Consider the following 72,089-nt stretch of genomic DNA (forward strand, 5'->3'; position numbering starts at 1 on the left):
TTCCATCTGCAATGCCACCACTTTTAATTTTCCCTTTTTATAGGGAACTAAATCAGAGGGCTTTTAATGTTCCCCTCTAATTATTCTTTACTTCAGAAGGGAGAATTAAAAGCACACCAGTGAGGACGGGAACTACTTGAAGCTGCAGCTATGCTCCTTCCCAAGAAAAACTACAGCCATGGCCCTGCTAGAGAAGCTGGAGCAGAGCTAGGGTTTGTTAGCACTCCTCATACCATATTTTATCTTATTAAAATTACAATCTTTCCTGTCAGTGGAAAGGGAAAAGTTAATATTGGTGAAGTCACAGGTCAAAAATAAAACAAACAATATTGAGTGAGCTGCTGAGTTTTCATTTTAGAAATGACTCCGAGGAACTCAGCCAGTCATAACTCAGGCATCTTGAAGCCATTTCTCAGTGATGCAGGATGTTAACTCGCATCTCTTTAATTACAGAGGGAAAGGGGCAATGAGGGACTTGCTGAAATCAGTAGTGAAACTGCCACAGATTTTAACAGGCATAAACTTAGTGTTGGGTCAAGCTGTGTCTCGTGTACATGGAGGTGGTTAAATGCCATCAGATTTAAAGATGCTGAACAGATACCGTGGTGTTCACAAGTATCAAAGCCTGCAGAGCTCAGGAGGGCCTGAGTGCACGTGACACAGTATGGAGGACTCTGATACCTGGTCCCTGTTCAGCTTCTTCAAGTCACAGACACGACAGCGAGGCCGTGGGTGAGCATGGCCCTGTCTCTGCTGTGCCATGTGCCTGCGCAGGCCTCTGCAGCCCATAGGCCACAAATTGAGCGCAGCAGCCTTGTCCCCAGCCACCTCAGCTCATGCAGCCCCATGAGCTAAACTCTTTTTTTTTTAAGAGCAGTTCATGGTCAGTGAGCATGCACAAGCAGACCATGGCTTTCACCCCTGGAACAATGGGTCTGCGTCAGGGCCTGCCTTGCTCCTCGAAGCCTGAGGCCCGGCAGTCAGGCAGGCATTGCTGCCATCCTGTGGAGACCTGGGGCTGAGGGACAGCAGTGGTGCCCTGGGCAGCCCCAGGGTGCTGGTGGTGGGGCAGGACCCCCGGTGGACAGTGCCTGGGCTCATGCCCCTACCCACAGCCCAGTCCCAGGCCCTTCTGCTCCTGGGAAACTCCCAGACACAGGAAAAAGGGGGTCTGGGGTGACCAGCTGAATGATTGGCCACTTAAATTTCAGGTCCTGGGTCTTCCCAAATGTCCACTGTACTGTCACCACTAGAAACAGCTGGGAAAACTATCTGCACAGGGTCAATGTTATATCCGCCTCTAAACATCACTGCTGACAATCTTATATTATGTGTGAGAAATAGACAACTACATTTCATTGTTTCTTCAGACAAGAAACTTAAGTCTGAACCAAAGCAAAGTTTAGTGTTTTCCCATGACAATGAGTTCAAGAGTACCCTGGTCACATCTACAACATGAACAATGCTTTTGCTAGACACCTCTGAGAAAATGCTCGCAAAAAAACCTCAACCTGCTGAGAAATGTGGCTTACTGCTGTTATTCCTGACCTTTACATTGCACAGAAGTAAGGCTTTCATGCCAGAAGGCATGTGGGTGATAGGCCCCAGGCACACATTTAGACAACCTGTTACAGCTTCTGAATTGTGATATCCTGGCACTGACATCTGTCCCATACTATAGAAGGAGAGAGTGGGGTCACTTTGCATGGTTTTGGGCCAGGGCCCTTCTCTTAGCCAGCTCCAGGACTTTGTTAGTTTATATTGCAGTAGTCCTTGTACCTGCAGTAGCTGAAAGGGGATTCTTGTGCTAAGCATACAAGCTGAATGTCAAAGCAACTGGGGTTACTTATTCAGTGCTCAGATTCCACAGTGACTGCTAATTTGAATGCATGGTAGACGGACATTTCTTTTCAAGGATGCTCTCCATAGTGACATCACAACCTCAGCCTTGTTTTTAGTTCCATTTTATTCTGTAAAAGTTTAATATTTTGCTAAAAGATAGTATTAAAAAATTCAACTCAGTGTGATTGGAGTAAAGCTATATGCAAACAGCTAGAAAGATCGCAAGAGAGCAGGAAAAGCAGGACAGTTACAAGCAGCAATAAAATTAATATCTATATTAAACTAGCAGTGCAAAGATACAAACTGGAAGCAGCTTTACATTAAAAATACAGCTTTTTAAATACAGAAATAGCACCAATTTACAAAAGATAATCAGAAATGTAAACGTGGCAGGTAGATTCAAGTATAAGTTACACGCTCACCCTCCTTAACAACTGTCTTGAAACCAAAAGGTTTTATAAACCCTGCAGAACATCGTGGGCATGCACTTTTTGTCAGTGCAAATACAAATTCTGCTTTTCCAAAGCTACTTTGCTGGTGAATTGTTACTAATTTAATTTACGTTTTCAGCTTTCAGTGAAGGTAAATGTAAACTCATTCCCTCATGACAACCCACCCTTCTGCCTTGCCAAGTCTAGTACAGCAGCTCAGGTGCTGCAAGTAGCACTGCTCCCAACATCACCCAAAAGCTTCAGTCCTGCTGCTCCATCACTCCTTTCCACCTACTCCAGTGAGAATTTTGCATTGACAAAAACAGAACAGCATGTAAACTCCCCTTCTTCTCCCAGACCCAAATCTGCTTTCACAACAGCAGCCCATCAAACAGCTTTGATTGTGAGGGAGTCAATCCTCAATTCCAGGCCTGCTGTATTTACGGAAACTCAAAAGTGGAAGCAGAAATTGGAAACCGAAGATACATTTTCAGCTCCTGCATTTTCAAGTATAGTTAGGTTAGTTATGACTCAGAGTAACATAACTGACACAAGGAGGCAATTTTTGTGATGATGCTTCAACTGGAGCAGAGAGTGAATACTTAAGCCAAATCCTCCTCTCAGCTCCCAGCTGCCATTTCATTAAAAAGTTGCACCATACTAGAGGTGAAGAGAAAAAACAAGGTTTGGAGAATCGATATCCATCATGTCACCCAGAACCCCAGCAGCATGTTTCCAGCCAGAATGGCAACAAATGTATGTTAGCAGAAATACAGTGGCACCACTGTGCCAGTTACACGTTCCTTTTTCAAAATGAAATTAAATTTAAGTGGGGGTATAGGAAGAAATAATTCAGAAGCAAAAATTGTAAACTTTCACAACTGTAGTGTAATTAAAAAAAATAAAAAATAAAATTTAGCGGTCTGAAGATTTCTCCTTACCACCCCTGAAATTTCCTATGATAATTCTGCTATAGAGACTTTCTTTCAATGAGGGCTAACCAGCTCTCCTTATAAGGCTGTTATTGGTCTGTTCTAAGATAAGGCCACATTATTCAGCTCCCAGTTTTACTAAAATTCGTTCTTAAATTCCATTTTAATAACATTTCATTATAAAAATAAAAAACCTTACCAACTCCCCAGCCCCCAAAGCCAGTCCTAGCCTCCCTTGACCAACCGAGTAGCACATCACAGTGTATTTACCCTTGGAAAACCAGTACCATTCAACACAAAGTTGGTGCTCATGACAGAAGAGCTGACAATGTTGGCCCTGTGTTTGCTGAAAATCTGGAGTAACATGATGTCAACAACACTTTCTGTCTTCCAAAGAGGAAACTGCACAAATTTAACAGCATACTGCTACACCAGTGAAAACATACCAAAGCATAAGAGCATTAACTCTTATGTCCTGTATTATTAATAGCACCATCCATTATGTGAGGACCCTGAATGTTAAGTGTTATACATGCCCTTTTCTTCCTCCTTATCTTCTCATAAGGAGGATGGATAATTTTCTCCCAGTTCCAAAATTTATGGCTCCTATTCTTTTTCAGCTTCTTTTTATGGTTTAGATAGGTATGTGCCAAAAACGTAAGATCTCCCTTGTCTTCCAAGTACACTCAAACGCACTATTAGCTAGTGACAAAATTCCCATAAGTGAACAGCTAGGCACCTCAGTCTATACCCCTTAAGGGTTTACTTAAAATCAACTTAAGTAGGCACTTAAGGAGACTTAAGTAGACTCAGGTTAAACTGAACCTAATCATGTGGTTAATGACTTACAAGTGTTCCTGAGTCATAAAGACTAGAACATATTTTTAATGGTAGATGAAATCTTAGCACTGCCCTCCCAGTGGCTTGACATTCTCAAATTAATTTGTCCAACTGATTTAAGGAATCAGGTTCTGTATTCTTTATATCTACCTTGTACTTTTTGCTCAGATTAGGAGAAAGAAACCCAAGGAACAACGCAGTTCGTTAACATAACTATAAAAATGTTAACATTCACAGTTATTTTGGTCTTAACATTTTTCACATGTATACATTCAATCATATTGTGTTATTATTAGGTTTTCCTAACCACAAGTGCTGGGCAAATTGTACAACAATCAACTGACATTCAAGTAATCCTACCCTGAGAAAATCTGTTATTCTGAAGCTCCCACTCTAACGTACAAAATAAATAGCAAGAGGCTGTACTGCAGAGGCAGGGTTTGACAGATTGGAACTAAGGACGCAGTTGCTCTTGCAACTGTAGAAGTTTATCAATTTCACCGCAGATTTACTCAGGGTAAGTAGAGTATATGTAAAAAAAAACAAAAAAACACGCTTACCCCAGATAAGTGCTAGACGTCTCACTTAAAACCATGAACAAAGAACCCATGGGGACTCCAAGGAAATCTGTTTGCATCTCCTCACAGCAACAAAGAGAGTTTTCCAAATTAAAACCACAAATACAATTTGATGCCCACAAGGCTGTGTGAAGCACAGCATCTGAATTCAAATCAGTACTGAAGAACAATTAAGTAAAAGGTTTTTGCCACCAAGGATGATTTGTGAAGAAGGTTAACAGAACTGGTGGGTGAAAAGATGATGGGGAAGCATGCCAAAAGGGGTGACATTTTAACGTGCTCCTCTTGTCAGATAAAAGCTTGTTCTCTTGTAATGGATACAGTGTCCTAGGACAATCTGCCCACCCTTTGCAACCTGTGGGGTTAGTCATTGCTGCTACTAGAGATTTCTAGTCGCCTCTGCACAGAGCTGGCATTTCTGGTCTGGCTGCCTTCACCTTTTTTCCATGCACCAGGATCTCCAAGACTTCCAGGAGTTTTGAAAAATGTCTCATGACGCGCAGGACGAATACTCTTGGGAGTGACAGGAGTTGACGAAGGCTATTTGTGAAACAAAACAAAAAGTAATTCAGTAATTATCGAAGCCTACATGCAAGCATGCAAACAGAAGAGAGCTTGTAGACATGGAGCCCTGTACCCAGCTACTATAGGAAACCACGTCACACAATCCTTTCAGAAGCTCCACATGAAAGGCTATGGTCTTTGCCCCTGCTTTTTGTTCTGGGGTTGTCTGCCAGTACATCACTTCTGTGAAGCTGAAAGCCTCCATCTCATTTCCAACTTAAATGTATTCACGGCTAGTTCATACTCATTCATTCTCATGCCAATTTTGGCCTCTAGCTTAAATGGCTCTTTTTCCTCCTTATTGTTTTACTCACTTTTGTTATTTGCTAGCATCAAAACAGATCTAAAATTAATTTTCCTAAACCCAGGCCACTTCTGTTTTAAGTGCCACTCTACTGTTACCTTTAATGCTGGTATCTGTAATCAGATAGGCTCCGTTACAGACTTTTTATAAAGTCTAAACAAAATAAACATAAAATAACTGTCATAAAGCTTCCAAAACTTTGATTTGTCTCTGCATTAGAAAATAGGAGAACACATCACAGATCTACAAATTTAAGCTAAAGCAGTGCCAGAATGTCACTGCCAGTAGTTGTGAAGACCCAGGTAACAGCGTGACATGACTGCTTTATATCATCATTGTACCTCAGTTAGATGAGCCCTTCATTTTTGAATTCCTTGTTTATTTACTTTAAAAGCCTATTACCATGGGAGATTTTTAAAACTATCATTACAAAAAGGTTCAACAAAACCGATGAAAATTGGTGTTTTCCCCCAGTTCTGATCTGATGCTGCCATTACGTTTCTATTCCTTGGTGAACAGTGATTAGAACTGGGGGTGAGGATTCCCAGCACACTACCACCTGATTCTAGCCAGTTAACTCCTGAAATACAACAAACAATCCTCCTACAATGTGTTTCCTATAGCTCCTGCATGATACGCTTACAATGACAGTGTCAAACTGGAAAAAATACTCACTCAAATCTCAGGGAAAACAACCAGCAACTCTTTTACCCCTATTTGTGCCAGACTTTTTATCTTTTAAAGTTCTTGTAAGTTTTTTTTTTAAAACTCGCTGCCCTCCCACCAGTACGGGTGGACGTGTACGTTAGGTGGAGGACACCAAGTCCCAGCCTGCCAGCCTGCTGCTCTGATGCACAGGCACCAGCCTGCAGCACGAGTTGACTTCGGTGCCAGTGAGCTGGAGCTGCTGCTTCACCGTCATTCAGTCACCTTTCGGTCTTACCTGCTGCAGCTTCAGGAGGGTCACCGGATGCCCCATGCACACAGGGGAGTCCAGTTTAACAGTACTGCAGGACCTGGCAAGCACAGGACTCAGGTGCACAGCGGGGTGAGCTGTTTGCTGGGGATCCACCGAGGGGGGCGCATTTGGAGTAACCATTGCCGTGGTGCCGATGAAAACAGGTGCTGTCGATGCCAGGCCAGACATGCTGATATTCATGGAGGCAGCAGCCGAGAAGGAGCCATCAGGAACCGGAGAAAGAGGGCTGGGGATCGCAGGAGAACAGACGAGAGGGAAGGAAGCCAAGGCTGCTGATGGCACCATGACACAGGGGATGCTCAGAGAAGGTAACTGGCTGGCAGCCAGCCCAATGGCACCGGGAGCTTGGTTTGCAGAGAACAGGAAATTAAAATTGCTTAGTCCTAAACCAAAGAGAAACAGAAGGGCATTAATACCGTTGAAAAATTTGGAATTAAGCTATTATAACTTCATCTAGAACAGGAGAGAAGGGTGAAAAGCAGAAGAAAGAAAGAGAGAGGCTGCTCAGGAAGAAAAAACTGGCTGTTCAGGCAACCCCCCTTTTCCTACCTACCTCCATGTCCCCCCCTGCTGCCTGTTCACCATCTCTGCATCCATTTGCTTTATTCATACTAAGCACCAACTACACCCTTGCTATTTTCTGCTTCTAACTTGAGTTACAATTAACATCTTGGCTAAAGAAACTCTTAACTAACAGGAATCATATTCTATGCTGTACAGAAGTATATACACTGGGTTTTGACAAGAAAAAGAAATGCAACTGGAAAACCTCCACAAAGGTTGAGCATCCCAAAGATGCTCATTTTCCTTAGAACAGCTGAAATATTGTTTTGAATTGTTTGTCAGACTTTACAAAAACCCCAAGATCAACATTTTCTAACTAAGGTCTCTATCCTATAAGTCGCTCCACATACGTGAAGTCCCATAGAACCCATTCTGTGACAAAGGAATCAAATAATAAAGCAGCAATCATGAACATCTGCCACATGGTGTTCCCACAAAATAGTCTTCCATGCCACAAGAGCACAGTCACAAAAAGGGTGGACATGAAATTCTGTGTTTTCAGTATTTTCAGCTGCTTCCTTCCCATCCCTAATGTGTCCATGAACACTCTCAGTGCCTCAGTTTGTGTGGGATTACCCCACTAATTCACATGACAAGAAAGTACAAAATTCACAGATGACCCCTTAGAGGAATGTTTTTGCACTATTCTGGCTGCCTTTCTGCCAAATCTAGTCTTCCAGCTGCCCCCAGTTTTGAATGCCAGATAGTTTTTTTTCCCCATATAATTCAAGCATAGAAAATCCACATTATTTATCTCTAGTAAGGTCTGTGTACCTCAAAAAAAAAAAAAAGCTTGCATTTTCAGAGAAGCAACAGTTCATATGGAGTTAAGAGAATTCAGAGCTATTATTAAACTGCCATGGAAAACCGCTGACACTTTTTGTGCCAACTATAGACTTATTGACCTATCTGTAGGTCTCCCTGTTTGAACAGCTCAGTGAACAGATAGAGAGGGTTGAGTACCTCTAGATCTCATGCCTGTCCTTACCAGCAGTAGGCTGAACATAAAGATACTGTGGCAGAAAAGGTTGATTGGCATTTTCTTTAGAGGGGTGCTCTTTTCCTGGAGAAGGTTCGTCGGGGTCTTTATTCTTAGGCCATTTTTCTTGCTCCTGAGAATCTAAAGGGCTCGTAGACTTTTTGTCTTCAGTCTCTGGAGCAGCAGGACTTGAGAGGTCAAGATGAAAAGCTTCTAGATGTACAGCAGATGCACAGCTGCTCCCTGGGGTAGAATCTGCCTTGTGCAACTCAGAAGACTTCTAAGGAAAAACAGAGGTAATGAGGCATCCAAACTGAAATACAAAATGATGTCTCATACACCTTCCTCAGCTAAAGAATAAAATGTGTACTTGTGTACAAGAGCAGGGCAAAGCTGATTAGCAAGTCACTGCATTCAAGATTTTGTCTGAGGGTTTGAAGAGCAATTTTAGTGATGCCTGACTCCTGTGCCCAGGGCTGCAGTTCACTTTCAGTACTTGGAAACAGTAGTTAAGAAGTACCTGAGCTTGGGGATTCATTTATTTCTATTGATAAGGAAAAACATCTGTTTCAGATGGCATATATTCAAGCAGTGATACATCCTTAAGCCTGACACCTATTTTCAGTAGCTAAAAGAACTGAGACTGACACCCTTCACCTTCACCACAATCTCCTGTCTCACCATTCTGCTGTGGGCAGTACCAGGTGAGAGAGGGATTCAGGATGGAGAGTAGGGGGAAAGTGCTAGTCACATTTTCTGTAGCTCAGTGGAGTAAGCAATGCTGCTGCTGTCTGGGAAAGCTGAAGCAAACAGGGGAAGATGAATAGTAATAGTCACATTGATTTTGTCCCTTCTGCCAGCCTGAAGACAAGGACCAAGGCATTGATTCCCAAGAACAGCCGATAATCCTTTCAGTATGCAAAGCAATCGCAATCCATTTTCCCCTCCCAGTGTGAAAATTTCTCCCAATTAATGCCTGTACTTGCTGACACAGCACTCATATAATTGTATTAACATGTGGGAAGTAGCATTTGTATCTGTAACAAGAGCGGTGCAGTGAATTTTCACTTATAAACACACTGTCTTGGGCAAAGTCTTCCCTCACTAACGGGAAGCCTAAGTGATAACGCAATTCCCTTCTTTACCTTGGGTACCACAAGTGAGAGAGGGCCATCACTCTGTTCCACGGTCTGCTTTTTAGCAGCTGGCTCTTCATCATCTATAGGTGCAGAGGGCGACGAGCACTCGTGGGAGCTGCGTTTCTGGCAGCCAGCTGGAGGGCCGGCACCCTGAGCTTCCACAGGTGAGGCCTTCTCCTCTGCGCTCCTGTTTCCTACGTCTCCTGCTGCAGGCAAGTTCTCCCTCAAGAGATTTTCCTGAAGACCACCGCACAACATAAAAAGGGATGATGAGGGAAAACACAAGAAGGGCTGGCTGGGGAGCAGAGTAGGTTTTCCATTTTCTGTTTTGGAGGCTGCTGGAGCGGTGGGTTGTAGAGCTTGGTTGCTGACCCCATTTGGCAGCAAGACACTTGGCACATCTGCCTGAACCACAGGGAAAACCGCCTGAGGCAAAGGGTTAACACAAAAATCAGAGTCCCCAGGAACCGTAAGAAGGGAGAGAGGTGAGGTTATACTTGGGTTCCTTGCTGAATTTAGTATTGTTTCTGTGGCACAAACTTTGGTCCTAAAACAAAGAAAAAAGAAAAACATTTAGTACAAAAGTAAACCCATGTATTATCCTCAAAAGCAACTAGGTACATTCTTAAGAGTAAATGTTTCCACATTTCCACATTCACCAGGAAATTCCACTTATTTTACACAGTTTACAAGAGTGTCTTTTTTTTATTATTTATTATATCAGGTTATACAGAAGCAGACTCCTCAGTTTTTTGGCAGAACAATAATGCTTTCAGTTGCACTTGACAGGAGAAGAAAAGGTCAAAAGGGAGATATGCCTGGCACCCACAGATGAATTCAAATTAGGACAGGTATAGAGAAAACCCACTAAGATGACAAAGAGGTCTTCTGCGGAATTGTGATTTGTTCAGCCTACCTAAATAATAGGTCAAATGAGGCAGGAATGCCCTATATAAACACACCTGAGATAAAGAACAACTGCTGAAGCTAAAGGACGATGGTACAAATACATGTAGGTATAAACTGGCCATGAATAAGTTCATGAAGAAAGCTTTTAATTAACAGAGCAGTGAAGTTGTTTTACGGTTTGACAGAACAGTAAAGGAACAAATAAACAAAGGAGTTTGAGGTATGTCATTTATAAGTTTGTTTCATTCTACATTAAGACTTTTTGCACGTTAGAATGACTCTCTTAAAAAAAAAAAAGAAAAAACAAACAAGCCACAGTGAGATGTATCAGAATTAAAACTGAAAATTGCTAGGGTCTCATTATTGCTATCTTGGTCCCATTAATGGAAACTAACTTTGAACTAAACATGACAAGCACCAAGCTGTAACTAGACAGAAGTCTGTAATACTGGCTTACCTAGTATCTTCCTCTATTTTCTGCCTACAGACGGTTGCTAGATTTCTCATTTTTGAGCAATATTCATCTGAGTTCACAGTATAGGCTGAAAGAACAAAGGAGCACTCAATTAGTAACAGGTATGTTTACCAAGCATATTTTCATAATGGCCACATAAAATAACGGATCTAATTTTAATTCCCTGGTACATTTTTATAATATTCACTAATCACCCAGAGTCAGAACCTGCAAGATACTCACAACTCTCAGTCCCACTGGAGGGGTGCTTGACATCATCATTTCCTGTAACAAGGAACTGTGAAAGGCCCTGTAATTGCTTTACCATTTTAAAGAGCTTTCCATTAGATTGTTATAGAAAATTCCACTATATTATGAAGCATAACATAAAGCAAGCTTTTGTGTCTGAAGAATCCTTCTTCATCTATATCAAATTACAACAGAAGAAACCACACAAAAGTTGCAGTTAGCGAAGAATGGAAATGTTTACCAGAAAATAAACTGCTGATTCAAGGCAGTGTCACCCAGATTCATCTCATCTAACTTTATGCACTTGCCTGGAAGATCCAGAACACAAGTCTCATCGCCTGGGCAGCGGAACTACTGGCACCTCCCTAGGGTAATTCATATATATTTTATTAGGCTGTTTCACCCAGACGAGAGCCTTAAACTGGTGGGCCCACATTTGGGTAGATCCAGCGGGATGTAAGAAAACATGCTTCCTTAGTAGTTACCTTGCCTCTCCTGACGTGGACTGCTGGGCTCAGAACTGACCTTCCTTTTGGTCCCTTCACAAGGCTGCGTGCCATTAAACGATGCGTGACGTGTAAACCTTTGCTTCCCAGTAGCACAGGCCTGGTACGGGGCACAGGCGCCTCTCTGCTCCCCTGGTAGAGGATCAGATGATGGGTTATGCCCTCTTGGCTCATCTGAAGGAATACAATTTCGTACAACAGTCCCTCAAGGAACACAGCTCACTGTTTAGGCTTCTGCCATGTTAGCAAACTTGGCCGTAAGAGGTAATCTCTATGCCACCCCAAACCACACAAGACTGAAGTAGAGCACAGTTCAGTGAGCATGGATAGAAAAGAAAAAGCCTTCCCTCCTTTCCATGTCATGGCAGCTGCAGACAGCAGCAACAGTCCAGTGCGTACACCCAGAAGGGTAAAAGGGACTAAAGATGGCAGAAAGGCTATGCTTTACTTTCACTTGGTCCTGGCACTGGCCTGACCCAAGTAGAAAATACCATAGCACAAGACTTTCCTTTGCACTGGCTTCTAGCCAAGAATCAGCAGCTTACAAGAGAAGCTCTGGCCAACCTCCTCCTTTACAGGCAAACCTTTCCATCAGGAAACATGTGCAAGAAACAGCCCTGCTCTTCCTTGGCAAGTTCTTTTGCTAAGAAAATAACTTGCTGTCTACTTATGACAATTACTAAGGTTTTGCAGCCCAGAAGATCTGTGAACACAGATTTGGAGACATCGGCATGATCTTCCATTGCTCTACCGTTCTTACAATTATTCATAGTTAGGTAAGGCAATGTAAAAATACCAGCAAGTCATAGTATCATCATTCAATATCCCTCAACAGCTCCAGCCTTCGAGCTGGAAGTATAACGAGCAAATTTTGAGCTGGCAAGCAGTTAAAAACCACAGGGTGGACAATGAATGCCAGATCATTCTTTACACACAGAAAACAACCTTTTATAATTTGGAAGGGAATGTCAAATGAAAAAGCAAAGGGCTATGAGCTTCACACTTTACCAATCTTTCCAGGGAATTCCACGGGCCCAATCCACTTGAAAGCTGGCTTGCGTCCCCGTTCCTCTGTGACGTGAACTTTCTTTATCAAGCACAGGCTGGTAAGAACATTGGCGATATCATACAGCCTTCGTACCTTTGCTAACAGGAAAGGACAGAAATAGTACAGACGGTCACACTTACAGTGAACACAGTACATATATATGTAGTAATTTCATTTCCAGAATATCACCATAGCTCTCAGATGAGGCGGTAAAATCAAATGGGGATGGACTTGAGCTACCTCCTATAAAGGCTGCCATGCCAGCTCCCACTTCCACCTGCTTGTCACTGCTTCTTATCTTGGCTGCTCATTCAGCTTAGCTAGTCAAGTTTAAGCCAGCCTACCTCATTTTGATGGAAATGGTACGGGAGGGATTACAGGGAAGGATTACATCACCAGATGCCCAGAAAAGGCAGCAACCTCCATAAAGGGAAAAGACAGGGGCAAGAGGCTCATGGATGTCCTCTTGTGATCAGCTGTGCACATGTTATTTACAGTCTTAAAAATGAAACACCCTTAGAAAAAGCTGTGACTCCGATAAATAACATGTTTGAGCTGGATATGGTACCCAAACCCATTACCCAGTTAAAATCCTTACGTCCCTCTGGCATCTGGGGTAGAATTCTAAGACTGAAGTGCTAGTACTTTATTTTTACAAGTTCATAATTATTTATTAATGCTGAGTTTTTCCAAGTTATCCAAGGGAGCTAAGTACCAAATCCCACTGAAAGACAAACTGTGCTATCCAGCTGTGAAAGATTTCCAGAGTGAGAAGTAACATGTCTGCAGAGGAAACATCAATTCCATTAAAGAATGCATTTCATTTCAGTAAGTTCTGAAACGTCATTCAGAAAGGAACAGGAAGCAAGGTATAAAGTATAAAAAAAACTCAAATCAGAAACCTGATTTGTCTTCATTCTAATTATCCCCAAGCTAAAACCTGTAGATAACTGTCGAATTGACTCTTCCCCACCCCGATGTCTATTTACAGCATCTAGCATTTCCGATTAAAAAAACAAACCCACATTTCAGCAAAGATCCCAGACCCGCTCTTGCTGCTGTCTACTGGTGTCAGTTCAATGCCCCCATTTTCTTTACTCACTGACTGATTTGTCTCTTAAAAGCCAGCTTACTTTTGAATTTGCTGTGGTCCACTGTATCCTGGGTTTCTTCAATCAATATCTTTGCTGCGATGTCCAGAGTGACTATCTTGGTCTTGGAGACAAGGAACAGCATGACAAACTTTTGGCTCATTATCCGCAACGACTTGTCCTTTCTGCTGTTCGCAGATGCTGCGTTACAAACAACAGCCAAGCCTCTTAGCATATATCATCCAACACAGACAGAAAACTAGTAAGTAGGTTTCTCACACATAAAAGGACTACAGCATTTTCTTGTTGGGAAGCAGAAAGCTTTTGAAAGGCAGCAAATAACTGAGTAATGTAGACCGGAGTTTCCCCTCAAGAGACCTTAAAAATTAAAGCTTACAGAGAAACAGCCTTGACAAAGTCAGACTCCAAAGCTAATTCTGTTATGTTACACAGTGCCACTACAATTTTGTGGTTTCAATGGACTTAAATGCTATACATTATACGGGCAGCACGTAAATAGTAGACAAATGGAACATGTCACCTTCTGTCAGGACAAAGCATTTTTTGCCAGGTATGGGCAGGGAAGAAGAACTGGAGCATCTGGCAGAAGTTCCTGCCATTCCAGAGGAGAGAAGGAAAATCTGTCCTGACACCAGTGCCAGGCATAACACAGACAGTTTTGTGACCTCTGCAGAGAATTCAGCACCTTTTTGCAAACAGTATATATATATATATATATATATATATGTATATATATATGTTTACTATCTAATTTAAAAGCAAAGCAAGGGAGTCACACAGTAAACTGGAGAAAGAGACCCGTGTCTATACAGCACATCACACACATTAGTTATCTTACCGGAGGTGCAATCTGGTTCTGAAAAGTCAAGTAACGGTCTGTCTTGAGAATCTGGAACAGTTTCCTTTTTCCGCTCTCCAAGCTTATACTCGAAGTCCTGTTCTTTGTGCTGGAAGGTCATTAGCTCTCCATACTGCAGCTCTCCTGCCTCCTGAAGCATTTTCAGAGTTTGACTGAGGTTGTGCCGGCCGTGCCAGCAGTACTGGTTCTTGGCCACGCGGCTGACCAGGTGCAAGGACTCCAGGACGTTCACTATGTCATAAATTCGTCTCCGCTCAACTCCTTTTTAAGTGAGAAAAATAAGAGACATCGATGCTTGCCTAGTTTAACGTGCTCTTTAGCAGAAGCTGAACACAGGCTGTTCAATATACACTCGTAACACGTCTTTCACTGTTTTCCTGGACACATTACATTAAATCCATCCCAATCTGCACGATTAAAGCTGACTTATGTATGACTAACCCCATGGTATGATGCTCTTTAGCAGTTAGCTGCTATCCCCGCCGTGACTTCAGCTTACAACATCTATGCTGTGTTCAGAACTGGCTGCGGTTTGCTCAGCCTCACTCACATCTATTCGCACTGCCCTCAGATTTTCAGAGCACTTTGGCCCTTCTTTTCAGAGCTCAGGCATGTACCTGTCCACAGGCACGTGTGTAACAGTGAGGGCAGGAAAGGCTCTGAGCCTGGCACTGACACAGGGCAGATACAAAATCTTACTCCTGCAGCAGAAACAAGCTCTCAGTGCCACCTAGGTCGGGGAAAATCGACGAAGTATGGCCAACTAGGGTTCCGCCTGACCAGTATGAGCAAGGTTGGGGATTGAACAGGAACAGGCTAACTGCTCACTGTCCTGGGTACTTCTTTCCAGCTCTGTTTGAAGCATGGCTATGTTTCATAACACACTAACCCGTATTGTGTACGACGAAACAAGCTAGTGGCAGTATCTGCACCTGAAATCCCATCACTATTAACATCAGTTGAGCAGAACAAGTGCTGGCTAAGTGGGAAAGTTTTGAAAGACTTCCCTGCAGAAGGCAAGGCCTTGATGCATCTGTTTACCCATCTGGGGAATATGGATAACACTTACCAGCTTCAAATGCATATTAGGATAAACAATGCATGAGTGTTTCCAAGTGTGTAGAGATTTTGGAGTGAAAAGATACTCTATAAAAACACTGCTACACACATTCTGGTTTCCATCAGGCACCAGCAGCACAGTCCTCTCTGTGGCCTTACCATAGCCAGCTTTCCAGTGAACACAGACCTACGTAGTTGCAGCAGCACTATCAGCAGTGAATGGTTTTGTGGTTGCTGAATCAAGTGGATGCACACAAGCAAGGAAGTGAAAATCAAATCGAGAACAAAAAAAATCCCTTTCTTGGAGGTAAGATCACCAGTACTAAGCTTTAAAGCAAGATTTCTAGTCTTTAGGGAAGCAAGGTAATGCCACCCCCAACACAGGACAATGCACTACTCATGGTTAGCTACACAAGGATGGGGTACTAGTATTACACGCAAACATACAAAGGAATAATAGCCCCGCTTAAAAAAAAAGCTACTTTTTAAAGGAATTGTTCAACTATTTACTTTATCTGAATCCTCTTCTATTTTCACTTCCCATTACCAAGGCACGGAAATGGACTTTCTCACCAGAGTTTCAGAGAACATTACATTTCTGTTCTCCTTCTTCCCCAAAGGGACACATTTCATTTTGCTACTTTTTTTCTGTTACATAACATTCTAAATATAAAATATTTTTATTTAGTTTAAGTCCAATTCCATAAAGCCCTTCTTCTCCACAGACCTGGATCCTTTTGTTATTGCTGTGATCTGAGTCCTCTCTCCCAGGTTTTATTACTCCTCTCAGATAATTTAAAAAAAAAAAAAAAAAGGCCAAAGTTGACAACAGACCCAGCAAATAGGCTCATACATTCTCACCACCTCCACACAACACATTTTCTCATTCCACTTTTTCAGGCCTCCTTGTAGCCTCCCTTCACAAGACAGCATTTAAAACTAAGATAACCTTGATGAACCATGAGATCATGGAAGATATAATGTCAGGCATATTACTAATTCATGAAGTAAACCCAGCTCATTTCCTGTATCTACTAGATTGCAATTGTTTCTCTAAATGTTCCATTTTGACGTCATTTGTTGCTTTAGTCCTCCCTTTGGAGGGCTTGTAACTCATAACTCTTTTAGTGTTCAGCAAATTGAAAATTTAAGAAAGCAGCGTTGGTAAACAGCTGAAGGACTTATCTGTTTAGTAGAAAGTGCTGTCAGAAAGCAGATTTCAAAACGGTAGCATTATCAAGACGCTTAGGAATATTAGGCATTTCTAGCTCTTGATTAGCATGATTAGAAGATCATCCAGACCCAAGGCAGACTCTGAAATACACTCAGTAATGGGATTGATGTTTTGAAGGCCATTCTGTAGGGCTATCCCACGTGATCAGCTACCCCATTTTTGCAGTAATACATACCAAGAATTGAAGCCACTTCATCCAGAGAAATAGTAGTTTTTTCTGTTGACAATGGATAACTTGGATAGCGAGCTAGAAACTTTTGGCACAAGAGTCCTAAGCTTTTCTGTTTTCTGCTGGGCCTCTGCTTTTCAAATTCATCAACCGTGCTGTCATCTACCATATCATACTGTTTAAAAAAAAGAAAAGTTAACCCTTTAGTACAGAGCTTTAGAGGCAAGGCATAGCCAAGTAAGGTATATTTCAGATGACATCAATATTCAAGCTCAGACTTTCTAATAAGGAAAACAACATTGTCTTCTTCCAAGCACTTGGGTGACACACTTTTGCTTGCAAGCTCTTTTTAACCCAGTGTACAACATATGAGATCTCTATTGAAAAACTCTTACCTGCAAGCTTATGGAACAATGGTTATGCATAAGGAAACAGACCAGTAAGACTAAACACCCCAAACCAGAAGATGGCTAGATCCTACTTGGAAGGAGAATTTCTTTTTGAGAGAGGAGAAGGAATTTTCCCTCAAAAACCTCTTGATCTAATAAATTAGACGTACAAACCATCAAAGTGTTCCTGCAAAACCACTTTCAAGAGATTTTACAGCCCTTCACAGCGGTCCTCTAACATTAAGGAACTGGGCTGGCTGGGGTAGGGAGGAGGGGGCAGCGTGATACTAAGTGGCTACAAAAGGCACCACCCAGCCTCTGAACATCAAACTTTGTCAAGCTGTTAACTTAAGGCAACTTCATAAGCTGGTATGAATATGGTCTTTCAGCCCCTGCAGGAATAAAAAATCTGTGATGGCAAAAATGCATGAACAGGTATGTTTATTAAACAAGTTGAAGAAAATGAGAAGATGGATGACGTTTTTGCACTGCTAATTTTGGGGCTTTGATTCTACGTTAAAAAAAGGGAAAAAAATCTGTCTGGCAAAGAGAAGTTGAGAGTGGTAGGAGCTGTTGAAGCCCAAATTTCCATGCTTATGAGATCTTAGTTGTCCTCTGCTGACTAAGTGACCTTATGGCAGGCTGTTGCTCTGAATTCCTTGAGTTCATACACTATAGAAATAGCGGTATACCTTATATGCTTAGCGGTATACCTTATATGCTTTAATGTTTATACACTTTTAAAGTAACACTTCCACATCTCTTCTAATATTTACGTTCAGAAACTTATTAATTGTAGGTTTTATTATCTAGAAAACATGGGAACTCTTTATAGTAGCCACCCTAAAAATGCTGCCTGACGTCCATGGACACTTCTGTTGTAACTGGCTTGGATCAGTAATACGATTAACTTTTAACATCAGCTATTTCTACTTATTTGAAGCTGTGTTAGGAATTATCTTCAGAGAACTGTTTGCTGCTCTGTGACTTACCTAAACTGGAGATTTCTCCAGACTACTGTCACCACAGATGTTGTAATATCTGTATTTGTAGCATGACCTGTACCTATCAAATGATGTTTCTCAGAAGGAGGACCCCAGAACTATCTTCCTCTAACTGAGATACTCAGTGAAAGATATTTCATAAGAAGTTATCCAGGAGATGAAAGTTGTTGAGGGGAAAAAAAAACGAGGGAGGAAAACTAACGACACTTATCATCATCCAACATCATCTCCATGGATGCGCTCCCTCGAGCAAGGACAGAGATCAACCCCACCACTACCTGAGTCCTGGCATGTACAAATCTTCCTAACAGTTGTCCATACTGTATAACTGTTAGTTTGGGGCTGGAGTGAAAAGACGGGAAGTGACTTTAACCAACCAGTCTGTTGGGGCTTGTCCACTATTGTGGACAAGGTATAAGACTGCAAAAGTACTTTGAAAAATATGCCTGCACCAGCGTCTGATTGCTTCTGGAAATGGTAGTACAGTGGACAAGCACGGTGTCTGTTTAAAAGTGATCTGACAATTTTCTTTCTGATTTTTTTTTTGAAAATAGCTCCAGGAGCTGTGCTGTTTTCCCACTTGAAGCTCCGCTTCCTTCACTATCCTCTCAGATCAATTCATCGTCAGGCTCTTGAGAGGTCTCAAGCCAATTACCACCAAGACAGCTACTTTTCATCTTTGAAGTTCATACTGGTCAGCTAGTGTTGTATAAGCATCTGCCTTTGGGAATGATTTAAAATACTGCAATTTCCTACATGGAGCAAAGGACCACTTGGAAGAAAACCAAGGCAGCATCAAAGGAAGGTCAGAGCTGCGACTGAACATAAGGGAACTGTTCTGAGTCTCACCTGTAATGAATCAGATATGTCGTTCTGCTCGCTGTTTTCTATAGGTCTGAAGAGCTCTTTCTTCTTTTCCCTGTCCCTCATGTCGGGGCTAGCAGCACTAACAAGCATCTTCAGGTTAGCAGTGGGGGTCCAGGGGTCAGGCTGAGGTCTGTCAATGAGCTTAACAGGTGTAATTGGATTTCTTTCCGGGGTGCAGCCTTTCTGCTTTGATAAATCAACTGGTTCATTCTTAATGGGAGTCTTTGGGGCCATCCTGGATCGATCAAATATGTTTTCCTATTAAAAACAAAATGTTGTTTAGACACAACAGGAAAGAAAACAGTCCAACAATCAATTTCATTTGCTCTTACAAAGGTAATCTTAGTGACTCATGCCTTGGCACTCAAAGCTATATTTAGCACAGTTCTTCTGCCTTTATCAGAAGCAGTGAAATACTCTATATGCTAGCGTACTGGAGACGGTGTGTATGAGACACTACTGTGAATTACAGAAGCTGAGGTCAATCAGTCAAACTTGGCCTATTAGGCTTTAAAATTCTGACTGTTATTACAAGACAGCACTGCCCGTGAACATAAATCACCCAACTGGATTGAAGCTGAAGGAGTGCTTTGGTCACATCATGCTTGGCAAGAAGACACGGTGTTCTGCTTGAGAAGTCCCCAGTGAAAAGCCATGCTGGGAATACAGCTTGGACCGTCACAAGACGTCAAGCTAAAATTAACTTAACTTCGTGTGCAAACGAAGCAAGCTTTGCAGCTGCACTATCTGCTGCTCAAAACAACGAAGAAAGTCTCTCTAACAGTATTCTTTGACTACAGCTAGAACTGGAAGGAAAAGCTTAATTCATAAGCTGATTTTCATTATTTCTTGAATGAAGCGCAACCTCCTCCAGTCTCTAGCTGCAGTCCAACTTTTTTCACCTTTGGGTCCAACAGGAAGGCCAGTCTTTTCACCCCTTCTTCTTACTGCAAGAACTCCCACTATGATCAACAACTAATCTAAAGGAACTCATTCGGGAAAGCATCAATGGTATCCTGTAGCTGAGAGATCAGTTTCTGAGCAACAGGAGATCCTAATTCACTCTAGCCTGTTAGTGCAAACAGCTCACGGAGACTAAGGAGATGAAGAAGACAGAAGGACATGCTGGTTTTCTTTACAGGAAGTATGTTGGAGCTGGCACAGAGCAGGACTTCCAGAAGTGTCCACGCAGAAAGCAGCACATCTCCTTTTTGCCCTGGGAGCACATTCGGTTCTTACAGTCCCGTTACCACTTCATTCTACTTACCACCCTATGAACAGGACACTTGTTCTGAGCTGAGCTTTAAAAGTCTAACACACTAACTTTGAGGGTGGGTACTGTTACTGCTTTATTTTGTACTGCAGAAGATCCAATTCTGAAATGGAATATTGCCTGAAATAAATACATTAAGTTACTGTTGGTTTGCTGTGAGAAGTTTGCTGTAAGAACTTTCCTGTGTTTTGCTGTTTACTTGGAACAATTTGGCTATCACTAGCGGGTACAGATATTCGAACAGGTGATTCCACGTATCATTTTATCAGGTACAGACATTCAAACAGGTGATTCCACATATAATTTTATCAAGCGCAGTCTAACTGGAAAGCACAAAGAAGTTTTCATAGCAACTGAAGCTGGCTTTTACTAGCAGCAGCCCTGTAGTGCTCACACTGGGCACAAACTCGGCTCGCTGAAAGCATCTTGTCCTGAGCCCCGGTATAACTTCTGCATACGTTCACCTGTGAATAACCCACAGGGATGTAACAAGTATCTTCTTTTACAATTACCGGCAGCCAGCTGTAACATACTACGCTGCGACAAATAGGGGTCAATTTGGAGGCCATGGTACTCCTTGGGATGTAGGTTCCCACAGCGTTGGCATGTGATGTATCCTTGCAATTGCACGTTGAGCAGCAGAGAAACCACACGTAACCTGCGCTGGAGACGGTCCTCCTTCCCCCCAGCCTCTGGTCTCCGGGCTGCTGCTAAGGGGGTGCAGGGGGCTCAGCCCCGCGGTCCCACCGCCCCAAACTCCCACCGTCGTGCGGGGAGCCACACCAAGAAGCGGCGGGGAGAGCGGGAGCGGCTCCTGCCCGCTACCAGCCTCCCGGATCGTGGCTCCGTGTCACAACCGGCTTGAATCGCGGCGAGCGGCACCTTCCCCTCTCCCCTCTCCGAGCCCTTCTGCTCACCCCGGGGGGCGCCCTCCCCGCCGCTCCCCCCCGCAGAGCGCCCCGCTCACCTTCTGCGCCTCCTCGGGCTCCGCGCGGCCCCTCCGCCCCGGCCGGCCGGCCGCCAGGTCCCGCAGGCTCAGGACGCCGGGCTCCATGGGCGCGGAGCGGAGCCGTGCCCTGCCCGGAGCCCTGCCCCGCCCGGAGCCGTGCCCGCGGTGCCGCCCGCCCGCCGCTCCCGCCAGGCGCCCCGGCCCCGCGCTGGCGCCCTCCGGCCCGGCTCGTACGATCCGGCCAATCAGGCGCGGCCCGCCGGGGAGCCCCGGCCGCGCCGCCGGCCAATCAGCGCGCGGGCGGGCGGCGCGCGGCAGCGCGGGACGAGGCTCCCGCCCGCGCCGCGCCTCTCCTGCGCGCGGGAGCCGGCGGCTCCAACCCCCCCCCTCCCCCCAGCACCCCCCCCCCCTCCCGCGCGGAGGCTCCCGACCGGCACCGCCTGTCCCGACACGTCCCGACACGGCCCGGCCCGGGCGGCGGGAGCAAGGGCGGGCTGCTGCTTGGGAGCCCGGCTCGCAGCCACCCCCCCGCCCCGTCCTTGCACTGCTGGCCGGGGGAAGGGCTCCGGGTGGTTTGGGAGGTGGTCACCGGTTGGGTTTGGGGGGCAGAAAAAATGAGGTTTTTACATGGGAATGTGCAGGGCACGTAAACCTTAGGTCGGAGTTGTAAGGTTTAATGTACACACGCTTAGCCTGCTGTAATTTCTGCCCAGCAGCAAGTTCCAGGACACCGCGGCTCGTTGAAGGGAATGAAACACAAACGCCCAGAGAACCTCTTTTAAATTAAAAAAAAATAAAACCCCTATCTAAAGGAAAACGAATTCCCTAGATGCACTCCCTTGGCACGTACTTGTGGCCACAGCGCTTGGTACGCACAAGCGAGCTGCTGCCACCCTCATGCCCAGGAACCCATCAGAGATGGGGGGCCCCAAAAAACAGAGCTGCCCCGATGTGGCAGGCCGGTGTTGCTGGGACTGGCAGGGGAAGGCCACGGCACCAGCCAGAGCCCACCGGCGTGCCCACCCCTGGCAGCACGGAGCTGCCGTCCGTCCCTCTGCTCGAACACGAATGGCTTCGGGAAGCCCAAAGCCCAGCGACCGTGCAGGGTTGGCAGGTCTGGCTGTGTTTGCAGCCCCAGTACAGTGGCTTTGCAGTTATTTAAGACCTTAGGAAGGCACTTGCCGAAATGCTGTGCCACGGTTGTGCAGCTGGTCAGCATCAGCGACGGGCTGTGCGGGCAGCGCAGCGCGCCTCGAGGTGTGCCCGGCCTGCAGCGCTGTGGGACGGAGCTGGGGCCTCCCATCGGCACTCGTCACCAAGTTTCTGCCCGAGGTTCAGGATGTCTCTGAATATTGACTGCTAAGGCTCTCTGCAAGTCGCTACAGTGATTCGGGCACAGAAATCGGTGGGCTGGGTGCCCACCCTGCCGCGCTCTCCTTGGCAGAGTAGGGAGGAGGGTGGAGGTAAGGACACAGGGAGACCCCTCGCCAGCGACCGTCGTGGGCAAAACACACAACACTTGGGGAAGATTAATGTTATTTATTGCCAGATAGTAACAGAGCAGGGCCAGGAGAACTAAAAGCGAACTAAAGCCATGTTCCCCCCGCCCCCCTTCTTCCCAGGTTCAACTTCAATCTAATTACTTCTTCAGTGAAATAAACACCCAAATGTCCCCTGTCAGTAAAATGCAAACCTTAGCTGGTTAACATATGAGTTAGAACAAAGCTATGACACTACATTTCCTTTTCTGCCTCTAGCAGCTGTAAGAAGCTTGCTGATTATCAGATAAGATTAATTATTGCAGCTGTACACACATACATCATGCTCCAAGACGATTTGAAATCTATCTCTATATCTGATATGCACAGAACATGTAATACACCTGGCAGGACTGAGTTAAAAATGAGACTCCTAAATTTAAGTACAAGTACCTGTCTTTAATGCTCTGCTTACATAACTTTGTGACAGGACCAAAAAAACCTGCCTGTTAATTTATGATTTCGTATGAACAATACATGGACTAATATCTGCGTTTTTTCTATGCAACATGAATATTATTAAGAAGCAACACTCCTATTAATTTCATCCAGTTTGTTTCCAGACCTGAAAACACAGGATTTCATGCAAGGTACAAGTGCAGGTGCCAATTCTTGGTGAGGGAAAGCCAATGCCTTTGGCGGAAGAGATGGGTAAAAACAAATCATATCGGTGTATCTAACAGTACTTTTCTATCACAGAATAGCAAATGGTTCTGAAGACATCAGCTTGGGAGCTGCCAGCCTGCAGTGACCTCGGGCCGCCTTGGACCCGGCTGTCCCTTGGGCCGGGCACGGGCAGCCACCGTGGCCGCCTGACGTTCAAAAGCAGCCAGGAGAGGTCGCATTAGAAGTGATCCTGTGAACATTGGTGTCTGTAGCCATGGCTGAAGTACAGAAGTATGGCTGGGAGTGGGACCTGGACACGTCGAGGTCCTTTCCTCACCATGCTGTGGTGTCTTGTGCTTTTGAAGTTTGCATTCCCCGCGGCACAGAGCCCCAGCTCTGACCGCAGGGGCAGAGGGGGCCGCTGACAGGCCGCGGCTGGGTGGCTCAGGGACGCAGCAGGTGGGACATGCAAGTTTGAACTCAGTCCACTAGAGACAGGCATTGAATGATTCTCCCATCATCTGGGTGCTCTGATTGCTTACCTGCTGTGTCAGTATCGTTACTTCGCCCTTAACTCTGTCTTATTTGTAAAAAGAGTAGGTGGCTTCCCTGGATCCAAACCAAGGAAGGGACTACGGCTGTCTGTTTGAGGCTACGAGTCGGTAGGAGAGTGTTGGTGTAAAGTTGAAAAGGGTGAAACAGATCAGACCTTCCGTAAGGCATTGTGGAGCAACGCAACTCTTTCTTTTTACCAGCAGCATTACTTCTCTCAGTTAAAAATTGGTCATCAGTGAGATGGTTTGTGGGTTATATCTAAGGTCTATCTTTTACATACCTCAGTGATATCCCTTTAAATGGATCGGCCATTCTTGACATTTAGGGAAAGAAGTAAGGTCATCAATTTATAAAATTATTTTCCTGTCCAATGCTAGTTGGTCAAACATTGGGTCAGGCTGCCCACAGAAGTGGTGGAATCCCCAGCCCTAGAAATATTTGAGAGAGGTGTGGATGTGGCACAAGGGAACATGGTTTATTTAGTGATGGGACTGGGTAGGTCACGTTGGTGTTTGGACTTGATGATCTTGAAGGTCTTTTCCTACCTAGATGGTTTTGTGACCTTCAGATCTCTTTCTTCAGCAACTCCCATTGCCTAATTCAGGTGCGGGTTTGTTGAGGGTTGCAACGGCCGTTCACAGGAGGTAGCAACTGTCTGCCTAGTGGGTAGTGTACAGAGGCACTCCAGCGGGTCTGAGAAATCCCTTCTCGGAGCTGGACAACTGGCGAGGCCAGGCCGTGGTCCTTTTATGTGTCTGATCCCAAGTAACCTGCCAAAGGTCACATAAGGAAGCAGGTAGCTTGCTGAGTCCTGTCTCTTTAATCAGTCTTGCACCTGAAAATCACTTCTAGCTGCTGCTTTTAGAGAAAGCTGAGTATTTCACAAAGGTAGCGTTACACCTCCAGCAATTACTGGGTACCGAAATGAAATTGCTATTAATGATCAACTCTTTGTAAATTACAATTTCATTACTCTACTTTGAATGAAATATAGTTTGCTTCATGTCCCATAGCATAAACCTCCTTTACTAGGGTTTCAGGTAGATGACTTCTCAGCAAAAAGAAGTGAACAAGGAACCAGTGTTTAATTGTTTAACTAAGAACTAGTGTATAATGCAAAACAGTTTTAATAATTATTAAAACAATTACTGGAGCATTCCGTGGTGGCACCGGAAAGCCACAGTAATGGTTGGTTGAAGCCCTGTCTTCCTGGGCACGGTGTAGCATCTTTACTCTGTGCAGCCCTTGATCTAAAAGATAAGGGGCTACGATTATGTTTCAGCTGGTTTCTAAATCACAGAGTGCAACCCTTTCCTCTGTCTTACCACATTACCTTTAGTGAAAAGTGCCTCTGTACCTCTGCTTAGCTCTAGACTGACCCTAAGATGACTCAGGAGCTCCGAGTATAGGAGGCTATTTAGATGTGAGACCACACATCTCCCACACAGCTGCACTCATCACTGAGTCAAGTTAAATTCTAGAGTTGTTTGTTTCTTCTTTGGAATATCAATAACATACCAATACACAACCATTTCTGCCTAAAATTCACAGAAGAAGATTTGTTGTACCATAAAACTGTCAGTAGTATAACTCGAAGAAGGATGCACTGTGTGCTGTAAATATTCAAAACTGCTCTCTAGTGATCATTTGCTACTATTTCATTGTACAAAACGGCTCGGCAGTGCTAGTTTCCTCCATGAACCTGCCACCTGAAAGTTTGGCTTTTTGAATTAGCAGTGGAAGAGAATGCCAAGTATCTTCTTATGGATGAATGGTTTTCCTCCTGATTTCAGTCCAAAACCAGGACGACGGTCCCCCCTCAATCACTTTAAAATTTCTCTTGAGACCAAACATGGAAAATATGAGTTTGAAAAGCAGGCTCTTACCTGAAAATTATGATCATAAATGTTATAACAGAAGTCCCAGTATGACCCTATTGATGTCATTCTGTAAGAACATTTGCAGTCTGTGGTGCAATCTATCCACAAAATATCCTCTGATGGAAGAACAAATCAAGAGATGGACAGGCAGGAAGGAAAAAGAAAGACCTGTACTTCTTAGTTTTCTAGCACAGTACTCCTGGAAAAGACTGCCATGCACACTCCTGGCTCATTTCATTACTCTGCCCTGTATGCTTTGATCTTATATGATTGTCCCTGGATTATACATCCAGAGGGACCATTAGATCATCTGGTCTGACCTCCTGGGTGTTGCAGGCTATTAAATTTCATTCATTACCCTTGTATTGATCCTAAGGACTTCTGCTTGGCTAAAGCTTGTGTTCCAGAGAAGCCTGTGGTATTGATCTGAAGACAACAAAAGACTGTGAATTCATCATTTCCACCACTACTTGTTTAAATATTATCCTATTCTCCCTATCATTTTTTTTCCTCTTATTACTAATTGGATTTCATCTGGTTTCAGTTACAAGCCATTGGTTCCTGTTAGGATTTTCTAACCCAAAACTGCAGGACCTTTAAGTACTGCATTTTTCCTGTGAAAGTACTGGAAACGTAAGCAAGTCACCTCTTACTCATATTAACAGGCTCAGAATAAGAGCTTTCATTTCTTACTAAAAGCCATTTTCCAATGCTCTCAAATGACTTCTGTTTTTGTTTGTTTGTTTGTTTGTTTGTTTTGTGTTCAATCAACTTCTCCAATTTTCCTACATGTGTTTTTAAAATACAGATATCCAGGCTTTATATTATGTTAGTGTACTGGTCTTGTCAATATTTTATACAGGTGTAAAATCATTGCCCACTCCTCATCTGCACTTCTTTAGAAAACTGCCTGCAAGGAGGTTCTCCTTCAGCAGAAGACAATTTAAATCTTATACAGAGCTTTGTAATTTTCTTCTATTTGGGGGTTCTTAGTTATTCACAAAGCATATTGTCACAAAAAATGTATATATCGATCAAAGTATATATTTTGATTTCTTCAACTGACCATCATTCTGTGAAGGTCTTGGTTTCGATAAATTCAGTTTTTCAGTCGGGATGAAAAAAGACCTCTGCCCCTTGCTTCTGATGCAGAGATTGCACTAGCCCTGCTTATACCGGCACTGCAGCAGGAGCTCATTAATAATTGATTGTCGCCTATGGTCTCTCGATCTTTTGCAGTCAGTGCTCTGTAGCCCCCTAGCTATTCAGAGGGACCTGCGTTCCTCTTATTAAATGAATAACTTGAGTATGTACAGATGTTTTTCGTTTGCAAAGGGCTCTCCTCATCAAGCCATCCGTATTCCTATATGTCCGCTCTTCTCATCTGCAAATTTTATCAGTTTTTAATTTTTGTCTGCGAATTTTGTACCTGCTGGGAAGATAGCAGACGTGGCTGTTTGTTTTCAATGTGTCTTCAAAGCCTACTGCTCTGGTAAGTTACCACGCCTCAGTGAAACTGTCACTGGACTCACTGCCCATCAACCTGATACAGAAAGGAGAGCAGTTCCCACTGGTCCCTCATACTCCACATGTGCCATGTTTAAATAAAACTGTTCGGTGCCAGCCCCTAAGGGCATGGCTACCAAAACAGATAAAGAAAATCACCTCTGGATATGCAAAATCAGGGAAAATCTCATCTACCAGCAGGACTGAGGAAGCTCTTGGATATTTATAAGGAATTGATCAGATCCAAACTTGAAGTGAAAGAGCACCTTAGGCAGACTTCAGCCTCCATGAGTAGAAAGCTGTTGCCAAAAAAAGTCTCTGCGTTGTGACCATCAAATCCCAGAAAATGAATTTGGTGGGGAAGAAGCACACCTGAGTTCTTCACCTGCAGGGTTCCTGTCAACTGGGAGGATACTGGGCTGAAACTGGGGTACTACCCAGTCACCATCAGCTGCAGTTGATGTCAATAGCTAGCTCAAAACTGGTACATATTTACATTGTTGGTAATGCACAATGCATTTGGTCTATGTAGTGGAAGCTAGAGCTAAAAAAAAAAGAGATTGAAATTCCCCATCTAGGGGATTTCAATGCCAGCTTTTATGTCCTTGCCCCTCAGAGTGAACCTGAAGGCTAATGTTAGTCAGATTCAGCGTTCGCAGGGGTAGGTGCCACACCAAAACCTGAAGCCCACGTGCTTAGTGGGAAGCCATTTACACCCAGACAACAGGAGAAAACAAAGACAAGGCTGAAGCCCTAAATCCAGGTGCCTAAAAGTGTATGTCCTGTGAGGCAGAGCCCGGTGCAGCAGTCTTCAGAGCACTGAACTTTGGGGTGAAGCCTTGAACCATGAAGCGTATGACACACATACACTCTGGTGACCATGTGTCGCAGTGTCTGGAGGTTCAGGTTTCAGAGGTACATTGCTCGGCTGTTGAACCCAAGCTGGTGCCATCTGACCTTGTGCCCAGGCCAACAAACCCTTGTGGAGAGCAGAAGAGCTTGTCACTATGGCCATATTTTCAGCCTCCTGCCTTCCACCATGGCTGGAGTACTAGACTGAGTTACCATTGCTCCTGTCACTTTTTCTTCCTTGCCCCAGCTCTTCCTGTTTGCCCCAAGGCATCACCCAGTTTTGTCGGACCTGCCCTAGATCCGACATACTGTGCGCAGCGGTACCTCTCTTCCTTTTCAATATTTAGTTCTTGCAGTTGTGAGCAGTCAGCTCCGTGGTTCCTGAGGTGACAAACTGCAGTCTGGCAGAGCAGTACTATTTACTAGCGGGACTGTTTCCACTGAAGTATCACTTCCAGACTGCAGCGGGGAGCAGTACAGGTGCACTCATGCAGTGCCATCCCTGGGGTAATAAACGAGCACCGAGCGGGTTCCGCACAGAGCCCCGCGAAGGGTCTCCACCTGCAGCGAGGTTAGTCTGCAGTCCAGATAAACTGCCAGTAAGTAACTGAGCAGAGCTGACTATATATCTGAAGTCCCCTACAACTGCATTTTTAAAAATAAATGACACAAAAAGAAAGCAACACTTCAGCATTTTGTTTGATGGACAGCCAGGGCTTATTTGACCTGGAAAGGGAGAAGGCCATTTAGCACCTTTATGGGAGCAGACCCTCTCGGTGTTTGTAAGGATTTAATATTATACTTACAATGCACTTGAAGGAAAACAGAAGCCAACTGAAACTTATGGTTGGCACATGAAGGCTGTGATTTAATGAAATTTCCTCCCTGATATGAAAGGAGGCTCTTGGAAGTGGAGTAAACTAAAATACCTATGTGTCCTGTCAGGGCCAGAGAACAGGATAACATTGTTATTGTCTAAGTTTTGCAGGCTATATGATATTGCAAAATCTGTCTTAAAGTTTGTTCTAAATACACCTCAGTCTCTTTGATATTTGTAAGCCAAGAGTAATATTTTCCTCCTTCGCTGATATATGAATGTGGATGATTTGGCAGAAGCCAACCAATGCCATAGAATAACACCAGAACCCTACCCTAATGGGCTTTAAAATGCCACTGTAGAGCACAGCTGTGAGTTTCTTTTAAATAAAAAATGAGTACCTTTTGTCTGTTTTTCAAGACATGCCCTACAAGCCTCAGAAATCAACTGAGGAACTGCTAGGAGCTTGGTGCATTTTAGGACCTGACTTTCTACAACAGCTCAATCACAGTGAAAGTGATTGGATATGAGCCTAATTTAAGATGAATTAAATTTTCAAAATTTTTTAACTTAACAGCCAAATGCTTAAGCCTGATGTAGTCCATATGAAACAAATGGGGATTAAGACTTTCTGATAGAGCATTCAGAGTGTGTTTTGAGCAATGCTTTGCTATAAAGAAACTCATGGAATCACAGACTGCTTTGGGTTGGAAGGGACCTTAAAGACCACCCAGCTCCAACCCCGTGCCATGGGCAGGGACACCTCCCACCAGACCAGGCTGCCCAAAGCCCCATCCAGCCTGGCCTTGAGCACCTCCAGAGATGGGGCATCCACAGCTGCTCTGGGCAACTTGTGCCAGTGCCTTGCCACTCTCATAGTGAAGAATTTCTGCCTAATGTCTAATCTAAATCTATCCTTTTTAGCTTAAGGCTGTTACACCTTGTCCTGTCACTACACTCCATTGTAAAGAGTCCCTCGCCAGTTTTCTTGTAGTAAAATACAAACAATACTTCTTTTGGAAGCACAGATAATATTACCTTGTCTGAAATATAACACTGGCATATGTCCAGATGCTTGGAACATGCCTACATTCAACAAACTGCTTTCAGTTGCATTTAGCTGCCCGTGGCAGGGAAGTATTTTGTTCAGGCATTAAGGGTAACAGGATGATTTGATAAAAAGTACGTTTAAATAGAAAATCATACAGAATCATTCACAACAGTTCATCGTATGCAGTAAAACAAAGATTTGTGCACTGTTACGTGAGTATGATAAAATGGGGGTTTACCTGAAGTTATAAAAAGGGATTTCGTTACTTAATGTAAACAAAATTATGAGTATCTTGATATGTGATTTGTATGCTTTTAAACTGAACCATGAAGTCATGCGCCATAAAATCTTAGTGATATTGATGTGAACAAAGTCTCAACAAGTGTAATCAGTGGACTGCTTGCGGGAGAGGATGGAAAAGTGTATTGGCTCCTGCATTTCTTCATCTTGCTATTGGATTTGCTGCAGTATGTGTAGGATGGTTGGCTAACAAAGACGATAATTGAGTCTTTATTGAGGCTGAAGTGGCAATTAATCATTACATTTATTTATTTGCAGTTGATTTAGTAAATCAAGATTTCTCACTAGCATATATATCCTTAGAAACCCCAAATTCTTACTAATACAATTCATGTATTTTACATGTATATTTAAAAAATTCAGTGTAGCCACAGGTTTCACCATCTGTTTCTCAAGAATTTTAAAATGTGTTGGAGATAGCAAGTAACAGGAGGAAGGACAGAAAAGGAAGTCACTTGGGTGGGGTCTGGACAGGCCTGTTGGGTGGAATTAAGGTGTGTATGCACACTTGATACCCCTTTTATTAAAGACTGTATGACACAAAATGTATGACACAAAGCCAGTTTCAGGAAGGATACCAGATGCAGGGAGGTTACCTTGAGCAATACTAACTGCATCCATGAATTCATAGCTCTTGCCCAGTCACTATGGTTATTGTTTATGAGTTCAGGAGAACATAAGAATGGCCACATTATATAGAGGCAAAAGTCTGCCCTGCCTAGTGTCCTGTGCCCCACAAACAGTGGGCCTATAGTGCCCTATAGAAAGTGTATGAAAAGGGAAGTGTATGAAATCATAACGTACAGAAAGCACTCCTTTCCCTGATTATTCATGCCAGGTCCAGCACCTTAGGGAACTTCCTGAGATGGCAGTTGCATCTGGGCTGTCATGTTGAGCAGCCCCTTGAAGTCCCTTCTGGCCACCTCCGTGCTCTGCAGTGACAGGTCCCACAGTGTCGTTGTGCAGCATGGAAGGTACTTCCCTTTGAGATATGCTGCCTGACTCAGTGTCAAAATTTTCTTTACATTAAGCTGTCCTTTAAAACAGCAAAAATGAACAAATGAGAGGTCTGCTGTGGTATCCAGCTATAGAATTTATCTCCAAGTGTGCTAATGCTACCATTTAATTTGCAGGTGTGAACTGTGTATTTATGTGGCTGTGCTGTTCTTGTTCCCCAAAGCCCTCCGCAGCGTATGAATGAGCTGCTGTGTTTGAGCTGCAGTGTGTGCAATCAGAGGCTGCTGGTTCCTTTGGGAGTTCAGTTATAGCATGAAATTAATCTCTTTCAGCTACTCTGGTTGAGCAGGTGAAAAGTGAAAATAATTATCAAAGCTCTGTGGCCTCCAGTAATTGTTTGAAACCCCTGAATATGCCTGCGCTGTGGCTTGCTAACATAGTTTGCAATTGTCTGAAATGACATAGTGCTTAAAATAGATAACAGCACTGTTTTCTTCTTGAATGGCTGGAAAGCTGCAAAAAACAGGTAGTCAATTTCTCCTCAAGAAACTGGCTGCTCGTGGCTTGGACTGGCATACGCTTTGTTGGGTTAAAAACTGGCTGGATGGCCAGACCCAAAGAGTTGTGGTGAATGGAGCCAAATCCAGTTGGAGGCCTGTCACTAGTGGAGTCCCCCAGGGCTCAGTGCTGGGGCCGGTCCTCTTTAATATCTTTATCGATGACCTGGATGAGGGGATCGAGTGCACCCTCAGTAAGTTTGCAGATGACACCAAGTTAGGTGCGTGTGTCGATCTGCTCGAGGGTAGGAAGGCTCTGCAGGAGGATCTGGATAGGCTGGACCGATGGGCTGAGGCCAACTGTATGAAGTTCAACAAGGCCAAGTGCCAGGTCCTGCACCTGGGGCGCAACAACCCCAAGCAGAGCTACAGGCTGGGAGATGAGTGGCTGGAAAGCTGCCTGGCCGAGAAGGACCTGGGAGTGTTGGTTGATAGTCGGCTGAATATGAGCCAGCAGTGTGCCCAGGTGGCCAAGAAGGCCAACAGCATCCTGGCCTGCATAAGAAGCAGTGTGGCCAGCAGGTCTAGGGAGGTGATTGTCCCCCTGTACTCGGCTCTGGTGAGGCCGCACCTTGAGTACTGTGTTCAGTTTTGGGCCCCTCGCTACAAGAAGGACATGGAGGTGCTCGAGCGAGTCCAGAGAAGGGCGACCAAGCTGGTGAGGGGTCTGGAGAACAAGTCTTACGAGGAGCGGCTGAGGGAGCTGGGGTTGTTCAGCCTGGAGAAGAGGAGGCTCAGGGGAGACCTCATCGCTCTCTACAGTTACCTTAAAGGAGGCTGTAGAGAGGTGGGGGTTGGTCTGTTCTCCCACGTGCCTGGTGACAGGATGAGGGGGAATGGGCTAAAGTTGCACCAGGGGAGGTTTAGGTTGGATGTTAGGAAGAACTTCTTTACTGAAAGGGTTGTTAGGCGTTGGAATGGGCTGCCCAGGGAGGTGGTTGAGTCACCATCCCTGGAGGTCTTTAAAAGACATTTAGATGTAGCCCTTAGTGATATGGTTTAGTGGAGAACTTGTTAGTGTTAGGACAGAGGTTGGACTAGGTGATCTTGGAGGTCTCTTCCAACCTAGACAATTCTGTGATTCTGTGATTCTGTGATTCAATCACATAGCTTTGAAAAGCCACTCATTTTCGGCGCAAGCTTTGAGTGAATTGCTTATTCAACATATCCCATGTGCCCACGTGCCCTAGGTAGCTGGGAACGCAAGTAATTAGGCTCAGTGTGGTGTCTGTCTTTTTAGATGGCATGACAAGAACTGATTTTGCTGGTGCTGCCCATACTATCAAGAAAGAATGCAGTATCTCACCTGGAGAACTGGCACCAAACCTTGAATGGGAGCCACTGCTATTTGTTTTGGCTGAATACCAAGAATGGCTAAATATAAGCTCAGGGCTTACTTACGTTGCTTGGTAAAATTTGTTAATAATCCAGCTTTTTTTTTTGTTTTGTTTTTACTTAACCCTTCTCACTCGCTAAGGGATCAGAATGATTTCCAGAAAAGTCAATTACTGCTTTTGCTCTTTTTTCAGTTAGTTTTTTTTTTTTTTCTTTTTTTAAATGTTCAGTACAAATGAGAAATTTAAAGACGCTCAGGAGGGTTGTGAAGGAACCACCTGTTCTCATTCAACAAGTATGTAAGCAGTAAGGAAGAAACGTTAGCAGATATATTCTGGCCTTGCTTACAACGGGTTTTGTTCCAGATTAGGATTGATGGTCCTTTTGATCACTTCATCAACAAAAATAATAATGACTAGAGCCAGCATAGGACCTGGTTGTCTAAAGGCTGGGAACCTCACCTGAGGAGACTCTGGGGTCCAGAGCTAGAGGCTCACACTCCTGGGTGGAAGACTGGGTCTTCTTGGAATAACAGTGAGACAAACCTGCCCCTGAGATCTGACCTCCCCAGCTTTCAGGAGAAAAAGCTTGGTATCCGCAATCTGAGAGGTGTTCTCAGTCCTGCATTTCTAATCAGATTAGGACTGTAGGAAGATGCTTGAAACTTGTTGCAGGCGCAGAGGAGAGGAGAGATTTGAGATCATTCTGCTGTCAGCTGGGTTAGGCTTGTCCCAGGCTCAGCACATCGGGTGCTGAATGTCTAATTCTGTCCTTTCTGCAGCGGGACCTTGGCTTTGGGACCTGTCCTGTGGCAGGACCCACACACAGCCTGGCAGTGCCCAAACTCCAACATAAAACTGAGATCCAGCTCAGGTTCAGGTGCTAAACATCTCCAGTTGTGTTTCTTCTGGGCACTCCTACTTACTTTGGAGGAGTCACATGGGAAGTTATCTATCAAATTTTGGTTCCTAGGGGACTGGAGAAAAATGCTGAGTGTTTGGAAGAGGAAGTTGCATACTACCTCTCGTGGGACAGCTTGGTTGCACTTAGCCCAAGAATAGCGAGTATTCCCAAGCATTCAGCTCATGCAAAACATGGCTTTTTGTGCAAACCACAGAACAAATGGGTCTGCTGTCATTGGTGACTGGTGGCACAGATTCAAGGGCAGAATCTTGCTATCATCTCTAGAGATTAACGCAGAGTATTTACAGGCACAAAATGTCCTGGCTTTACTCAAAAGTTGTTGATAACTCCTCTAGCTGGGGATGGGGTAACACCTTTTTGCTTGTAAAGCAGCTTGTAATATCAGTCTTGCAAATGTCTAGATTGATTGGTTAAAGCTTCTGCATTCCCCTGGAAATTGGGAAGCATGCTCAGGCCAAATTATGCAGCAAGTACATGTGCATTACAGTGAACTTAGCCACATTAATCATAGACGTGCCTAATTGAAGCTCTCAGGGCCAAGCTTTTCTTATGCTGTCCATGTAGATGCAGTGATACGGAGTATGATCTGATTCATGAAGATGCTGCTATTCAGAATGGCTGGTTGTCAGTCAGTATCGATTCTGGAAATCAACTGTTGCTGGGATGAATCTGACAGAATAAAATGTCCAAGTGTGTACCTGTCACTACTCGTTTGTCCTTTCTGGCTGTTTTTATAGATGTGACACTGGCATCTAAAATGAAAAAGCATATTAGTAGTTCAGAGGTGAAAACAGCAATTGATGTATATAGGATGTGGTAAAAAAATCCAGTGGGCAGCCTTCTGTTTGCCAAGTGATTTTGATGAAAGTGTGTTGATATTCCATCTGTTCACTGAACAAGGTAACTCAAACTCAAGTGTGAAAGGCCCTGTTAAATCGGAGGGAAGGACAGAAGGACACGCTTCAGTTACCGTATTTAAGTCCTTTTAAGACTTCTGAAACAGCTTGTGGCTATTAGATTCCTACAGAAAAACCCATGACTTGTGCTGTGTATGCCATGTAGGCAGAGAGTAAATCCAGTATGCTGTAAACAAGAACTGTGAGGTCTTAAGTGCTCATTTGTATCTGCCTGGTGTATTTTGATCATTCACTCCAGTTTATACTGTCACCAGATTAGAGTTTAGGTGTCTAGAGTTTGTTTGTTTCCCTTACTGCAGCATGGGGTCTTTTTCTCCTGCTGATTTCTCTGGAAACTTCCCATTTCAAGATTTCCTTGCCCTCTTGGGGCTTCAATATTCAGTACTGTACCTGTAGCACTCCCACGATGCGCCTTTCAGATCGTTAATGGCAGTATTTACCTTCTGACATTTGGATGAGATACTCCGTCATTTCAGAGCAGGCACTCTTGGCTTTTGTTTCTGTGAATCTCTGAAAGACACAAGGAATTTGGACAAGTGTTTGAGAACTTTTCATGTCATTTATATGTATTCACCCAGTGTCTTATTACTGGGAACAATACTTTTGATGTACACCTCTAAAAGACATTCCCTTTTCTTATAGAAGCACAACATGTGTTTCTGCAGAGTATTTAAGGAGACGTTCTCGGAAGAGAGTGCATTTTGTAATTGTGCTGTGCAGGAAACTAACTTTTATGGGCAACTGGACTTCCATGTTCAGGATGTTGTTCAGTATACCTAGACCTGGGCCCAGATTCAGACATCTGATTTTGACCAACTGGTTATCAGTAGCATAATTAAGTAAAAAGATGTGGCTAACTTGATTCAGCTTGGACTTTAGTCTTTAAATATACTTGCTGTTTCTTGTCATTTTGACAAGGAAGCAGCAGGAAAAGAAAAAGGAGATGGAAAGGAAGTTAGATTATCTATTAAATAGTTGGTGTGACTGCACTTGAGGTGTAGTAATTGTCCTCACTGCTCACTCCAGTCCCTCGCCTTTCCGGAGGTCACCGCCAGCTGAGTTTTTTGCCTGACTGCTCTTTAAATCTCCGGAGTGATTTGACTTGACAAGACACACGCAGTCTCACATCCAGGTTATAGTTGTTTTAAACTTTCTTTGTCAGATGTGCTGGTTCAGGAGGTCTTGCCCCTGGACACAAAAGCATTGCTTTTGACCCAGAGCATTTGCCTGGCCCAGCTCCCAGCACAGCCCTACAAACACCAGGCACAGGGATGGGACACTGTGGAGAGGGAGCAGGTGTCTGAAGGTGGGAAGAAGAGAGAAGCAGGAGCTTCTTGGGGCAGGATTGACTCTTATGGAAGACTACGTGAAGACCAAGGACAGGGCTGGCATCCCGTGGGTGTTATTTCTGCCTGCAAAGCTGCCTTCAGCAGCTGCTCATCTTTCCATAGCCCTCCCTCTCCTTCCCATCCCTATTCTGCAGTTCACCACCCTTTCAGTGTGCTGATGTAACTTCTGTGGCTGCCACGTATGGCAGACCATGAAGCAAACCAGGCTTTAAGAAATACCTGTTTGTGGCGTGTTTTTAAAGCTGGGTCATTTTACTGATATGGTTTGGAGCATTGCATGGTAAACAGTTGTGTCAGCGTAACATTGGAGGAGGGTGAATGTCCTGAAAGGAGGGAAAAGGAGAGGAAAGGTCTTCTAAATTAGCTTTGCAGCAGAAGAAAAAGACGGTAATGTTCAAACTGTCTCCTAAAGAAAATGTGGTAGGCTTTTGCTTTGGCAAGCCCTGGCTTAGCACGCATCCTCCCTTCAGCTGAGAACAGCCACAAAGCAAAGGCGCAAGTCCCCTCCACAGCAGGCAGTTTGGAGATCTGGCCTCTTTGTGCAGCTGCCTCTACTGCTTGGACAAGCAGAGAGCTGCCCTGGATGGATCTTCAGATATTGCCGTGTAAGACAGGAAAGGTACAAAAGCTGGTGGTGCTGTGCTGTACCTGTGCATTCCTTCCTGCGAGATGGGCTAAAGACAAGGCAGAGCCTGCAGGGAGAAGCAGCGTAGAGTTGGTGTACAAGCCTTTTAAAGATGCTTCTTGTTAAGAAAAAAATGTTTCCCTGCATCTTAGCTATTGTAAAATGCAGACTTGGCAGAACTTATTTTTTATCTTGGCACTAATATGTCAAAGTTATGGGGTTGATTCAGCAACATCTTGATGAAATTTTATGGCCTGGGGTTTCTGTTGCTATTTTTGTTTTGTTTTTAAACCAAGAAGGTCAAACTAGATGAGCAGAATGGTGCTTTCCAGTGTTGAAGTACATGAAAGATTCATTTACTCTAATTCATATTCTCCTTTATAGTCGTGTAGCATAAAATAACTACCATAGCAAACTTTATTAAAAGGGGGAGGGCTCTCAGAATCGGTCTTGTTTTCCAGTTAACTGTTAGCTGCTTCTCATCTTGGAAGTCACAAATTAAATGCAGTACTTAAAACCATCCAATATTAATATAAGTAATTTGTAGGCAAAGTAGATACTGTTATACCACTTACTGGGCCAAAAATACTTCAGCTTTGAAGCTGAAGGCAACTCTAATGTCTTGCCAGTTTCAGTGGCTATAAAAGCTTCTGCACAAGTTCTCATCAGTTGTAAGTTCCCCAGACTCCTGAGGCAGCCATTAAAAACCAAGAAAATCCAGTAATCACTCTGGTCAGGTGTGTCAAAACAACGATTCCTGGTGGACGATACATGGAAAGTCACATCCAGCAAATGTATTTCAAGTCTTGGCTTTGACCCGTCTTATTTATAAAGTGCTGATATTAGTTATTAAAACAACAGAAGAATATGAGTTGGAAGCAAAACTGTTTGGTTTGGCCCCTTTCAGAAACGGAGTGTCATGCAGCCATCATGTGCCTCTGAGAAAGGGTAGCCATTTAGACTGTTAGTTGATGTCTAGTTAGATTACACAGTATTTGAAAACTGCCTCTGTAGCAGAGGATTTTAAAAACAAATATCACGGTATTAATTACTGGAGAGCAGACAAGCCCTGGCTGGGGATGCACAAGATGTGGGTTCTGTCATTGCTTTGTTGTGTGACACGGACACGGTCACCACACAGTTCTGTGTGAGACAGAGAGAAGAGGCTGCTGATCATGGTAAGACATTTCGGAAATCTAGTTATGAAAACAGCAAGATATTAGTAGCTACTTATTCAACACTTTCTTTGTGCAACCTTGTGCAGGTCAAATTTAGATATCTTGAAGCAAGATCTTTGCTCTGTCAAGGGGAAATGTACACAGGAAGGCTGCTGCAGATCTGCTAGACCAGAGGAAAAGCCTGAGCAAATGCCTCTTAATTCTACTGCATACAGACGCCTGTTTGCCATTCAGCAACGGGTGAGATGATACAGTTCTGCCTGAAAATGACTTGATTTTCATCCCTCTATTTCTTGGCACTTGTGCACCAGTCAGTTTGGAAGGGGCATCTGTCATTTCCTCCAGCAGTCTACAAGCCCGAGCTTGTTTTCACAGTCATCTGGTAGATGCTCCCAGCATGAGCAGCATGTCACCTTCTGTCAAAGAGGAGGCAAGGTGGGAAGGAAAGAGAGACAAAGAAGGGATAATCAATTAACAAGGCAAAAGCTTAGAGGCATGTGGCAAAAGGTATCCTAAAACAAACAGATTTACAGCTGCTTGTCATTCCTAAAAGACACAGAAGGTTGTGTGACAACAAAAGGTAGTGGGTTTCTTGTGCTCTTGCACATACAGTTCATCACAATGTTATACATTATCATAGCATTATAAAAGCTACTAATTACTGTGTAAGCAGTACAGAGTAATGAATGGGGGGGGTCTGGGACTGAGTAAGGAACCTGATTGTTCGACCAGGAAGCAAAAGGTGCATGCTTGGTTTTGCTTGCCAGGTTTTGCTTCCACATAACATCCCTAAGCCCACGGATGTGTTGTGAGCACACACTGCCCATCAGCCGCCGTGGTGAGGGGAAGCAGTGGATGTGGGGTGGGGCAGAGGCAACACCTTGGAGAGGGACAGTGACATGGGAGGTTATGATGATCGTTTAACTGAACAAATTCTAAAGTCCAGAAAACAAATTTTGCCTGCACATGGGTCTCATCCTCTGGAGGGACAATACCAGCATACCTGTCCACAAGACCACTTTTTTCCTCTTCTTCACAGCAGGTCATATTCCCATTTCTAGATGTCAGGTTTCTGTTCCAACATGAAGACAAGGATGCTGTGTAGCAGGAACCATTTAATAGGAAGAGAACTGGGCCCAGAGCCACAAGAAAGGCATCATGGGGAGAGCACCATCCAATGCTTGCGGAAAAGGGACTGTCATTGCCTGTGAGTTCTTGGCTGTCACTGCTGTTGTTCAGGCAGAGAGACTGCAGCACTAGCTAGGAAGAGCCTGAGGAAGGTGTGGATGAGGTCAAATGCCAAAATATCTTGGTACAGTTTTGCGTGGGCTGATTAGTTTATGGCTGACAAAAGAGATTATGCTGAAATACTGGACTTCCATGGAAAGGAAGCTTTTCTCCTGGAGGATCTGAAAGACCTGTGTAGCTGGCAGTCTGCTGGCCTGGGCAGCCTGCTGTGTCTGCCTTCTCCCAGCAGATTCCCTTCTGCCATGAAGAGGAAATTCCAAGTGTACCATGTAGCTTCCTGCTATTTTATGCTAAGAAGTAGCCCCTGCGGGCACCATGCTAGAAGTGGCAGCTCTGAAAAATAAAGGACAGGATACCAACGTCTTCCTTGCAGCATTAAGAAGGGAGCCTATAGATGACTGGACGAGGACTCCCAAGGTCCGCTCCGGCTGGGTGCCCCAACCACTCTGTGGAGGCTCAGCCACTGAGGAGGGCCTGGTGTGGCCTCAAGGCCCTGCCTGACACACCGGAGCTGTCATCCGCAGCTCGGGATAGACTGTGCACGGCTGAAGCCATTCAAGCATGTCCCAAGCCCAAAATGACACTGTCACTATGAGGAAGATGTTGACAAAAGAAGCAACAGGAAACAAAAACACAAATAACTGAAGTCCGTTGGGCTGCCTCAGACAGACAGGACCCTCCCGAAAGTGATGCAGTTTTGCTGTTTCCTTCAGATCTTATCACAGTTCTCATAACATTTGGTCTTTCTACTGAGTAACTTTTTCTGACAGGCTGTGCTCAAGGAAATCCTTTGTCATCATCATCTTTAAAGCTAGCTTCCATCCTTCAAAGAAAAGAAAAAAAATATAAATCCTAAAAATATCATTGCAAAAATTCAAAGAAAAAACAGTCCTTGTGATATACCTGGTGGTCATTTTTGATGTCAGAGTTGTGGCTCTCAACTTACTCCTCATCCTGAGCTTAGCCTTCAGCACAGAAGTCTCAAAAATATTTGTGCTTGTTTGTCACATCACTGGAGGAATGTTTTACATATGTACATGCATACAGTGTTTTACATTTAGCTGTCTTTCTGGTATATTCCTGAAGGAAGCTGGTGGTTCAAGGGGAAGCTGAATCCTCACCTGTTAGGCAGATGCTCTACCTTTTGAGGGTGGGCAGTTATTTCAGACCGCTCACCAGATTCCTTGTAAAAAGGGAGCCTCATGTCCTACCATGTATGGTCCCCTCTGGCTGAAATGGTGATGGGTATTTTAGTAGCCCCTCTACCCACAAAACAGACATTTCCTCTGCTCCCTATCATTGTTTTTCCTGAGTACTTCCAAAAGCAATGTTATTCTGTGATACAAGGGAAAAAAAACTCCAACCAACAGATTAACATTAAAAAATCCAAAGGATAGTTCATTTAATGATAGATCATTTTCCTATTTCTTTACTTAGGTGCTTCTTAATCTGATATCGCTGTTTCATAATTTCTGTAATGTATGGGGATCATCTTTTGGTTTTGGTCACTGCAATAGAAACCTGCCCAAGTCGCACAAGTCTATCAAATATGTACTAAAGTCCAGGGATTTACTGGGCAAAGGCATCTTTTTGCTATACATAAAAACATCAAACGACTGATCTCGTAAAGTACATACTGACTTCAAGGGAAATATTACAGAACTCTTTAGAGCCTTGAGAATGGCCAGACATGAATTATGCCGATATATCTCTACATTACTATTTTATTGAGCAAGATAAGGATAAAACAGAAAAATCAATCATATTCAAGCAATCCAGAACTACCAAATACATCTTCAACTACATTAGGCAAATATTTTGATCCATTTATGTAGACAAATACTTTGGCTTGATCATAAACAAAATAAAAAGTGTGTTTTTAGCTCTGGTCAATTTGAGCTTTGCTGCAGACATAATGGAACAAAAAGGCACGATAGCCTAAGGACACGTTCTGTCTGTGGAGCCAATAATTTCTTTTCTTTGTGCTTGAGTGAATGTTTGTTTTGGGAGGAAAATGTTCTTTTACCTGGAAACAAAATATTTTTCAATATCTTGGCTTTGATTTTAATGCTGAACATATTTTAAGGAAGAAAGCAGTTAAAATAGCAGTTCTGGAAACAAAAATAGAATCTAACCTGTGAGCATTTGGTAATGTGAAATATGAAAATCTAAATTTGAAGTAAGCTTCCATGTAGCTGGGGTGATTTTTACCAAGAAAAGTTTAACCAAGGGCCTGAATCGGGCCATTTAAAAAGCGTCTCATGTAACCCTACTCCCGTTATGGAATTTTGATCTATTTCTAGAGGGAGCTGTGCTATATAATTCCACAGTTCACTACGATTTTGCTTCTTATTCAAGAACACTCGCTGAACCAGAGAAATCTAGGCTTGACTCAAACTAATTAAGCTTGTGAGGATTTACAAACAGAATCTTGCCAGCAAAATATTCAATGGGAAACAGTGTAGAAGCCCAAACCTTTCTGCAAATTGAACAGCTTCCCTTGGAGCTCCAGCAAGCAGTTTGAGGCTTAGGGAATATCTTTGATTTAAAGAGGGATTTTCGGAGCACAAAATGAAAACAAAATGATTAGGGACCAAAATATTTTATAAACTTTTCCTGGTAGTCTGTACTGAATGTCCAAACGTATTAATGCCTGAACAGATGATCAGTCTGCAGATGGAAAGCCGAATTGCCATACCTGGCCAGTGCATGCACTCCTAACTTTGCAGTAGAGCAAAATATGTTAAGCTAAACTAAATATATAGGTTTTATTCCTCAGTTGCAGTGAGTCAGGAGCGTGCAGATGGTTAGTTAAAATTCTTCAGACGATGAGTCAGCTTCTCAGACCGCAGTAACTCGGTCGCTCGCAGTTAACTTGATTGCCTGCGATAGTCTGACTGTACCCTCACTAAACCATGAAAAAACAACAGTTCTAATTTTTCATTCTCTGAAGAATAATATTGCACCTGGCACCGCACGCACAGCACCTGGGTGTAGCACAGCCCAGTACTGGCACATATCCCCATCCTTTCCATCCCCGTGTTCTTGCAGGAAGGTGAAATCTGGAGTGAGGTGGGAGGGTTCCAGTCTGGGCAGATTCACGTATTTTTGTATCGACACTGAGTCAGCCTGAGAAGCCATGAGCACAGTTAAGGATTAGAGACACATCCAGTGTAATGGGCGTGTGCTGGTGAATGTCATGCAGACTTGGAGACAGGGGCCAGTTCCATAAACGCGAGCATGGCCAGCCCATCTGTTACAGGATTTGGGCTCTTTGGGATAAATCTGCTTCCTTCATGTAACTCTGCTTGTGCTGGGTAATATGAGAGGATCCCTTACTTATTAAAACCCAAACCGACTCTGTTAGAAAGAAAGAAAATATTTAGTGAGCTGCTCAATTTGGCTTTCTGAGCCACATTCTGTAAACCCATATTATTACTGACGGTGGCGCTGAACTTTTCCAGCTTGCCCCACTTCTCGCACATTGTGCTGCACAACTGAGTGGTAAGAGATGCTCAGAGAGTGACAAGTCTCCAGAGGGTGAACCCACTCCTGTCTAGGAAAAGTCCCACAGAGATAATTTTCTGACAGTGAGAAGTAGAAGGGGAGAGGATAAGACAGAGCTAGGCAGCCCAATTCAGTTGCCTGAGCAGAGGTGTCCAGTAACCTTTGAGAGGTGGATGGTGCCCAAGAGATGTGCACGGGGCTGCCAGATGTCACCTAGGACCTCTGGATGTCTTGCACCTTAATGGAGAGGCAGCTGGAAGTGAGTAGGAACACCTTAGGGCGTCAGATGCCTCTACTGAGAGAAATGAACCCATGATGCTTTTGTTATCTTCGGAAGAGTGTGATAGAGGAGAGGTATGGGGGGGTCTTTTTGGTGGTAGGCTTGATAGGATAAGAGTTAGGTTGGAAGGTTACCTGAGCTGTGGCATTCAGTGGTGTGTGACACTAGGAACGCCTCCATTTTCCAGCTGGAAAGTTCCCCTGTTGTGGGAGACAGCAGGAAATACCCAGTCCAGGTTTGTCCAGAGAGAAAAGCAGCTGGTGGGGGAACGGGACAGAGGTGAAGGGTCTAGCCCATAGCCAGGCGAGTTTCTGCCAGGGCTAGAGGAGTCTTTGAGGGAGTGATGGATCCAGGTTGGCAGGAAAACTTTAACAAGTGCAGATCAGCAGGATCTTGTGTGCTTGCATGATTTTCTGCAGTATTTACCTTGACTTAAGCTAGTGGCCACACAATACAGAACTCAGTGTTCCATCAAAAACAATAATTTTCACTAAAACTCCCACAATTGCTGGCTGTCTAGCCTGTGTTAGGTGAGTCACTGTCTTGCTGCCGGTCACCACGGAGGGGTAAAAGATGGCACCATGACGATGACTGAATGTCCTTCTCAGACACCACTGGGGATCCCAGTCTGCTCTGAGAAGCAGGGTTGCATTGGCACCATGAATAAGTAGAAGCCTTGATGAACTATGTGACTCCAGAAAAGATTTACTCTGCGGATGTTTTAACTTTCCCCTTAGCAAACTCTTCTTTCAGACGTGTGTGTTGCTACATTTGCACCTGTTCTGTCTTTAGTTATACCTACGCTCGGACAGACAGAGAGCTGTAAATTTGGATTTAAAAGGCTAGATGATCTCATTCTGACAATATTTCTTTCCCTGGCTTTATTGCCAGCTCCCTCCTCCATCATGAAAAAGCAATAGGTTGCAAGTGATTTTTTTCTCACTGAGATAATCTATGAATAACAGAGGGGAAATAAAAAGAAGACATTTTGTCTTAGAATATATTTTTGGATGTTGATGATGGATATCCTTTCTTAGAAAATGGAGATATTTAAATAACTTCATAAAACAGGCTATTCTAAGACTGATAAAAAGAATATTAAACAATAAATTTTATTTCATAAAGTATTTATATGTATATATATTTAAAATGCCAGTGCATTATTCTTTCACCAAAGCTTGTATCTAACTGCATGTTTCTATTGCACTTATCAATACTTATTCACATATAGGTTTTTTTTGCAAGGTGCCATTGCCCTCAGCACGGATTTCTTTCCCAGTGAAAATCCGTAACAATGAATACTCCAGTCCTACACCAGCTCAGATGCTTCCTGCCAAAGGGTGATCCAATCCAGTTCCTGCTGAAGCCACTGGCAGAGCTTTTTATTAGAATTGTATCAAACCTTTAATTTTATAGATTCTTTTGGGCACTGAAGCTTTTCAGTATTAGACAAAAGGTACACAGGGGCCTTATAAAACTGAGTTGTTATTGATGAATAATACTGAAAGGTTGCTTGCTAATTACCATTTACTATTCCATTAGTTTCAGCAGCCAATGCCATGTTATTAATCTTACTTTGAATGATTAAATCTAAAGATGTTTCTCTTCGAAGTCTCCTCTTTTTGTTGCACAATAAGCTCTATTTGCCATGTTTTACATGAGCTATTTTTTATTGTCTGAACTACTGAAAAAAATTACTAGCTTAGTAATTACTTCAGAATAGGAAATTTCCAGTAAGTCACAGCATTTTATGTTCTGAAATAAAAACGCAACATCTCTGATCCTTTGTTAGGATGTAATGGTTTACTCATTCCATAGTTTTTCACTCAATCTTTTTTTTTTTTTTGAAGAAGGAAAGAGAGCTTTTGTTTGCTCTTGAAAGAAGACAGGATGAGCAGCACTTTACAGAATCACCTCAGCTGGTATATAAACAAACCTGTGTACATGAACCAATAAATAAATAAATAAATAATAATTAAAAAAAAGGTCTGCAAGACAATTTTGAAGTAGACTTCTCAGCTTTATTTTTAACAGAAATTATTCCGCCAAGGTTAACTTGGAATAATGCTGTGTCATTAACAGCAGAGATAAAGGTGAGCAGAGCTTGACAAGCCCTGTGGAAAGGGCAGGGCTCCTTAAAGGTCTCTGAATGAGCAGGCAGTGACTTCTGGAGTAAGAGAGGAGGTGAGCTTTTTGAACCTACTAAACAGCAAAGGTAAGGGCAGAGGTGAAGCTGATATGACCAGACTGGAAGTTGCTGGTGGTTTGTGCATGGTAGAGTTTTAGGCTTCAGCCCTTTGCTTGAACAATGGCATTTTGTTACTAATAACGAGCTGTAGCACCATGTTATTAAGCAGCCAGACAGCAGGCAGCATCTACACACAATATACTTTTTGTACTCTTTTTTTTTCCCCTGAAATACTTTCAGAAGGTTATTCTTCCATACAGTAGATCACTTGCTTACAGAAATGAGAAAACTAGTTTCATCTGCTGCATCTCTTTCAAATTTAAGTTCAGAGATGTGAGAACAGGGACCCAGACTTTTCAAAGTCAGGCTGTTTGAGGTGGGAAAACTTGGGTCACCATTCTGTGATTCTGTGTTTCTACTGTACTGTCTAAATAATACCAGTGCCTGTTGTGCACACAGGACTCAGATGGCCAGGGCACCTGCTAAAATATTCATTAGACAGTTGAATTGAGTGCTTAAGGACTTGTATACTTGTGGAAACATTCAGAATCAATTTCATCATAGCTATCACTTTTAAATGGCTTTTGCTGCTTCGTGTCTCACCTTGGTGTTGTTCTGGTATTCTGACTGTGTGAGTTGCAGGCAGTTCCCAGTATATTTAATACACCCAAGGTGTAAGGGGTTGTTAGTGGAAGGTGCTAGGAAATTACGATTAGATGCATTTTAAAGATGTGTAAGTGTTTCTTGCCAGATTTGCTTGTCCCAGGCAATTCTTCACCCACAGTTTGTTTAATTTTTCTCTTATATAAAGAACAAGGGCAGATGACATAGCCATGCTCAGGTCTCTTACCCACATTAGTCAGGTCTCTGGGCTGGGTATTTGGGAACTGAGTCACTCTCTTATTCTGTTTGCACTGAAGTTTCATTTACAAGGTGTATTTATTAAATCTGCTGGCATAAGCTTTTTGTCACCCTTGGCATCGTGTGTCAAACTAATATTCCATAATACAGATGTATGTAAAGTGTCTTTGCAGGAAAACGTGGAGAGCATTTCAGAGATCTAGTTCTCTACTGAAGGATTTTCTACTCGTGAGCGTCCTTGTTGATCCACCTGCACACACAATGTGCCCTAACCTCACAAGGGAGTAGGTAGAGCAGTAGAGAACACGATCAGATTACCAGAGGCCTGGAGTAGCCTTACTGAGTGCTATTTACTATTCCACATCTCTGTTGCTGTTGCAGGTCTGCAAAAAGAAGAGATGTTACTGCCTCTGCATGTTGTGAGAGAAAGCCATTGCCAAGAAGACTGAGAAAAACTGACAAGACAAAACAGGAGCTGAACCACCCACAATTGTTTCTTTTGGAAGTTCTAAAAGTCAATTTATGAGCCTTAGCAGTGTGTCAGCTGTTCAAATTTCCCACTAAATCTCAAAAAAAAAAAATTAATTGAAAAATATCATATTATGATACTGAAATTTATGGATAATCACAAAAGGAAATAAAAAAGAAATATCAAATAGAAATTCAGCTTCTAACTTTTCTAAATGCCTGTAATGCTTTTAAATGCACCCACACAACTTAGGGCTCACGTGACCGTTTTCCTTGAAATGAAATTATTACTAAATTATTCATGGTGGGACCTTTCTATATAGTGTTCAAACAAAAACCTGAAGCCTCCTGTGTCAACAAAACAGGAGGGGTAAAAGCAGTATTTCTCACTGTTACGCTTTTACAAGTATTGGTAAGTAGTACATGCTGTGGGCTGACTGTAAGTCAGTTTTTCCTTTGCAGTCCTTCCAACTGGATGTAAACGCTGATCAAAGGAGCTGTCAGCACAATACCTCTCTGCATGAAGGTGAGGGGCGTACTGAGCATACATCAACACAGGCACAGGAATCCAAAATTAAACGCTAAATAAATGGTCATTTGGTGCACCAAATAGCAGCTAGAAGAAGTCAGTTATAGGATGAGATTTCTGAATTCCTAAATCACAAGAAAAAAAAAGCTTTGTTTGGTTCCATAATTCAAAATTCATCCTTTGAGAAATTAATCTGTAAATCTTTTTACCAAGCCTACAACTGCAGACACTTAGACTGTACAGGGCTCTCCCTTGATAGCCTGTCAAGTTTATTTGTCTCTCCAGACTGATCGGCAGCCTATTTTCTCCATGTTCCCATACCAAAGGCAATGTAATAGAAATAGGTGAAGCATGGAGTAAAATTGTGTTCATGAAGGCTAAACCTCCCTGTCAAACAAGAGGGTGCAGGTTTTTCATTGTTATTTGACTGAGAGTTTCATTTGCCTCTTTCTTACAGGTGCACTGTCATTATCCCTAGGCTGAAAAACCAAGAGCCGTGGATGTCCCATTATTGCTGCATTGGCTTTATTTACTCCTCTTGCATGACATGCTTACCTCAAAAGACAAAGCTCATGTTTCAGAATAAATGTTCCTTGTGATTATTTTTTTTTTTTTTGTAAAACAACATCATAAAACAGTAAACCCACAGACAGGGAAGTCATTTGTTGATGCCACTGCTAGCTTGTGTGAGATATAAAAAAGCACTCATGAGAACAATTCCCTGTCAACAGACAGAAAAAGCACTGGTTCCCAATTCACAAAAATAGGACATTATTTAAATATTAGAAAACAAAATATGTGTGAGTCACATTCTCTCTCCACTCCCACCTGAGTCTTGATATCTGCACTGGGGACCACAGGAGCAGGTACTTTCTGCTCTTGGGGTCTGAACCTACACTTAAAGGCAGTATTGAAATGAGTAAGAGCAAAGGGAAGGAGAAGAGCTCTTTTGTTTTTAGAAAATCATGGCAGCAGTGAATCAGCAGGCTGCCAATAGTAAGTAAAACATCCATTCCAATAGGATCACAGCTCTTTGGTTGTCAACCTCCTTCCAGTCGAGCCTATTGTTATCTACAGGACTAACTCGTAGACTTTCCTGTCATTCTTCTTACCAGGGTTAAGTAGGATCAGATCATGAGTAAAGGTTCCTTTTAAAACTTGCTTCTTTCATTGCAATGCTGTGCAATAATTTTTCTAGCCTCTGCTCACAGACTGAAGCCTTGACATCCCTTTGCTGCCTAGCACTGAAGAAACTCGAATAAATCTCGTTGTGCTCTGTGGTTACGAAGATGCAGTCACTTACCTCCAGTAAGTCCCTGCCACTCATACTCACCCCAAGGCTTTCCAGGTGACAGCCACTCTTAAAACTGCATCCCTAAGGCTGCATTTTTTTCCTGATCCCTGTGATTTTTGCAGTGTGTGGTTAGTGAGCACAACCTTTTTGTGTTCTTCCAGAGATACCCTGAGCATGCAGGAGGGACTGGCTTGGATCACAGTTGACTGACACTGTGGATGTCGAGGGTGCTGAGCTGCCTGGGACCAATGTACCCAGTACCAGGCTCAGCAGACCCTGAATTCTTCCTTCACCTGGAAGAAAACTGTTCTTAAACTGCAAAGGCAAAGGCGGCTGCCTTTTAGGAAGGGTTGCCTTGCTACTGCTATGCTATCTTCTAATAGCAAAGCTCCCGCTCACAGTGCTTGCAGACGCAAGGCTGTCACACAAAGCAGCTTTCGCGGGGTTTGCTGCTCCCATGGGATGCTGCTCCCATCTCTGGGTCTAGGAGGTTCCTTCTTTTGCCCAGGAAAGTGACCTCAGTGCTGTGGGTGCTGGATGGAGGTGACAGTCACTGAAGTTGTCCCAGGTCCTGTGGCAGCTGCAGTGAGCAGGTGCCATGACCTCTCCATAAGGTGGGTCTCCTAAAAGTCAGGTCTCAGTGCCTCCCTTTCCACCGCAGGGGGAAGCAGATGCAATAAGCATGTTCATGGTGTCTCAGGCTCTTGAGTTTAGCCCATCCTGTGAGCGTGAGCTCTGCTTTTACTCATGTTTATTGCTCAATCCTGCTCTGCTGGGCTAGGTAGCTAAGGTTTGGCTGCAGCCAACTCTTGGCATGAGCTATGTTAATTAATTTTGTAGCTCTTAGGTCACCAAGTAAGGATCCCTCCCAGAGTACCACACCTCAAATCTAAGTGATCTCTAACCCAAGCACGGAAAATGCTTGCTGTAGGGGACTTGCTGGTCCAGTGCCTTCCGCTAGTCCAACAATAGATGGCAGCAGGCAGTTCCTCCGGGTGCAGCCTCCAAAGCAGCGGCAGCAGCAGCAGGTGATGATCTCTTACGCTTGCAGTGGTTTGGGGTTTAAAGCTGCCTGCAGACGCTGTTGCTTCTTAGGATGCTGTCCCATTTAAACCCAGAATGTGCTGGTTCTCAGGTAGGGTGTATGTTGTTATTGCTGTGTCATGGGAGCAGTAAATAAGGATTGGCTTCTAACACAATAGTATCCTAAGAAGATTAAATATTTGGAACCTAACAGATTTTGTGCTACATTCAGTGCGTTTTTTTGGCAGTCTTGAGTGTTCGTAAATCCCACTTCTTTCATTCCTTCTTGAGTCAGATAATTTTTGCAACAGTCAAACAAGGGGATATACTTTTTTTGAGAAGAAAAAAAGACAGGTATATACAGAGTGTTTAAGAAGATAGGGAGGAAAAAAACCAACAACACAAACAAACACAACAACACATGTCTTAAAGGAAAGCTGGGGTACTTCATGTGCTTACATGCTGCCTTTCCTTATAAACATTTCAATTGCAAGTTTTGCAGAGATTGGTTAGACTTGGTCAGTCTGTGTTGAGCTGTGAGCAAGAGCCACAGGCTGTGTTGAAAGTGAAGCTCAGATTACACATGTAAAAAAAAAATAAGTTCAGATACAGTGTTCAGCCAAATCAATCCCCTACTCAAAAGTGTAAATGAATAAATAAATAAAATAATAGGAAGGACTGGGAGGAAACTTCTGTTGTATCCAACACTCCTGGTGACGCAGAGCTGAGCTAGTACCAGTCACTGATGGGGAAATGTAGAAGCTGGTCTTTCACTCTGGGTCCAACCCAGAGTTGGTAAAAGCCTCTTGTGTCTATGGGAGCTCTTGGAGTTGTGGTGTAAAGCACTCTGCCTGCAGTTTGAAGGTAGAGCTTTATTTAGTTCTTCTTAATGAGCAGTTGCATTGCACCTCAGAATGGTTGTGTTGAAAATTACCTGTAATGACCAGAGTGATGGAAGAGAGCCTCACTATAATCTAAATTTTAATGCTGCATCTAGTGGATAGAATTCACCCCCTTAGGTGTTTTTATCCTGATGGGAGACTAAAAAGCTATGTAAGGTATCAAGCTTATGGTTAATTACCAAGCTTCTGCCTTGCAAATAGTATTAGGAAACCCTTAGCAAGAATGCTTGGTGTCTGTGAGCTGGCTCCACAGTTACAGGCATGAATTCATCATACTCATTTACTGTGAAAACAGCAAATTTCAATCTGCAGTGTAATATAAGGCTTTGCTTCCCAGACTTCTGCAATCTCCAGAGTAGAACAAAATAAATGTAGAGCCAAGCTTCCATGGGAAATGATGTAAACATAAAATTCAAATAGAGTCAAGGTGAGCTGTGCCCCAAATTGCTGATCTCAACCCTTCAAAAAAGACCTTGAGGTGATGTTCTTAGTATGAGCATGCAGGGTTATGAGTCAGGAAGTGCTGGGTGAAGAAATCCAACTAAAATTCATGGGACCGCCCCTGAATGGAGGACTGTATTCTTTCGGGGATTTGAAAGTGCTTGATACTCTCTTAAGTCTCTGCCTTCAGAGCATACGGTATTTTTATTTTGTATAAATAAAGCTGCATTACAAGGTTTGTTGGGAGGAATGCAGTTGCTTTTTAATGTTTCAGTGCTGCAGTGGGCCTAGAGGATTTTCAGCATTCTGAGTATCTGTGCACGGTTTGAGTTTATCCACTAAGAAACTGTACAACCTAAGGGGGAAAGAGGGGGAAGTGTACAAAGGCAAAAAGTACTAGATGAAAGTATGAATCCTAGAAACCTGGTTAGTTTATGTGGGAGCTCTAGGGAGGCAGTAAGGCTAGAAATATTATCACTTTTCAAATAACCTCTTAAAAATGATAATCTGAACAACCATATTTTTGCTTTGGTATCATTTTTTTGTTGTTGTTGTTTTCTTGACAGATAAAAAACATGATGAATTCAAGTATTGCAGAGCCTTACACATGATGCTTTGCCATTTCTCCTTTCCTGTAGGATGCTTTCAGAAGCACAATAATTGAGGCAGAATTGCTCTGTGTTCCTATAGTCCAAGCCTTGACATGAGAATACAGCCTATTTAAGCATTACGCTACTATTCTAGCTTTCTCCTTTTTGAAACAGGACCTAAATAGCAGACCAAACCCAGCTGCAGATATCAGCCGTCAATATCTTTTCATTCTACATTTCACAAACATGGCAGAGCTGCTGTGTTTGTAGTTTTCCATGCAGCTGAAAAAGTCAGCACAGAATTACTCACCAGCCTCGGGAAGTCATTTATATGTGCTGGCTTCTCTGAGCTGTAGAGCACCAGCATTCACAGTTGAGAAGACTAAATCACTTCCTTCCTCCATCCCGATATATATCAGAATGCGTGAGTCTTTATGGTTTCTGCGTGATAAGCTATCAGCTTTACATCCTCTGTTGATTGTTCTGGAATTCCTTCACAAATAAGTGGAGGAAGCTAAAAAGATGAGCAAACAGAGAGTGAAAAATGTCCGTGATAAATAACATCACCTGAATCCTTTGCAAACAAGCACTCTTCAGCTATGTTGCACTTGAAACCTGCTGTTTGTTCTGCAGCAGCAGTCAGCACCCCCCATCCGACAGGTGGGCTAGAGATGGAGGGACACGATACTTCATCAGAGCGTTTGGTTAAAGGGAAGTCGTGTTGGAAAGGGGCTGAGTCCATTTCTCGGGGTACAGTTTGATGCTGCAGATAATGTCATTTAATAGCTAATTGTCCCTGAAGGTGGAATCCCCCTGGCTCTCCCTGTGCTCCCACCACTTCCCTGGCACTGGCACTCATCTGTCTGCGTGGAGACGGCTCAGTGAGTGGAAACTGTTGCCAAACAGAAAGAGTAAGGAAGAAGGGGAAAGTGGGATCATGCCTTTTAGCAACAACTAGCTCTCTTGCTTGCCTGGCTGTGTTATTAATGACACCCCTGGGGCCTAGGAGAACATGCTGACCCTTGCAAATCCAGCAGTTTGTGTGGCAGACACTTCTGTGCTGCAGAATGTTGCTGGGTATGGAGAGGAGAGGTTTTGCTCTTTGATTGCAGACTTACCCTAGTGACATTTCTCTTGTTATACGTAACGAGCAGAATTTGCTCATCTGTGTGGATAGAATAATTGAAGCTTGTATGTCCAGTAATGGTCATTTTAATGAGAGGTTCAAACTAGTTCAGCTGACAGTGCTGCTGTACCCATGAGCAAAAAGGGTAGAGTGGAAATGTCTGCAGTTTTTCTGAGCAAGCTTTGACCACTGAGAAATTAACTTAAACCTAGCTGCAGTAAGATACTTCTATTGTAAGGCCAGCTCACAATGTGTGTCCCAGTCTCCAGAGGAATTAAATCCATGATTAACATAGGCAAACAGCACTTTGTTTAGCACTGAAGAACCAAGCTAAGCAGGAACACCCTTAGCATTTGAAGCAGTCCTGACAGCCATGGCAGGCTCACAAGGCCACAGCTCTACAGGTCTTAAGGGATTTTCTGAACCACAGGTGGAGGGACTATTGGTTTGCTGGAGATACTCAAACGCCACCTGGACATGGTCCTGGGCAGCCAGTTCCAGATGGCCCTGCTAGAGCAGGTTGGGGGGACCAGACAACCTCCAGAGATCCCTTCCAGCCTCAACCAGTCTGTGGTCCTGTGGTTCTCTGAGTGTATTGTGGGTCAGCTCCAGTTGCCTAAATGAATCGTTTTTGTGCTGTCTGAGATGCTCTGAGGTGCTGAGAAGCGTGCAGATTTCAGGTGGATTATTTTTAATTTTTTTTTTTTTTGCCACGCCCTTCTTGGATATGCCAAGGCATCTCAAGTGCATGAGAAGTCTTGGTTTAGGCAACTGTGACTGCTCTGTAACTGACCTGCTGAAAAGTCTAGCTCCAGGAGGAGATGTACAGCTGTGAATTGCTATAAAAGCAGTGTGAGAAGTTAGGTAGCTTTGTAGTCCTGCTTTTCTCCTCTTATTTCCTCCTGGCTAGATGCAACAGCTCCTGCTGAGTGTGGTGACCTCTCATCATTGTCCTCCATGGTGACTGGCTCTCCCTGCACATGGTGTAAGGAACCAAGTGGCTCCATTGCAGCAGCACTTTTCTGCGTGGGAGCCAGCCTCCTCACAGCATGACTCACCCAGTTGTTTCTGTCTAAGTCACCTCCGGATACGTGAGACGGGTAGATTTGCACCCACTGCTTAGTCAGGTCTCTGGGAGTTAGTAACTAGTGGACAGGCTCCTGTGGCACAGATGAGAAATTTGTGAATGTGACCCCAAATCTGACCTTGCTCACAGATGCTTCAACAGATAGCTAGAGTAGTCGCTGGAGGAGGAATCACTCTGGTCAGAAGCATCTCCTGGGTCACAGAGGTAAGGGAGCAGCAAAGAGGGAGCTCTGTCAGTGTGCACAGGGGCACTGCTGTGTGCACAAAGTAGACTTGAGTCTCCTGACATGTTCTGGTGTTTTTCCCCAGGAATTCAAAGTGTGGTTCATTATCACCATAGCCCCTCAGGAAGATGCATGTGCTGGTTAGAGAACAGAAATATCTCACCGAGTGCGTGTGCCACTGCCTTTCCATGTGGAAACTGATTCAGTCCCTCCCAGAGCTCTCAAAATAGCATATGGAAATGTGTTCTTGCTTTCACATTCATTTTGTTCTGCCTTACACCTGTTAGACTTCATATTTTCCACAAAAAGAAGTCATTGCCTTTTTTTTTCAGAAAACAACTTTTTTTTTTTTTCTGCCAGAGCCAGCTGAACAGCTTGTGTTCCTGATCAATTTAAAAAAAAAAAAAAAGGGAAAAAAAATCTGTTCACCTAAAACCACAGATAAGTGAATCATATTCAACAAGGTCATCTATTCCCAGCTAAATAAATGACTTTTCTGGTAGGGTAATACAATATTCTGTTATATAGTGATTAAATTACCAAGTTTAAAAAAAAACAGAAGTCTTAACCTTTCAGAATATTGAATGTTTGGGAATTTGCTTTCAACAGTATTACTAGCAGAGCAGTCTAGTAAAGCAAAACAAGAAATGCTTCCTCCTGGACAACTTCAGAAAATATGTGAAGTGTTCCAGGTTTCCCTTAGGTCAAGATTCATGCTGGATGTTTTTTCTCTACTGTCCCTAAAGTGATCTATTTACTATCATTACTGCTCCAGATGCAAATGGCTTACGACTTCAAAAAGTCAATTAGGAGACTGGCTTTGAATCTCTTCTACCTAGCTCCTGTCTGTGGCTGGTGTGTTGCCAAGGGAGCTGTATTGTTTCCTAGTGCAGCAAACGAATAAAGTTAAATTTATATCTCACTATGTGCTAGGGAAATAGAGATGTAGTTATGTATGCATTACCTTGAATATAAATCATATAGAGATCTCCACCTCCTCTGTCTGCTGCAAGGCATGCATGAAAATGTCCCTCTGGAATAGAAATAAAACCGTAAAACACCATGTCTGTAGCTAGAGATGAGTCAGATGGAGACTTCAGAAGTGGATCCAGATTTCAAATACCACCCAAATCTCGGCGTGTGATCAAAGGTTTTGGTTCTGACCCAACTCTAAATCACCATAACAGCCTGGATAAAACTGAATCCATAAATCTTTACCACTTCATACCTTCATTTAACCATATGGAGCTTCTTTCTCAAAGCAGAGCTGGCAAGGGCTGGGGGCGGATGCCTTGCTGGCCAGAGCAAGATGTAGGTTGGACTCCCAGGTCCGCTACGGAGCTGTTTGTGGCCTTGGTTAAACAGCCTAATCCTGGCTGGCATTTCCTGGTTGAAGGGGTCCAGAGCTGAGGGTATGACCTCAGAGGTGCTGGGGAAGGCACAGCCATGTGGGACGGGGGACATGATCCGTGACCGTGGGGCCGCACCTCAGGCTGGAGGTGGCCTGCCTCGGGAGGCCTCCTGCCACCCACCTGCAGGCCCTGCGCCGCGGGGCTGAGCTGGTGCCTGGCACGCACCGCAGGACGAAGGGGAATAACTGGGCTCAGTCCTTTTATAGCACAACTTCTTGTCCCCCTCCCACATTAAAGCTGCCTTCGCCCTCTTAAACAGCCCACTGTCTTGGTGTTCCAGCATTGTCAGTGGGGTAAATGCTTCCTCCACCTCACAAAGTTGGTAAGTGTGTGTGGGGAAACATTCTCTAAATTTTGAGGCACTGAAATCTAGCACTCATTAAGGCACAGGTAGACCAGCAATGGGGAGAGGACTGAGATACTTTGTAAATTTACCATCAGATGACCTTTAAAGAAAATATTATGGGTTTCATTTTGGTGTTTTTCCTAAGTAAAATTTCATTTTGAATTAACACTCCTTTTCAGCTTTGTTAAAATAGTCTTTTTTATTTTATTATTATTATTTTTTTCCAAATTTTATTTCGGTTTGAAATGGTTTGTCCCAAACAGGTCCCACTTAGAGTGTAATAGGTAAGCCAGGAAGCAGCTCGAAGCACAGCTCTCTTAAGCAATGTTTGCTTTCTTACTGGATTTGAGGTTGTGTTTTCGGCGAATGCAGCAGCTGAATCGAAGTACCAGCTACCCTTCAGGTCAGACAAGGGTATCAGACTCGGATTTAGTCAAGTCACCCAACTCGCTGTGACTGATTGTGCTACATCCCCATATGTTACATCCTTCTGAAGCACATGCACATATTTTGCCTTCCAGAGATGTCCTAAAATTAATTAATGAGCTATGAAAGTGTGATGAGAAGTGCTTGTATCTCCTTCACTAAGAAAAGGACCTTATGTATCACTGTGTAATGTGTCATTAGGCTTAACTGAGAACTATCCCTCTCGGTCATAAATAAACATGACAGTTTGAATTTAGTATCACTCTTAAAAATCTGCAAATGGTTTTTGTTTTCAGGGCAGTGGAGGAGATGGAATGTGGTCTACAAGAGGAAAGGTCTCTCCTTCTCACACACTGCCCATCCACACTGCTCTCTGGTTTTCTCTTTACAGAGGGAATTTCTAAAACTAAGAAGAGGATAAAAACATTTCTTGTCTACACTTAGGGAAAATGCCTGCATTAACATTTTTAAGGTCGAGACATGAAGTGAAAGAAAGCGTTACTTTTCAGCACACAGTAACAATTCCAATTCTAAATGAGAATGTTATTTCCAGAGTGTCACATCTTAAAGTGCAACCCTGTTCCACTTCTATCTCCTAAAGCTGTTTCCCATTTTCCTAGTAGAAAGAGAGAGAAAAGCTAAGGGGATGGAGAGGGTAACATTTCAGATGAGAATTAGGACAAAAATCTGAAAGGCCAGAAAAGTTCCAGATGCTTTTAAAAAATAAAAGACAGAAAACCCTTTAAAATGTTTTTTTTTTTTTTTTTTTTTTGTGGAATTAGTGTTGGCTCCTAGAGTCTTCCAGTTTGACAGAAGCACTATTTCATTGCAGCAGTCCCATGTCGAGAAAATCTGAGCTCATGAGCACTGTGTGGAGATGCCATATGGGAAGCTTTGTAAGCCTCTGGCAAATAGCTGTATAAAACATGCACTCGTGTAGTGCCTTCTGCATGCAAAGCACAAAATGGCAATGACTGAAACCTCCCAGTACCTGTGGGAGGCAACAAATCACCTTCTTCACTTACAGATGGCAAAATCGGGCCCACCTGTGCTCCTTGTAGCCTCACCTCTGAAGAGGAAGGTAGTGTAAAATGTTGCTGCTCTAAGCCAGCATTGCATGCTTATAGTTATCGAGGGAAAGCTGGAAGGGAGGAATGATGAGCCCAGCACCTCGCTGGGAGGAATATGATCTAGATCATGCTTCCAGGCCATCCTTCTATGTATTACTGTCACCACATAACTGGTAAGCATGAATGCTCTGCAAAGACACAGATACTGGTAATACATTTTATTTGGTAACTCAAGTCTGTATAAGTTTTTAAAGTGTATGTGAGAAATCTAAATGCAAATCAGCTCTGATTGTGGAGCAGTGTTACAGCATCCCTCAGTGCATGGGGGATTCCTCCTCCTGGCACTCCTTACCATCATGTTAACGTGTCACATTAATAAGCTTTATCTGGGGGGGGGCATTGGCTGGTCACGGCTCAGCACGAGGAAGACGTTCTTCAAGGAGCAGTGAGCCAGACGATGCCCTTTATGGCATTTGCCAAGGGAAGGCACATGCTGCAAGCATAAACGTAAATCAGTTATTCCCAGGCAGCATGTGAAACAGGGTGACTGCTTTTAGGGCCATCCATAATAAAAATGAAAAATGTCAGCATCAGTCTTTCCTATTTCACTTATATCTTTCCAGCTCAATATTCTCCCTGAGCATGAAACACCTTTATTGAGCATTACAATATACCGTACACACCATTAATTCAGCTTCATAATGCCATTACCAAGCAAGCAATTACAACTACCTAAACCAAGCTTCACAGCAGGTAAATATGGAGAAGCAGCCTTCATTCACCCTATAGAGTTATTCTGTTTAAAAGCTCTCCTGTCCTGTAATTATTCAGGTGCCATGTAGAGTAGTATGAATGCTTACCCCTGCACAGCAATTTTTAAGTGTTAAATTTTCCCCAGTCGTTTCTACAGAGATACTACAACGATTCCTTCTACAGACTGTCATCAATAACAGCAGTCTCCCTCTCAGACACCACTAATAAATGCTGAATTTAGCAGCCACGTGCACGAGCAAGCAAATCTATGTGCAGGACTGTTTATTGCATAGAGCATCCAGCGATAACAGCAGACAGGATACAGTCTGCATGGAGATCTTATATGCAAGCTACAAGAAGCATTAGGAACTGGAATTATGCATCCATACCTTAATTTAGCTCCCTTATGCCTAGGCATTTTGATACATTTGCTAATTACACGATCGCATACGGTGTTTTCCACATTTAACTCCTGCTTCGCGTGGTGCATAGGATGCTCTTTGACGGGCAGCTGTTCGGCAGGCCTCTTCTGCCAGTTCTCCAGGCAGGGGCCCTGGGCTGCTCTGACTAAGCACCAGGCTGCATGAAATGGATATAATCATCTCCTTGCCTGCTCTTCTGAAGCATGAGTCGCTGGGAAATCGGAGCGCTTTGCAAATATCACTGAATATCTTTAGAGCTCCCCTGTGACAAAAGGCATTATCCCACTTCAGAGGCATGGCTGAAGCCTGTGCAGGCCTGGTATCTTCTGGAAAGTATGCCTGAATTCCGCCCACAGCTCCACCAGAAGTTACTCGGTGTCACCGCAGCAGTCCAGGCTGGGAAGTGAGAAGCAGATACTCGCTTTTCAAGGTGAGCATGTGAAGCCTTCTTCAGAAAAGCTCTGAAATGCAGAAGCGGTTAGCACCAGCTCCTGGATGGGCTCCAGACTGTAACTCACAGCTTCCTCCGGCTCCCCGTGCAGATCGCTCTCCAGAAGAAGGCCAAAGCAGAGCTGGCAGGTTTGGAGGGCACTGTGCGATGTCCCTCACAGGGGGGTATTGGATAGCACCCCCCGCAATCAGCCAGAAGCAGGGACCTAGGCTGGGGAGGGGAATTCAGCCCAGCTAGTGACCCTAGCAAAACAGTGAGAAAATCAGTAAGGGAGCTAAGCAACGACAGCTCTGCCTGGAGTACATCTGAGGACCAAGGTCCTTCTGGCTGCCTCAGGAAGCACAAGTGCCCGCGTAAAACCAGCACCTGCCTCAGCTGCAGGGCACAGAGGGTATCTCCACGGAGGCGGTTCGTATCAGCCCAGTGTTACTGAAGTTAATGAAATTATTTGGCACGTGCACCTGCCTGGAAGCCACAGTTGGCCCAGGCTGTGCAGCCATAATGTTACATTAATGACTTCATATGGCATTTCATCTCATTAATTTCAGCAAGCCTGTGTGTGTGGGTCGCAGCCATAGGTAGAAGGGATCTTTCCTCTCTCTGTAACCATAATGGAGCAGTGCAGGAACATCCCAAAAGAGACAGTCAATAGATTAAGACAAATTAAAGCTGGCAAAAGGTATGGCTGTTGACAGAATAGTACAGTGGTATGAAATTGTTATCTATCTGTTTCAAACAACCTTGACTTTCAAAGTGTATTTGTTACTGGATTTTGATACTTTCCACCCACAATAACAACGCTATGTCTATACGAGGCAACATATAAAAATACAATGTGAGATGAAAACATTTGTTATAGACATTTTTAATCAGATGAAAGTGAACACAAAAGAAATGTCTTATTGCATAATGATCTATGGAACTCAGAGCCATAGGAAGTCATGGAGGACAATGACATTCAGGGTACAGAGAGCACTTATTTATACTGATATGCAGAATAAATAAATTTAGAACAGTAGAACGGTCAATCATTTATTAAAAAAAAAAAAAGTGTGAGTAAAAGAAAGCCTGAAACCTCACATTTTCAGATGAGGGGCCTGGAAAAGCTGTCCTCCAATTCTGTTTTGTGGAGTTTCATGTAACTTTTGAAGTGTCTTCATCTTCAAACTTAGCAGCTTGATCCACTATGGAGAAATCTGTATTTTGGCCTGAATAGGATCCATCTCCTTTTCTATTAGACCTATGTAAAAGGCCCTTCAGCCTCAATAAATGCAGCAATTTATAACATGCCAATGCTGACTGACAGCAGGAGAACTGACACCACAGGACACAGTAGTCGCTGTATTTTTCCTGCTTGATACAGGTAGTATCAGCTGAAGCTTGCCTTTCATGTAGTAGCCTAAAACTCCTGATCAGGGACTTGGAGGTATGGGAATGATGCCCACGCCAGTGTAAGGTAGGTTTAAACCTTTTGTTCCAAATTTTTAGGAGACTGTGCTACTAATTATGGCATAGGTGAGATAAATGGGGAAATAGACTGTAGAAAGGGAAAGATAGGTTTGTAGGAAAGCTGGGTATGGGTACCTTTAGCACTGCCAGTTGAAACTGTGCAATTGCAAAAGGCAAAATTAATGGTCTAGAGAGCAAGAATTTAAGCAAGAGCCAGACTTGTACCCCAGTGAGGTGGGGACTTCATACTCTGAAATACACCGAGGAGTATTTTTAATGCATTTTTCCATTAATCACTGGATAAATCTGCATGGAGAGAGACACCAAAACCAGTGGGACAGGGCTTAGATCCAAGTCTGGCAAAATCACCTCCAATCTGAAGTACCAGATAGGTAGCGCTAGTTACACCGGAGGGCATCACTTCTCTATTCTTCTGCGTGAAAGCCATCAAGTCGGCTGTGTTATTAAGAAACTAGCAGGTTTGCAGACAGATACTCAGTTCCTGTAAATCTTCTTTGCATAACCTGGTATGAAAATGTTTTAAATAAAAAATGGATAATTTTCTTATTGGAAAAACTTGACAAGTGGTAACCATATTAAGTTGTGCTCTAAAGGAGATTTTTCTCGTGACTCCGAGCTCCTTTGATCAGAAATGCAGCAGCGACTAAATTAGCACTTCCAGTTTCTCCTGCCTTGGCTGCAAACATCCACTGCTTTTTGCACATGGCTCCTTGTAGGCACCTCCACATCAGTACAGGGGGACACTTCCAGCTCCCGTGGGCACAAGGGCCTGATGCTGGGCGCTGCTCGCAGGCCAGGTCCCAAACACAGGTCTCAGTTTGGTGGACAACATGCCAGCATGTTCTGCTTCCAGCCCACCAGGATAACATGACCTCAGCACTGCCATTCTGGTACAGATCATTTTTATGCCTGGTTTGGCAAAGAACAGAGAAATTTCCATTCAATTCATGGCAAAAGCAGCAGTCGCCCTCCTCCCAGCTAAGCAGGGCTGGCCTTACATCTCTCTAAGGAAACAGCCTCCTTCTGCAAGCAACCTCTTGATGTTTATTAGCTGTGGAGAAGCAGGCACACACCCTTCCCCACGGGGCTGGGATCAAACCATCTTTCCTGGCTTTGGGGGCTGGAAGCACACTGAAACCTGCCAGCTCTGACTACAGTCCCTGGGCTGGGTCCCAGCACCTGCACTTAATTTTCCTTCAGAGCAGGTGGGGCCAGTCGTATTTCTGGGTCCTTAAAGAGGTTCCCTCTGTGTGTACCTGGCCATGCTGGGCATTGGGATATTGCATCTTGTATCAGGGTTGTGCCAGCTGAGCAAAGCCTGGGTGAGGCTGTCAGCCCTTGTGCCACTCTGAGGTGAAAAACTGTTTGTGGGTGCATGTAAGGGTCTGCTTCCTGCTCAGGGTGGCATTGTAAATAGTGCCATAGGTCAGAGGATGTGAAAAAAGCAAGGATCCAGGGCATTTTGCTACTTAAACAAAGTGGCATCTTTTTAAGACCTGCCACCTGCCTTCAAAGGATTACAGCAATCCGGCCTGGAGGTGCCCAGAGCATCCGTCGGCTGCAAGGGGAATAGGACTGCTGAAGAATTGTAATGAGTAAAATCCTACTTCAGCTGCTAAACTAGCTAAAATAACACTGTAAAGTAGGCTGTAAAAGCTGTTCAGTTTGTATCGCTCTGTGGCTGTTTGCAGACTAATTTACAAGGGCTTTTACTCAACAAATATTTCGGCTTAAGCCCCATTCTCATTTACATCCTTGTAATTTCACTGAAGGTCGTGGGGTTGTATGCTCCATCACATAGAGCATTAAGTAGGAAAAGCACACAAAAAAAATCAAATGAGTCATACTAAAGAGGGACTATTCCCTGCAGTCTCCAGAATTGTGCTGTTAAACCCCGAGATGGAGAGTTTAACAAAGGCTGGAGACCATTATCTCGCAGTCTCTAACCGCTTGCAATTTGCAGTCAGGGTTTAGCTGTGTGAGCGCTGCAGGATTTGGCTACCATTGAACCTTTTTTAAATGTTGCATTCGCTTGAAATCTGACGGAGGCAGATTTTTTGTCAGAAAGCAGATAAATGAAACACCACTGTCCGCTTAATATATGGATTGTTCAAAATTCAGAAGATTTACTGTGAATCTCAATTAAAAAGGCATCTTTTAATATTTGGCACATCATTAAGGCAGTGCCAATTCCCAATTATTTTCTTTGTTACATGTGTATGTTCAATGTAATTGCGGATCTGTACTGTGTGCACACACTTTCTATATCATACACAAATGTGTGGCCTTTTGTGGGACCTTTTCGTATGGCTCATTCAAAATTACAATTAGGAGTCTCTTTCCTGTGCTTGTATCCTGAGTAGCAGCATCTAGTCCAAAAACACAGCAGTAAGGCAAAATGTTCCTAGGGCGAGCCAATCTCTTTCAGAAAACAGGAAAACTGTTAGCTGTTTTATGCACATGAATATTGCTTAAGTGTATAATTACATGTAGGAAATTATTTCAAACACAGAAACACAAGAAACATCAAATCAAGTGTGATTCAGTAAAGGCAGTCCTTCACTGTGCTTTTCCATGAGGGGAAGCCGTCAATCTTAATCTGACATAGTGGTAGTTTCCAGAAATGAAAGAAAAAAGATGAAAGCAGGATTCGTTTCAGATAACTTTTTCATCTAAAACAAGGTCTCTTGCACAAGCTGTTCACCTGGGCTCCCTCTGGGATCTGAGAAGTAAGAGAGGAGAAGAAGAGAGAAATCCCACCAGGCACTTTGTCCCATCCTATAGCAGGGTTTTCAGACGGCAGATTTTCTCCCCAAACTACCAGTTCCCATCACTAGCTGGAGAAAGAGAGGACTGAATCCTTATTTTTTCAGATGACTGAAACTATGTGAGTGAACCCCACGCTGCGGTCCTTGCCAGAAGCCTCGTGGGGCACCCACAGAGGGGATCCCCGGAGCCATGACTCAGCTTCTTGCCTTTTTCTGATCCTCTGGAAACCCCTTTGAACTCCACTTTTCAAAGCTTCTGGAGGACTTTATTCTTCCACAGGGTTTCAGTGGCTCGTGTTTGGGCACCCTGCTTCTGCGGGAGTCCTCTGCTATTGTCTGTCCTGTGGGGTGCTGGTGTTGCTGGCCAGCTGCTTCCCACAAGCCAGGTGTGGAACAGCTGAGCAAGGTGCCCTGCACCCGATAAACGCCATGCATGCGAACTTGTTTCCTGTGGTGCACATCAGCCTTTTACAATTCTAGATTTCTTCACACCTAAAATATTTTCTTGCCCCAACTAATTCAGGACACAGTTTTTTTTTTTTTTAATTTTTATTTTTAATCTTTATTCTTCATATTCTTCATTTATGAAGATGTTTATTATCATGTATTTTTTGTTTGTTTGTTTGTTTCCCTCAAGCCTAAATTATCCATCACCTGTGCCTTATTTGGGATTTTGTTTGGGATTAAATGCACTGTGTTCAGACCACTCGACCTCTAAACATATGCTTCTGATCAGTTTACCATTACTAACTACACTACTTTCAAAATCATTAGTTATTTAAACATTATGATGACATATTCATTACGCTTGTTGGTTTAAACAGAAGCCAGAAGAACATGCCAATGGAAATTACAGCCCTTCAGAAGCCATCCCCCGGTCCCTCCCTCCTGGCTACGCTGAGGCTGCTTGTGTGGATGCCCCGGGACAGCACAGCACAGCACAGCACTGCAGAACCCCTGGTTCCTGGAAGAAGAGCAGCAACACCTCCCCTAAAAACAGAGCTGGCTGCTCTGGGAGGAGGCATGATGCCTGAGGGCATGTGGGCATCAGGATACGTGTCCAGGTCCATAAACCAGCCTAATCCCTCCACCTTGTGTTTCTCTGAACAATCTCAACACAGACGCAACCTTCGTCTCAACGGGGTCACGATGTCATGCCGTGCCTTACAGAGGATTTCTCCTTGCAGCACACATGCTTGCGGGTTCAGTCTGTGATATCCCCTCGAGAGGATGCATGGGTGTAGCTGGGGATACATCCTCCTCCGATGGCATGTTATTTCATGGTGTTTTCTAGAGATATATTTTCACTTTTTTTCCTCCCAAACTGCTCAGTATATCATTAATGTTGCTTGACATGGTAAAGAGAAAGCAGAGCTAAAACAGTAATATATTTTTCTCATTCAATGGAAAGTATAGATTTTTGTTTGCCTTTTTTTTTTTTTTTTAATAATGAAAGTCTGCAATCTTATAGAGCATAGCCTCTCTAAAAGATTTTATGGTTATTTAAGAGGAATGTGGGCTGTAAAGAAATGTAAGTTTATTATATGCTTGGATGAAAATATTTAGATTTTCCTGGTAAAAAAAAATGTGCTTTTTTAAAAAAATAATAATAATTAATATGCTATATATGCTGAACATTTTATCATTCCTTTGGACTTTCACACCAGGGTATACATCTGAACACAATATATTGCACATGTAATATCAGTTCAGGATAAACTTCCAAGGACGCTTGAAGTTGGTGTCCAAACTATTCCTCTCCACTGTATAGAAGAAACTCCCTCAAGCTGAGGCGCAGATCTCCGTGGGCTCCCTGCAGTGGGTGAGCAGTCCCACACCCTGCTGCTCATCCAGGAGCTGTAGGCTGGATAAATGTATTTGTTTTAAAGCCAATAGAGCTTCCAACAAGACCTGGGCTGTTTCTGTGCTGGATCTTTATGTTCCTATACAGGCTTGGTGTAACAAATACTTTCACACTGAATTTTTCTTTAATTTTTCTTCACATCAGGCATTTTTCAGGTTCTACATCATCTAAAAATTCATTTGTTCTTCTTGCATACTCTGCTTTGGATCCATTTATGTGATTGTGTAGGCTTATCTTCACTTTTAACTAATGAACAGACACAGGAATAGCTTTACTCTTTGCTACTGCAATAAGTAGGCCCTACTCATGGGCCTGTGTTGTTCTACACATGGTATTTCTGAGTTCTTCATTTTCATTACTTTAAGCCTACATTTAAAGCTTCTTCATGGCAATAAATTGGAAGAGTACTAAAATAATTATTAAAAACAATTTTTGCTTCTTGGCAAATTAGCATGCCACTTCCAGAATGGCAGTGTCTTAAATAGGTTTGCCACTTCATCCAGTGAAGGAAAAGAGGAGACATCCTCTGTCACGGCAGCTCCTGCTCCTGCTTGCATCGGTGGCAACACATCCACTGAAATCATTGGTGCAGCAACATGTTCTTACATTGCAAATACAAACAGTCAGCAAAACGCATTACAGCTTGCCACAATGAGTTCAGGAGATGAGCATGGCAGAGAACTCCTCTTAACGGTGAGGAAGCAATGTGTGAAGCTCCAGCGAGCTGATGGAAAAACAGACTGAAAGAAATTGGCTATGTTGCCGTCTTGCTTGATTCGCATACTTAAATATTCGTGTCCTCTGCACTTTCTCAGCGAGAACACATAATACAATCAGAAATAAAGTACAGAATTCTAGTTAAGGAACTTAACTGTTTTTTAACAAAAGGAGCCAGGAATAACTAGTGTGCTGCCATGCTGGGACTGACATAAATACCTCTGGTTTACAGCCCCAATTATACTGTGATTTCTTTTTCAGTTGTTTTTGGTGTTTGCATTGTTACTTTCATCTGCTCAACATCACTGAAGCCAGGCTGCATTCAATGTCATTGCAATCTTTCTAACTGTTCTGGGGAAAAGCAGTGCCCTTTGTACATACAGCTGAGGGAGGCAAATAGGGAGAATGAAGCAAAAGACTAAATATCATCCATAGAAGCAGAAAATTTGCTCTGTGTATACCCCATAAATGCTTTAAAGCTTATATTTAGAAGGGTCTCATCTAAACAGATGATGATATATGTTGATGTATGGCATGCCAGCTCTTTAAGATATTACTGTCAGTGTCATCTATAGACATGGATACATGAATCAAATTCTCTTTGAGCTGGCGTGCTAGCCAAAACAGAAATACCCAGAGATTTGCTAGTAGATAATTGTTGTAAGTGCCTGCCCTAGGAGATGTGTTCTTTCCTGTAGGGAATGAGGGGACCCTTTTTAGCCCCTTGTTTTAGCAGTCTGGGACTGTGAAATGTTTCTTGAAATTGATACTGGGTCCACAGAAAACTAATTACAGTATCACAGTATCACACAGATTTCTAGGTTGGAAGAGACCTCAAGATCATCGAGTCCAACCTCCGACCTAACACTAAGTACTCCACTAAACCATATCGCTAAGCTCTACATCTAAACGTCTTTTAAAGACCTCCAGGGATGGTGACTCCACCACCTCCCTGGGCAGCCCGTTCCAATGCTTAATAACCCTTTCGGTAAAGAAGTTCTTCCTAACATCCAACCTAAACCTCCCCTGGCGCAACTTTCGCCCATTCCCCCTCGTCCTGTCACCAGGCACGTAGGAGAACAGACCAACCCCCACCTCTCTACAGCCTCCTTTAAGGTAACTGTAGAGAGCGATAAGGTCGCCCCTGAGCCTCCTCTTCTCCAGGCTGAACAAGCCCAGCTCCCTCAGCCGCTCCTCGTAAGACTTGTTCTCCAGACCCCTCACCAGCTTGGTCGCCCTTCTCTGGACTCGCTCGAGCACGTCCATGTCCTTCCTGTAGCGAGGGGCCCAAAACTGAACACAGTACTCGAGGTGCGGCCTCACCAGAGCTGAGTAATTACGGGATCTAAAAGGAAGCTCAGAATGTTGGCCAAGCTTTAGGCGAAATATTGCCTGGTTTAAAGTGGATAGTCCTTCCAAAGCAATGGAGCACACCATCATCTCTTGCATGCCATTATTTATCTTGCACTTCCTATAGCTACTCCTTTCTGGTCTGGCCTTCCTTTTACAAGAGACATTCCTATCAAAGTTAATGAAAAAAGTGGGTGTTCAAGGAAAGGAAATCTATTTTCATGTCTCAGCATAAAGATGCAAACTAGGACCAGTATTAAAAACCTAGCAGAAATGGATGGAATTTTAATTTTAAAGCAGAGATTGCATTGGATAGAAGTAATTTGTTCTGACATTTTGAATAAACGTTACAAATAAACCAGGATCTTTATTATACATACCACTTACTGTCAAATAATCTGCAAAAGGATAGCCAGTATTTTAGAATAGCTTTTTAGTTAGCACTCTCAGCTTCAGTTTTTAACTGAATTTAGGAATTTACTAGAGCACACTTCCATGATGTCTGTGTAGAGGTTGTCCTGTGGGTTACTGGACAAACTGGGAAGAAAAGCTAGATTTATGTGCCTAAGTGTGAGTCCAGGCTCCCATCATAGTCACTGGAGATCGAATTCACATGTGGGGTGACTTTGCTCACCCTGAGTGGTCAGCTGAGATAATCTCTGGTCTCCTTTGGCACAGCTGGCAAAAACACATGGGCTAGCGTGGGAACTATGTCAGCTCCCTGAATTACAACCTTGAGTTTAGGTGTCACAACTGGAACTGAATTCCACTCCCAGAAGTTTTCTATCATCTGTCTGACCTTATGAAAGGGTAGCTCAGGGGACATTTCCATTTGGAAGCCGTGCAATTCAATTAATGCTTTCGACCTTCACAAAATCAGTGCCTGCTATTCCCTCCATATCTGCAGGGTTCAGTCTCTCTGCCTGGTACTGACTGCCATGTGGTGCTCTGCCTGGCTGCCACTGCTTATCTGGAGTCACTTCTCTCATTGTGTGGGCTCCCGACTGACCCATCCTGACTGAAAGGAAGAGTACCTTTCAGTACTGTGTTGAGTTACTGAGTGTTTTAAAGCTTCCCAAATCCCTGTTTAAAGATTGCATCCAAAGGAGATAGAAGCTCTTGTATTTTACTTTGAAATAACTCCTGGAGACAAGCCAGAATGAAGTAAATGGAAAAATAAATTATTTAAAAAAAAAAGAAAAAAGAAAAAAGAAAAGAAATATTTACAAAATCAGTTCTGTAAGTGGATTTTGAGCCTGAGCTGTTCTTATGTGAATTTAGCCAGGAAAGATAATATGTAAGTCTCAAGGGAGGTTAGTAATGTCAGTCGTTCAGGGCCTACAAAAATTATTCTCCATTTTGCTTTTGCCTGAAATACAATGATTTGTATAAAAATGATATGTATGAAAAACAAGGTAAGATATTAAGTAAGGAGAAAGTGAAAGGGAATGAATAGTGATAGTAATGTGAGATGAGAAAGAGAAGACACTGACTCAAAAACTCATTTGCTAAGAGGTTTTTCATTTATTTCATACAGAAGGACTTAAAATGTAGGGAGATGGTCCCTGATAATGGATGCCAAATTATGCACATGGACGTTCTCATAACACATGTGCAGGGAACCTGTCGCTGAAGCACCAGTGATCCTCCCTGGTGCGTGTTGCAGCAAATACACTTTACCAACTTTGTTTTGGTTCTGTGTCTTTATCCCAAGCATAAGCGCTGCTGAAAGGAGGCAGTACCAGAGCATCCCTTAGCCTTGCAGTTCAGCCAGCACTGGGAAGAAGTCAACTCAACTGCCAATGGGAAGTACTGGAGACTTATCACGGAGCAGATCACATTTACACTGTAATTTTCCTCCAGGCCATGGCTTAGAAAAACCTCCAAAGGGATTCTTAGCTTCCTGCAGCTCTTTTTGGAATCAAGGGAAATTTTATCGGACTGTCCTCTCCCTGCCTAGGGCAAATTGTGACCACATTGAGGCCAATGATACACACATTATTGGTAGTCTGTCCTGACCAGGTGACATTTCTCCTGGACCACAGAAAATGAGCTGTCTTCCTGAATCGTGAAGTGAGTCTTATTTTCAAAGGACTGCTATGCCGTTGGAATCAACATTGTCAGGGTCTCCCTTGGCTACTTCTGTACAGCTAAATATTAGAGACAGGTAAAATATAGCTAAAATATTAATGACAAAGTAGCATATGTTTTAATTTGTAGATCAGACAGTAATTACATAATAATCACACAGCAGTTACAGTAAAATTACTATAGTTCCATGCTGTCTGCAATTACTAATCAATATAAGCTGCTAGAACATGACTGTTATTACAGTATAGATTGAACAGAGTTAGTGCATCTGAAATCTAAAAATAGGCATTAGGTATGAAACTGAGTGATCAGAAAGTAACTCAGTCATGGAGACAACCTCCAACTTTGAGAATTGGTGTGTTCAGGGTAGTAGAATCAAAGTTTAATTATAATGTATGTGCAGTGTAAGTTGAAACCATGGCACGATGTAGCCTTAAACCAAGGTTTTGCAATGTTATAAAATTATAATGTAGCTAAAGGACACGGAAGTCTTTACAGTTGTATTTACTTCATGGCTAGAGTACAAAATGCTAGTACAAGTAGCTATTTTCATGTGTTTGGGGAAAAAAAATCAATATCAGTTCTCTAAGTAGTCAATGTAGGTCTGCAAACTCAGGATTGAAAACCTGCCTGACCACAAAGTATATATAATTTGGATTTGTACTGTTTCCATGTCATGCCACAATCTCAGAAATTAAGAATGAAAGCCAAGAAGGATAGTAGGAGACTTCCACATGAGTCCCAGGGTCTGGGAAAAATACCAGAATAACAAAGAAAGTGTAGAAGGGCCTTCTGAGGTTTGGTCTGTCTCTCAAATAAGCTTATGCAGTGATTTCTCCTTCCAGCCCAGACTTTTGTTTGAACCATAGCATTTAATTCTGTGAGACGTTCACTCATGGTTTAAAAGCTGCAAGTGAGAGCTCAATTATTATTTACTCTACCTCTCAAAACGGAAGTTTCTAAGCTGTTTGTCTGCTTATAGCTTCCTGCCCTTGAACTGTGTATCTTTTTCTGTTAGAGGTCCTGCCAGCTGCAAAATGTCTCCTGCATTTAGGTTCTCTTATACTGTGATCAAATCACCTCTTATGCTTTTCTTCGGTAATCAAAATAGATGAAACTTCTAGATTTTCTTTCCAGAAGACGTATCCCCAAACATACCATTCTTTCCCAACTCTCTTTTAATTCCCAAACAGTACAGCATCCTTTGTCTCCCATATCTGGACCCCCTGGCAAGGATCATCAGTGCCCATGGGTTATCCTGCCCATTGCCCCTGGGGCAACAAGCCTGGCCTGGCCCTGCCGCTGGGGCATGACACCAGCAAGGGAAAACCAGGAGCTGTAAGGCTAGACCAGTCACCTGAGAAACAAAAGTGGAGGCTCCATTGACACTCTTGGTCAATTTTATATTTTGAAGTAATAAACATCACGTACAACAAAATAATGCTATTTCCTTACAACCCCTTGGCATTTTCCTGTTTACATGGTGACAGACATCGCTTGCTCTTTCAGCTGTTGTGTTGAACTGCTTATTTACTACAGCTACTAAGTCCTGCTAAAAGCCACTGCTTCCTCAGATATGCCCCCCACCCCCATAAATGGGATTTATTTTCTCTCAGAGTATGACCTTATATTTGGCTGTGTTGAAACATGCATTCAAATGAAGACACCTTTCTGAGTGATCCAGACCTATGCCCATCATCTTTTCTCTCTTCATTGTTTTCTTTTTATTTTCTACAAATTCTATCAGCAATGATTTAATATTTTCTTCAAGATCATTGATAAAAGTATTGAAGGGGATGAGAGCAGCTCCCTGGAGACTTCTGCTTGAAAAACCCTTAGTGGCTGCAAATGCCTTTCAGAGATCTACCAACTGAGCAATTCTTAATCTTTTTTAAAACGAATCTGCATTGATTTTTATGTACAGCTAATTTTTATAAGAATATTATGAAGGACTTGCTGTAATGTCTTATATAAATTGGGTAACTGAATCAAATTTGTGATGTCACAAAACTTTTGAGGTAGATTTAAAAAAAAATACAATATTGATTGAATCACTTGTTCTTTTGACTCCTTGCTGATTGTTTTCCCTGCCAGCCTTTCCTGGATATTATCAAAGACCAATGTCAATCTAAGCTTGTCTGTAACCTTGCAAGTTGGATTTTTATTTTTTTTTCTGTCAGTCTAGGATTTAATAGAGTTAATATTTCAAAGAGCTTCTTGGCCACAGTTGGTGCAAATTATTGGTGCAAATTATCCAGTCTTGTAGATTGAAAGATGCATGGGAGACAGCATCCTCTCCGTGTGTCAGTCCTGGTGGCTGACTCTGGCTGTCGTCCCCTCGGCTCCTCGCACCCGAGGGAAGCTCCGGTTGAATGCTTCAGCCTTCTGCATTTTGTGATCGATGCTCCTGCCAGCCCTGCCTAACTGTAGGTCCGTGTCCTTAATGAGATTTCATTTCATTTGCTCTTGATGTATATAAACAACAACTCCTGGATAACCTTACCACAGCTGGCCATTGATGCCTCTTCTCTCCCTCAGCAATTACTTAAGTTTCCTAACTCCTTCTTTCTGCCCATTGCTATCAGTATCATTTTATTTTTAACAGTATTTCTGCCTCCATTTCGCCACTGAAAGAAGGGCTATATCTCTCCTCCAAGGAACTGAGGAGTCTTTGCCCAGATACAGATGATTAGTCATTGCCGTTCTGCTTTCTGCAGAACTTGCTTTCTCCTGACCTGAAATGGAGGAAATTCCCACCAGAGCACAGAACTGTGCCTTCCTAAAATGGTGCCTTTGGGGTTCACCAGCTGTGCAGTCAGCTCTGTCCCTGTGGCTCATCTCAGCATTGGATTTCCTCCGGGCTTCTCAGTAGGGCAGACAGACGGAACGTGGAGCAGAGCTGCTGCTGCCAGAGGAGGGCAGAGGTGGGGTAGGGCCTGGGGTCAATACTCCCTCCTTCGGCTCCACAAAAGGGGAGGAGAGGCTCTGAGGTGGTAGCAGCT

General features: G+C 43.4%; 1 protein-coding gene across 3 annotated transcripts; it reads right to left on the reverse strand.

The window, feature by feature from the left end:
• Positions 1–1,586: 1,586 nt before the first annotated feature.
• E2F7 (E2F transcription factor 7) lies at positions 1,587–21,452 on the reverse strand. 3 transcript variants are annotated; one of them, XM_080575993.1, is made up of 12 exons: positions 21,252–21,452; positions 18,994–19,269; positions 16,758–16,926; positions 14,269–14,550; positions 13,452–13,610; positions 12,279–12,416; positions 11,250–11,444; positions 10,519–10,603; positions 9,159–9,699; positions 8,023–8,290; positions 6,435–6,853; positions 1,587–5,163 (listed from the first exon to the last, which is right to left on the reverse strand). In XM_080575993.1, the coding sequence occupies exons 1-12, from the start codon at positions 21,336–21,338 to the stop codon at positions 4,987–4,989; spliced, it is 2,796 nt and encodes a 931-aa protein (XP_080432119.1). In that variant the 5' UTR covers positions 21,339–21,452; the 3' UTR covers positions 1,587–4,986. The 3 variants fall into 3 exon arrangements, with proteins under 3 accessions (XP_080432119.1, XP_080432118.1, XP_080432120.1); XM_080575992.1 differs by having other exon boundaries at positions 1,662–5,163; positions 8,023–8,293; XM_080575994.1 differs by having other exon boundaries at positions 1,669–5,163; positions 8,023–8,293; positions 11,250–11,402; positions 21,252–21,451.
• Between the last annotated feature and the right edge of the window lie 50,637 nt (positions 21,453–72,089).

The sequence above is a fragment of the Anser brachyrhynchus genome (genome assembly GCF_964034855.1).
Source record: "Anser brachyrhynchus genome assembly, chromosome: 1".
NCBI lineage: Eukaryota > Metazoa > Chordata > Aves > Anseriformes > Anatidae > Anser > Anser brachyrhynchus.

What these genes read in the sequence shown, in the direction of transcription:
- E2F7 (XM_080575992.1), bottom strand. Translation starts at nt 21,338, where the DNA reads ATGGAGCCCGGCGTCCTGAGCCTGCGGGACCTGGCGGCCGGCCGGCCG. An exon ending in TCCACGTCAGGAGAGGCAAG is followed by an intron (nt 10,604 to 11,249) that starts GTAACTACTAAG and finishes TTGTTCTTTCAG; the next exon opens with CCTATACTGTGAACTCAGAT. An exon ending in TTATGTTCAGCCTACTGCTG is followed by an intron (nt 6,854 to 8,022) that starts GTAAGGACAGGC and finishes TCTTTGGTTTAG; the next exon opens with GACTAAGCAATTTTAATTTC.